The sequence below is a fragment of the Gossypium hirsutum genome, chromosome A08, assembly GCF_007990345.1.
Source record: "Gossypium hirsutum isolate 1008001.06 chromosome A08, Gossypium_hirsutum_v2.1, whole genome shotgun sequence".
Classification (NCBI taxonomy): domain Eukaryota; kingdom Viridiplantae; phylum Streptophyta; class Magnoliopsida; order Malvales; family Malvaceae; genus Gossypium; species Gossypium hirsutum.
The window spans coordinates 71936213-72008301 of record NC_053431.1 but is presented as its reverse complement, the minus strand read 5'-3'; the positions used below and the strand labels follow the sequence as shown (position 1 = coordinate 72008301).

General features: G+C 35.8%; 1 protein-coding gene and 1 non-coding gene across 2 annotated transcripts; both read left to right on the top strand.

The window, feature by feature from the left end:
• Nucleotides 1-20875: 20875 nt before the first annotated feature.
• LOC121205553 (small nucleolar RNA R71) lies at nucleotides 20876-20982 on the top strand. Its single transcript, XR_005900629.1, has one exon. It is a non-coding gene; the product is annotated as a small nucleolar RNA R71 (small nucleolar RNA).
• A 25825-nt stretch (nucleotides 20983-46807) lies between these two features.
• On the top strand, nucleotides 46808-50715 carry LOC107946237 (pyridoxal reductase, chloroplastic). Its single transcript, XM_016880478.2, has 8 exons — nucleotides 46808-47132; nucleotides 47238-47466; nucleotides 47609-47702; nucleotides 47801-47924; nucleotides 48090-48191; nucleotides 49243-49394; nucleotides 49510-49603; nucleotides 50070-50715. The coding sequence occupies exons 1-8, from the start codon at nucleotides 47004-47006 to the stop codon at nucleotides 50253-50255; spliced, it is 1110 nt and encodes a 369-aa protein (XP_016735967.1). The 5' UTR covers nucleotides 46808-47003; the 3' UTR covers nucleotides 50256-50715.
• Nucleotides 50716-72089: the final 21374 nt, after the last annotated feature.

Sequence of the window (72089 nt, the reverse complement as noted above, 5' to 3'; positions counted from 1 at the left end):
CCTAGTCTGAGTCGTGTTAATAGGAGTAATTAAATAATACATTTATGTATTTGATTTTGAAATGGCAAAGAATGTGAAATGAAAATGAAATGTGAAATGAAATAGGAAATGGTAAATCTTGTTGTGAATATTGATTAGTTATGAGTAAGGAACTCATGAAGTGGAATGGAAATGAATATTGCTATTGGATGAGTTAATTTATCAAATGCCTTATGAAAGGTTAATTCCATGTATTTATATTAGCAAGATTTTGTTGGATAAGATCATGAATGTTCATAATGGTATAATGAACTTGATATACTTTATGACTTTTCTTTATTGCATAATACATCCTATTAATTTACATCAAGCTTTAATTGTTCCGATTATAGAAATATCACTAAGTTTTACTCAGCGTGCAGTTTTGTTTTCCATGCGTAGGTTAGGTACTTCTCTTTTGATCGCCGACTCAGCATCCAACAACGATCCCGAGCTCAAGTGTGGTGATGTTTATTTTTGTAATGGCATGTACCTAGGAAGTATTTGATTGATTGTTGTTTTGTGAATGTGAAGTAAATTTGGGTTTTAAGCATAATGATGGTCATTGTATATAAGTATATGTTTATGGTTAAAGCCATATGTTTGATATGTTAGTTTGACACAAGGCATGGAAATGTATGTGTAGCTTAAAGCTTGATATCTTAGGTAGCTATATGTTAGTTTAATATGGGTGAATTTGGTATGCATGAAATGTTGATTTAGATGATGCTTTGTTGATATGTTTTGAAGATATAAATATGGTACCAATGAGGGTACATTGGTTAGGCACCTAATATGGTTTTTTAGCATGTTTTGAGTATGTTTAACCGTGTTTTGGATAGGTTAAATTATTGGTATTTGAGTTGCTTAATGCCCAAGCAAGTAGGAAATGGTAAACTTGAGTTTTAAGGTACATTTAGGTGCACACGGCCTGAGACACGGCCTGTCACATGGCCATGTATCTCACATGTGTAACACACATGGACATTTACCCAGAACGTGTAGAATAACTGCACAGTATAGTGTCACAAATAAACTGACACATGGCCTAGGGCACGGCCGTGTGGCCCAAGTCATAGAGTTACACGGGCTGGGACATGATCGTGTGTCTCAAGTAAGTGAGTTACATGGGCAAGGACACGAGCTGGGACACGACCATGTTTCCTTATTTTGAAAGTCACATGGCTTGGGGTATTTCACACAACCGTGTATCCCCTATTTTTAGGCTCGTGAGCCTAATCCGGTGACGGAGATGGGTTAGGGGTGTTACACATGGGTCTCTACCACATGGTCTTATACATATCTACATGTCGTGATCTACCAATCTGGCTAGAAATGTACCTACCCTGCCGGAGGCATCATAAATGGTTATTTTATCCATTTAACACAGAAGACACTTACCCAGAATCATTCACACATTCCTAACTAATTCATACTCATCCATACCTAATTTCACATGCTTACATACCACACATCATCTTATTCATATATCAACTCATATATATCATTTGTAAACATGTAGAACCCTTATGATACTTCACATACATATGCATTCATCGGTTTTCCAAGAAGATACCAACTTATGAATAACCATTGTAAATTTAACATTTATGAGTCAAATTAAAAGCTCACCTAAAACTCACCTTTACAGTAGCTTGGAGTTCCAAATCCGATCGTCCTTCCGGAGCCACTAGCAACAACTACTTAAAAGAACATAGGATTACCATTAAACCCCCACTTATAGAAAATTTAACAATATATCAATTACATACAACCCTTATCTAGGGCCTCCTATTCACTCCCTACTATATTTATGCTTCTTAATATCCTTACTCTATCAAAATCATACCATTCAGAGCTATCAGACTTACCAGGCGATTGAAACATCCACCGATTAACCTAAAAACCTTAGCTTCCAGTTTAACGAAGAAGAAAAGAATATTTAGGTTTAAGACAAAGAATAGAGTGTGGAACAGAAGAAAGAAAAACCATCTAAATGTTCCCTTCTTACTATATATATACTTAATTCTTCTTAGCTTTCATAAGGTGTGCTCTTGAAGATGATCAAATCTCCAAATTTTTTCTCATACACTTAGTAGGTGCTTCATACTCAGCCAAAACTCTGAGGCCTACACTTCATTTGTCTTACTCTTCCTTCAATTCAAGAATACCTTGAGAGGAAGTTCTTAGATACTTCTAGGAGTGGATACATTATGCACCAAAATTTAATTTGTTAGAAGCCTATAAAATGACGAACTATGAGCCTATAAAATGACGAACTATGCTATCATAATACACCAAAATAAGTAACCTTCACATCTATTCGCCTTCTTCTTAGATTGGCAAAATTTAGGGTGTGACACTCCCCGATCCAACCGTTCTCATATATTTCTAAGAGAAAATCAACCCCGCTCCCATGTACACTAACGACCTTCCAAGTCTAAAATCGAGAGATCATAATCAGCAAGTGTCAACCAAATACCCTCCATCACTCATTCACCATGAAGACTACCACCCTATTTTTCATGAGAAAATACGATTTCATTGAAATTGCCCATAACAAGCCATGGAGTAGAATCCTAGGAAGAAAGTCTGCATAATAAATCCCAAAATTGACAGTAACGAGCCTCTCCAAGAAGACTGTAAAAGCCTGTGAATTTCCACCTATTACCATTCGAATCATCCTCAAACAGAACATCAATATGATTTTTGGAAAAAGATTGAAGTGAAACCAAACACTCCTATTTCCAGTAAAAGGATAAACCACCTCTAGAACCATCACTGCCGACATCCAAACCATGAATATACCCCAAATTCATTCAAAGTTTCTCCATACACAAACTCTATAATTTTGTTTCCATGAAAAAAGCTACAGTGAGATTTGTCTCCCTCAACACCTACAGAAGGCAACACATAGCCCGGGGACTCTTTAACCCCCAAACGTTCCAACTAATGATCTTCATTGCGGTCAGCTTCCCTGTCCTACAAGGGTAGCCAATAAACCTATAAACTGAACATGAGTTTGCTCAGCAAAAACCCTCTCCAAATTTGTCACAGTAGAAACAAAAGAGAAACAAGACATGTGCAACACCCCTAGTTCGTATCCGTCGTCGGATTAGGATTATGAGGCATTACTGATCAATAGTTCAATTCCAGACATTTATGTATATATATATTCGTTCAAGTAAAATTCATTTATATTTGAAAATAAAATCAATTTAACATTTAAAAACAAGTAATGACTTATATCTTGCATATACGAGTCGCAACTAAACTCCACTTATTACTTATTGCATTAAAGTATCTGCATGTGCAATATTAACTAACACCCACAAGGTCAAACATACTTCTAATACTAGTTATGTGGTTATTCATATGGTAACCAAATTATATACACATTTAAAATTTAGTAATTCATAAAACGTATATAAACCACCACATTGCGACTTAAATAATAAGCAAAATGAACGTGCATGCTTTATTCTTTAATACAAAGTGAATCAACTATTGGATTTCTTAACTATCAATCTTTAATACCATTCACAATTTAACTTTAAGAGAAAATCCTTAGACTCCATGTCAAATCATGCAACCATATTATATATTTTAATAAATAATCACAAATAAATGTTTAATATATTACACCATAGCCGAATAGGCTAACATATACTTGTACATAATATGCAATCAGCACTAAGGTAGCAGTCACATTTAACATTAAACACATGGTAGAACAATTGACAATTTATTCACAAGACACATTCAATATTCATCACTTAACCGATTCAAGTATATAACACCTAACATATATAATATAAAAGCAACCTGCACATTTAATAAAATTAACCATAGCAAATTTACATATATATATGTAACACCTATAATATAATCATTGTATGCCCAAGTAAAGTATAAGTAAATTTTCAACTTAATTAATTTATTATAAGCATATGACATAATTATTACCTAGCAAACACATGACAAACCCTAGCAAAAATATCATCATTTATAGACATACGACCAAACCACAAGTATTTTTAAAGAACTCAACCCCAAATCGATTTCCACCTAAGACATAAAGTCATTACCATTGCACAAAATACTTACCACCTACAAAACCATGACCAAGCATCATAGCATATATCAAGCCAAAATCATGGACAGCAAAACTAAGCACATATAAAACTGAAACTAAACATAAGTAACAAGCCATTTTCACATGGCCTTAGTTATATAGCCAAAATCAACATTTCAAAAATATATTCCAGCCTATACATGCCATAATTTAAGATTAGCTAACAAGATACCAAAACAGTAGATAGTGTGATGAACTTGGCTGACGGTCTCCCAAGCTTGTAGCTTGGTTCCAAAATCTATAAAATAAAGAATCAAATACACGAGTAAGCTAACATAGCTTAGTAAGTTTAAAACAAATAGATAATTTCAAGATTTAATCACTCCTTTCAAGCTAAGCTGAATGTTATAAACTAAACAAAGTTTAACTTCGAATTTACAAGAGAAATAAATGGTAGCATTATCATGCATATTTTTACTTAACCGAATGTTATCACAACCATAATAGCCGAATGTGAAACCGACTTCCTAAGTTATAATATCACTATACACTTAAATACATATACATACTCATTCGCATAAACACAAGAATTCAACTAACAATATCATGTACATTTGTATACAATAGTACTTTACTTAAACCGAATGCTTATATAATCAAGATTAACAAACATTATTTAACCTTCAAGGCTGGATGATCAATAGGTACCTAGTTCACATATTCATAATATAATCCTATGTACCTATGTTAAATCATTTGACCGAATACACATAAATGCACATACACAAAATTATCACTTATTCAATAATGTACAATAGACCGAATATACTTACCTTATTTTTATTAATAATCAACTAACTCATACCTGGCCATTTAACTCGTATTCAACAATCCGTACACGATTACCTTTTCCCGATGAACAATTTGGAATTGGATAGGACACTCGGATAATCACATAATCCGTATAATGCCAACGTTCCAGACGTGGTCTTACATGTACCACATATTGATGCCACTGTCCCAGGTAGGGTCTTACTTGTAAACACATATCAGAATCACAAATCGATTCCATGGACTTACTTGCACACATATATCGGAATCTTATGTCATGACATATGTATCCTAGCTATTCCTAAGGTTCATACGAGGCTTTCGGACATCGTATCTCGGTCGAATCGAACTCGGAAATGTCATAGCCAAATTTAACATATTCGGCCATAGCATAATTAATTATAGCATTTCATAACAGCATATAATTATAACATTAAAATAACGATAAATACGTCTATTTGCTTATAAACTTACCTTGGACGTTGTAAAACGGGATGGGGCTGCTAGTCGACAACTTTTGTTTTTCCCTGATCCAAGTCCGTTTTCTTTGGTTCTTGATCTAAACATATTCAAATTAAGCTCATTCAAACACATTTCATTCAATTTAGTTCAAAAACACATAAATAGAAAAATTACCATTTTACCCCTAACATTTATAATTTTTACAATTTAGTCCCTATTGCACAAAATACACAAAATTTCACAACACCCATGTTGGGCAGAATAGTACCCATTCTCATACAAGTCCCTATATTTTATCAATTTCACATTTTAATCCCCCAAATTATTATTTTTTGCAATTAAGTCCTAATTACTCAAAATCATCAAAAACTCCAATACAAAATATGTTAATCTAAAACATATCTTCCATTTTTCATCATCAAATAACAAAAATCACAAGCTATCAACAATGGCACAACTCAAAATATTCATCAAAATCAAAAATTAAAGCATGGGTCTTGAAGGTTACTAAGCAACGATCTCAAAAACGTAGAAATTATCAAAAACTGAGCTAGATACATACCTTGATTAAGCTTGAATATGGCCGAACCCAGGTTTCTTTTCTTTTCTTTTGTTATTTTGATATTCGGCAATGAGGAAATATGAACACATTATGTTTTGTCTTATTATTTTATGATATATCTTATATTATAACATTTTATTTCATAAGTTACTATTTTAACCTTAATATAAAGTATTTATAATTCACCTACTCTTGTTCGAAAGTGTCCATGCAAAATTTCAAAGTTTTATTTGCATTATAAGTACCTTCACTAATAAAGACAACAACAATTAGGTACTTTCATATTTAACCACTAAATTTTTATTTTATGCGATTAAGTCCTTTTATTTAATCGGACACCTAAACGACGAAATTAAATCACAAAAACTTCACATATATAATTTCACACAAAATAAACGTAGAAAATAATTTTTAAATATTTTTCTGACTCGAATTCGTGGTCCCAAAACCACCGTTCTGGTTAGGGTCTAAATCAGGTTGTTACAATGTGCATGGCCTTTTTTCCCTTCTCCTACCACCATAGGAAAATCTTCCACCATAGTGAGATTATGGAGATGCATAACTTCATCAGTGTCCCTCACTTCATTGGCACGACAATCCAAATTAATCCCAAGAACTACACCAGCCCGATCATGCGTCTGCACTCCAATGAAGAAACCTTGGATGACATCATATCCAATAAGTCCATCTTGAACAAGTACAGTGTTACTATCGCGAACCCATGAAGTATCCTCCTCTTCCTGAAGGCTAAAACTTGTAGCCACCTATAACACCCCTAACCCATATTCGTTGTTGGAACATGGCTATGGAGCATTACCGGATTTCACAAAACAAAGACAATTACTTCAAACCATTTACTACTCATATCAGAAACCAATCATATTTAATCATATCATCCCTTAAATAAACCCTTGAGGCCCAATTTATGCACTATAAACAAATCAAGACTATATCAGAAACTTAGAAAATTTTTCATGAAATTCCAAAATTTTCTTAAATACAAGAGTCACACGCACATGTGGGTAGGCCGTGTGGGCATTCAATGTAAGGCACACGGCCATGTCCCAGCCCGTGTTCATACCCGTGTAACTCTCTAACTTGGGTTATATAGCCAGCCACACGCCCGTATGCTAAGCCATCTGGACAATTTAATCTTCAAAAAAAATCAAGTGCAGGTTTTACACGGCCAAGACACTCACCCATATGTTGGGCCGTGTATTTCACACGACTGAGAAACATGACCGTGTCTATTCCCGTGTGGCCAATTCTAAGCATTCTGTTTCTTAATAATTAAGATGCATGGCACACACGGTCAAACAACGGCTAAGACACACGTCCGTGTCTCTACCCGTGTGGACAAAATAAGGCCAATTCCAAGCCTTATTTCTCACCTAACCTAAAATCAATGTGCCCAACATTTTTTGGTACCATTACAAGTTACAATATAACATTCAATTCAAGTCAATTTCAAGTTCAATTCATGTCATAACATTCTATTTAACCAAATATTTGATCTTACCTAATTGATCATACAAATATATGAGTATACTTCACCCATTCATACAACTAATAATAGATTTATATATCTTTCTTCATTCAATCATTTCAATACACACATCAAGCATGATAAGGTCTTATATAATTACATCAAAATATGATTAACACCAGCCATTCCAATGGCTAGTTGCAATCAAAACATTTTATCATTATGCCTACTTAGCTTATACATGTCATTATACCAATACCAAAAGTTTTCTTATTTTTTTATACCGAGAAGTCCAAAGGATAGTGTGATATGTCTCCGACCAAGTTCCAACTTCATGAGCTTACGAGCACTATAAAATAGAGGAAGTAAAACAAAGTAAGCATATTATGCTTAGTAAGTTCGTATAATAAGAATTTAACTTACCAATTATAATTATTTAAAGTAAGCATACAAACATGCATCCATAACATTGTGACCAATTGCCTAGACACATGCTCTCATCAACCAAGTTAGTCGTGAAATTTTACATGAATAGAAAGCAAAGATGAGTTCATCATACAACCATTTCCAAGTATTTCAAGGATATTCAAGATATAACTCATTTATTTCTCATATTTTCTTACATCAGGAGTTTTGCCTGTTGAATCATTGAAATATCAATGGATACTCAGGTAGTATACACAAGGTGTACTTATCAATAATTCATCAATTCATATACAAAGGTGCTCATTAGAGCACATAAATAGGAAGCACACTCTCGAGCCTTATCACAGAAAGCTCATGTGAGCCATGTATCGAGAAGCTTATTCGAGCTATACAACGGGAAGTTCACAAAGAACCATATCGGGAAGCTCACAAAGAGCCATATATCGAGAAACTCCAGATAGCCATATATCAGGAAGTTCAAGCGAGCACTGTCGGGAAGCTCACAAAGAGCCAATTAACGGAAAGCTCACGAAGAGCCTATATCGGAAAGCTCATAAGAGCTAAGGTGTGTCCATAACAAATGTAGAATCACAACCTATCGGGACGCTCCGAAGAGCTATAACGGGAAGCTCGAAAGAACCATATAACAGGAAGCTTGAGAGGGTTAATAACAGGATGCTGTTTTGAGCTATGGTGTGTCCGTAATATATGCAGAACCATAACCAACACGGGAACCTTGTATCCAATTGAATTTCATTTATTTAAATGGGGCTTAATGTTTGTCGGACATTATCGGATATGTAACCAATTTCATGTACATGACAATTACACAATTCATATATATATAACATTCAATACAAACATATAAATATACACAATTTAATTATACGAACTTACCTTGATACTTGTTCGTATATGAGAATCTACTAATCGAAAACTTTTTCTTTCCATCGATCTAACTCCTTATTTGGTATTTACAAATATATATAAATGAATTTAATCAACAATTTACTACATTTCACATTCAAATCAATCCAATTCATATCTTAGGCAAAAGTACCATTTTGCCCCTATACTTTTCATTAATTCCAATTTTGTCCATAGGCTCAGAAAATGAAATTCATGCAATTTAATCCTTATTCCAAGTCTAGTCGTATCTTCATATAACATTTACAACTCATGTACACAAAAATAATAAATTTTACATGAATTTTACATCTTTACAAATTAATCCTTAAATCACAATTTCATGAAAATTCACTTTACAAAAGTTGTTTATCTATCGACAACCTTTTAATTTCTACCACAAATTTCAAAATTTAAGCATATTCATCCATGGTAAATGTTTAATACTTTAATATCTTCACAAATTGATCCCCAAAATAGATAGATTATGTAATAGCCCATTTTCAATAAAATAAGAATAGTGATTTCGGGACCACAAATCTGAGCTGAAAATAAAATTTATTTTAATTTTATTTCATGGTTCGTATTAGGATAGAGATTTCATGTGAGAATTCTGATAAGAAAATTGTACCGATTATGTGTTTAATTACGGGAATGACCAAATCGCATAAAGTGCAAAAGTTGAATTCTAGTAGCTAGAAGGATTAAATAGCTATGGAATTCAAAACTTGAGGTCCTTATATGGTAATTAGACCATAAATCAAAAGTTAGTGGATATTTTTTCTATGATTCATCCATGGAAATTTAGAAAAAGGCAAGGACTAAATTGGAAATAGAAATAATTAAAAGATGGTAAATAATTAAAAATAAATTAACATCTTATTTTATGTTATCTTCTTCCCCAAAATACATGGAAACCCTAGGAAAGAGAAAAAAATCTTTCTTGGCTTAATTGGGTAAGTTTTCTTGTCTCGTTTTTAGTAACTTTAATATTTTTATAATCGGGATAGTCTAATCTATCTATTTGGGGAATTAATTTGAAAAGTTATCAAAGTATAGAAATTATATCATGGGTAAATATACTAAAAATTAGAAATTTATGGTAAAAAATGAAAGATTGTTGATAGATAAACAACTTTTACAAAGTGATTTTTTGATAAAAACATGATTTAGGGACTAATTTGTAAAGTTGTAAAAGTTGAAGAAAAGTTTTGAAATTTATAGAATATATGTGCTGTAAATTGTATATTGAAATTTCTGTTAGGCTTGGAATAGGGAGTAAATTGCATGAATTTCATTTTCCGAACCTAGGGATGAAATTGGAATTTATAGAAAGTTTAGGGGGAAAATGGTAATTTTTCCTAGGATGTAAATTGAGTCCAAATCAATATGAATTGTAGTAAATTGATGATTAAATTCATTTATATAGATCCGGATAACACAAATTTGAGAAACTGAATAGTCAGAATTAAGCACACGGACAGAGACACGGGCATGTCAATTGTGTGTGCTACACAGCCTAAAACACGGGTGTGTGTTTTAGCCGTGTAAACCCTGCACCTAATTTTTGAAAATTAAATAGATCACATGGCCTACTCACACAAGCGTGTGGCTGGCCGTGTGGCACAAGTCAGAGAATTACATGGGGTCGAACACAACTAGTAGCACGGGTGTGTCCCTAGACCACACGGGGTGTGACCCTGCACCTAGGAAAATTTTAGAAATTTTGTGAAAAAATCTTGAAGTTCTCGATTAAGTCCCAACTCGATTCTAATACTCGATTTGGCCTCAAGGGTCCATCAAGGGACATTATGAATAATTTCAGTAAATGAATAGTTTTAACGTGAATTATTTGTAAATGTTTTGAAAGTTTTCGTAATGTTTTGTAACTTTGTTTCGGCGATGGATACGAGTTAGGGGTGTTACATTTATTGGTTCAGAGCTACGGTTTAGGCTATTCTCGGATTGAATGTAACAAGTATGAGTTTAGCTATACATGCCATTATATAATTTTTGATAGTGTGATATCTCCTAATCATTTTAAATGTGTTTTTCATATAGTAATGTCATCCAACCAAACTAGAGCTGAATCCAAGGAAGCTGAAAGGAATGCTTCAGCTTCAGTTTAAAAAGCTGCAACTAGTAGTGAAAGGCCTATATCTGAGGGTCGAAGTGAGGAGGCAAAACAAGCCTTCTTTCAAATGATGAATGAGTGGTTCACTCGATATATAAGAACAAATCCTATTGTACAACAACCTCCTCCACCTGCTCCTCAACCAGTTCCTGAGGTACCACAAGGTGTTGAACTCGCTAGAACTAGCAAGCCTCCAATAGATAAAATCAATAAGTATGGGGCAGAGGAATTCAGAGTTTCTGTAGATGATGATCTACAACGGGCCGAGTTTTGGTTGGAAAATACTATTCGGGTTTTAGATGAATTGTCTTGTACACCAGCTGAATGCTTGAAATAAGCAGTATCTTTACTGAAAGACATAGCTTTTCATTGGTGGAATACCATAACTTCTGTTGTACCAAGAGAAAATATTACATGGGAGTTTTTCCAGACTGAATTCAGAAAGAAGTATGTTAGTCAGAGATTTATGGATTAGAAAAAGAAAGAATTTTTAGAGCTCAAATAAGGAAACATGACTGTATCTGAATATGAGTAGGAATTTGTTTGGTTGAGCAAGTATGCCAGAGAGTGGGTTCCAACTGAGGCCGATATGTGAAAACGTTTTGAAGAGGGTTTAAATAAAGATATTAAGGTATTCTTGAATTAAGGGAATTTGCAGTATGGTTGATCGAGCTCATAAAGTTGAAGAATTGAGTAAAGAGAAGAAACAAGCTGAAATGGAAGCTCGGGTTTCTGGTAAAAGAATTATGAGTAAGTCACAATCATCTACTTCTAAGAAATTAAAGAAGTATTATGATTGTGTTACCACATCTATGGAATATTCTGGAAAAGAGTGAGGCTCTCAACGCTCTAACCCAAAGTCTTCATCTCTATCTGTAACCAGTGTTGGTAGCATTGGTAAGTCCAAACCGAAATGTAAACATTGTAATAAGTTTCATTTTGGAGAATGTCATTTGAGAAGTGGGGCTTGTTACGGATGTGGTTCTCTTGACCATTTTCTGAGAGATTGTCCAGAAAGGTTTGAAAAAGAAATTGAGCAGGCTTCAAAGCCTAGTAATCCTGTTTCGAAAGGTAGACCACCCCGGCAAAGTCAGTGGTAGCTGAGGTACTACAAGGGATAAAAAGTTAAATCTGAGGCACGAGCACCGGCAAGGACATATGCTATTAATGCTAGAGAAGGTGCTTCTGTACCAGACGTCATTACTAGTACATTTTCTCTACTTGATACTGATATTACTTCTTTGATTGATCCTGGTTCCACATATTCATACATTTGCACAAATTTAGTGTCTGTTAAAAATTTACCTGTTGAATTCACTTAATTTGTGGTTAAATTTTCAAATCCCCTGGGCCAGTATGTTATGGTGGATAAAGTCTATAAAAATTGTCCATTGACGGCAAAGGGTTATTGCTTTTTGACTGATTTTATGCTATTGTCATTTGATGAATTTGTGATTTTGGGAATTGACTGGTTAACTTAACATGATGTAGTGGTGAATTGTAAACAAAAATATATTGTATTGTAATATCAAAATTGTGAGTTACTCCATGTTGAATCTAATAAATTAGATAGGTTACCTAATGTGATTTCAGTAATATCAGCACAGAAATATGTCAGAAAGGGTTATGATGCTTATCTTGCATATGTGTTGGACATTAAAGTATTTGAGTCGAAGATTCAGACAGTGCTGATTGTGTGTGAATTTCTTGACGTATTTTTAGAAGAATTACCTGGATTACACTGGTTAAAAAAGTGGAATTTTCTATAGATCTTGTTCCAGGAACAACACCTATACCTATAGCACCTTACAGAATGGCTCCTACTGAATTAAAAGAGTTGAAAGCACAGTTGCAAGAGTTGATTGATAGAGGTTTTGCTCGACCTAGTTTTTAACCATGGGGTGTACCGGTTTTGTTTGTAAAGAAGAAAAATGGATTGTTGAGGCTGTGCATTGATTACAGACAGCTTAACAAAGTTACAATAAAGAACAAGTATCCATTGCCTCGCATTGATGATTTGTTTGACTAGTTGAAAGGTGCCACCGTATTTTCAAAGATTGATCTTCGTTCTGGTTATTATCAGCTACGGGTAAAAGACTTAGATGTGCCAAAAACAGCTTTCAGAACCAGGTATGGACATTATGAGTTTCTTGTGATGCCATCCGGTTTGACAAATGCACCTGCGTTATTTATGGATTTGATGAATAGAATTTTCAGACCTTATTTAGACATGTTTGTGGTGGTATTTATTGATGATATTTTGGTTTTCCCTAGAGATGAAAATGAACATGCAATCATTTGAGATTTGTGTTGTAAACTCTATGTGAGAAGCAACTGTATGCCTAATGTGCGTGGTAAGTTTTATATTTATGATTGATCGTACTTGCAAACTAACTATTATCATGATAAAGGCAAGCACACCTATCGAATAGTAATATAGTTTATAGCAAGACTGGAATGTCGAACCCACAGGAACTAAAAGTATTAGTATTAACCTTTTTTTTATTATCTAGCCTAAAAATAAGGGGATTTTCTTTATCTAAACTAATTAACTAAACAAAGAATGCACAGGAAGTAAATTGGGGAAATACTTTTGGGAAAACTGATTGATTTAGACAATACCCAAGGAAGAATCCACCTAGACTTCACTTGTTATTTGACTCTGAACTAGACGATTTATTCACTTGACTCGATTCGTAGAAATCTCTAATTTATATTATTATCTCTCTCGATACTAACAATATCTAACCCTAGGTTGATTAATTGAAATCTCTTTCTAATTAAAACCCCTAGTGTTGCATCAACTCGATCTATTGATTCCCTTATTAGGTTTGACCCTAATCTGGAAATTTTATGTCACCCTATGTCTAGGGGTGCAATGACTTCTGCTTAATTATGCTAGATCTACTCTTAGACAGGGACTTTTTCTCCTCTGAATAAGCACATCAATATTGAATCAATATCCTGGAATATTAAAGCAAGAATTAAGAACACATAATTAAGAACAAATCAAGTATTTATCATATAATTCAGAAAATAGTAACAAGATCCATCTTAGGTTTCATCCCCCTTAGGTATTTAGGGAATTTAGTTCATATGTGTAAAAGAAAACATCTCAGAAGAATAATAAAAACAAAACATAAAGAAACCCAAAAAAACCCTGAAGGAAATTGAAGGGAGATCTTCAGTCTTGAAGGAGAATCCGGCTTCTGAGATGGATCAATCGGCTTTCTTCAAGTAATTCCTTGCCTCCCATTCCTTGTGTTCGCCTCTAGGTGCCTCCTTCCTTTAGGTATTCTTCTAGGGTGTTTATATAGACTTTAGAATGCTTCAAAACCCTAAAAATTAGCCTTTTCGAATAGAACTAGACTTGGGCCTGACAGGGACACGCCCATGTGACACGCCTGTGTGGGGTGGCTTAGGCTGTGTTAAAGTCTGCTAAATAGATACAGGCGTGTGGTCTACCCATGTGAGGAAGTCCAGGCTGTGTTGATTTCCCACGTTGACCCATTTTCTCTTTTTTTGGCCAGTTTCTCGCTCTTTTTACTCTCCTATTCTCACTTAAGTATAAAACATGAAATTAAAGGATTAGGAGCATCAAATTCCACAAATCTAATGATAATTCATCCAAAAATGTACTAAGCATGGGATAATTACGACTTATCAAATACCCCCACACTTAAGCGTTTGTTTGTCCTTAAGCAAAATCCTCAATTCACAATTAAGAATTCATTTTTCTCAACTTATAATTCCTATGAATAATATCTTAAAATAATTCATACGTAATCATACATTGAGAATTCAACTAAAAGAACATCAAAGTTTCAAACATTCCAAGTTGAGCATTTTATCGCAAAAACATAGGTGTCTCCCCTCATCTAAGTAATCACCTTTGATTCAAAATATTACAGAGTTTAACATCATCACTAAAGATTCACTCAAATCACTCGAGGTGTTTAAGGACAACAAATTTAGCACTCAACAGTCAATATGAAAAGTTATTACCATAGGCTTGCGTGAAAATCAAATCTCCACCACTATGTATTGAGATGATACATCAATTAAAAGGTCTTTAGAGGGTTGTAATGTGGCTTTGGTTAGGGGGTGTGGTCACAAACTAAAAGAGAAGGTTAGAATCGAGATTAAATTGAAGATTTACCTAACTAGAAAAATACTAAAACTGAAAAATTACATTCCTAATTAGATGATCCTAGAATTGAGCTTTTCTTCATGGATAACATCGTTTTAATCCAAGCATTACATAATTTCGTAATATGCTAGACGACAAATCTTAATTGTAGCAACTTCGTTTTTTTTCTTAAGAACAAATCAAGTAACATAGAACTTTGCTAACTATCAAAAATAAAACATAGCTAAGCAATTTATTCAAATCAAATCTCGAAAAATAATAGGGATCAAATTAATTTTAGGGGATTTCAACAAAAATGGGTTATAGGTTAATATTGAGGGTAAATCAATGAATGGCTTGCTAGGCTCAAGGGGGTTCACTAAGGGTTAATTATGAAGGTAGACTTTTATGGAGTGAGCGGGTTAAACCTAAGTGCCTTTATCATCTTGACATATCAAATTAATAGTATGGTCTTGACATGCATAATCGAAGAAAGTTCTAGAATAACAAATCAATATTGACGCACTCATAGCAACAATAAAAGTAGCATGAAAGAAATAATATATGCTCCAAAGGCTCAAGATCTCATAAAAATTATGGCCTTTTTATGTTAATCCTGTGAATTTCAACTTCAAGATAATACCTAAACTTGGGGAAATAACTTAAAAAATTTTAATTCTCAAAAATCAACTTAGCATACTTGATTCTCTAATTACTTAAAGTTTAAACAATCAATGCATAAATGCCTATGTTTTAATTCAAGACATATCAATAAAAATCATAAATTAATCAAAATTCATTCTAATAGTGATATGAGTGAGTCACGTGAGAATAAGACAAAATTTAGGGATTTTTTTGATAATAATATAAATAACCCCCTACACTTAAGATGTACATTGTCCTCAATGTACAAAGATAGATTTACTGAAAAATATAGATATACGATCATAAGATAGGGAGAGAAGTGAAACTTTCTGAATGTTAAATGGAATCCTTAAATTGGAGTCATGAAAAGTAATCGACTAAGGCAAGGGTGAGATTGGAGGAGGATACTCCGGTGGTGGTAGAGGTTGTTAGTCCACAAGTGCTGTGCCAAAAGAACATTATAACTAGTGGTAGCTATAGCCATGGTCGAGCAGGGCATGGCATCATGGAGGACCTTTTCCAGTGGAGTTGCAAATTCCTAAGTAATAGCGAGCTTTGGAGCTCTTCATAACTGCGATAGAATCAATAACTCTTTAGGAAATATGAAGTAGCATGATTACTAGTAAAGAAATGGTCGAAAACATAAATTGCTTAATATAAATTGTAAACCCTAAAGATGAAGTAAAAATACTATTAAAGAGAAATAAAATATAAAGTAATTTAAAAAGATAAATAAAGAAAAAAAGTAAATAATAAAAATAATAAATAAAAGTTCTCAACAATCCTCATCGCCAGATGGTTTGCGAGGTGGGGGTGGCGATGAGATGTGAAGGTGCTGACAAATCTGATGTAAGGTTGCATCAATGTGATCAAAGCGCTAAAAACATTACTGCTTGAACCGAGTGAGACGCTCAGAGATGTCAGAGAGTAAAGTAGCAGCATGAACTGGACGATGAATAGGTGGTGGCTGAGATGGTGGATCCTCGTGAGGTGGAGGGACATCATCAGTAATGTCCTCAGGGTCCTCCTGCTGGGATGACTGGAAGAGGCGGTACTGAGGAGGATCAAATCACGTCGTCGCTCGATCATCCTCATATAGAGCATACTTAAGATGCCCTATGAGGATATCTGACCGATGAGGGTAAGGGAGGATGATTGCGCCGCCGTCTTGAGGAGACCAAAGTACCACGCTAGGCGAGTCACATAAGGGCCGATGGAAAGAACTCCCTTCCTATGTCGCTCTGTCTGATGGAGAATGACGAGGGCGATGAAATAAGTGAGGTCGACTGCGTGCCCATGCACCATGCTCCATAAAAAATAGGCGTTGTTAGTGTTGACAACGCCAGTACTCTCTCGCCGTCCTGTCAGGATGTGGGCTAGGATGGCGTGTAAGTATCTCAGTGATGGGGCGAGAGCCGATGCCTTAGAGCAGCTAGGGTCATAAAGTGGCCGAAATAGTTACTAGGGCCTCCCAGCAATTTGAAGGAGAATAGTGGATGTGGTGATAGAGACTGTTGAAGTCGTTGGCATTCATGAACTCCTCCGTATATAGTCCTAATGCGACACCGAACTCAGGCAGGCTCAACTGGCAAACTAAACCACCGAGACAGAACTGGACCGTTTTGGGATTGTCGAACTCTATCATAACGGTTTGAAGGTGGAAGGCCGAACATAGTTCTAATATGAGCTCAAGATATATCGTCTCGATGATCTCAAAGAAGAGCCCCATAGGTCAGTAGTCAGGAGAGCTCGGACTGCGTCAGTGAATTGGATCTGCTCTAGAGCGGTCCAATCAATACATCGGCCCACGCTGATGGGTCTCGCACGGAGTATCTGAAAAATTTCCTCCTGGGGTCCTAAGGGAAATTGTAGGAAGGGGTGGCACACTTCGGCAGATGCGCTCTCTGATGTGGCTCCGAGTCCGTTCTACTTTTTTGAAGTGGGGGTGGTGGTTTTCTTACTACGTGGATTTGACATGGTATGCCTGCAAGAAGAATGGTTATCATGTCTTATTGAAGGAAGAAGATAACATATGCTAACAAATCCAAAAAGGAATTAACCATGAATATAATTAAACTAACAAATTCAACCAAAAACTAATGACACTAACAAGACTCAACCAAAAGCAATCAAACTTCATAACATAAATTAATTTACAACAGAAATTTCATGGCAAGTGGCATAGTAATAGCATGACTAAATTCAACACAAAATAGATGAAAGTAGCTAATAATAGTAAAAAAAGGTACAAAATACGTGAAATAGATCCTAAGAACGAGGATGATATGATAAACAATTAATAAACAAAATGTAAGTAATAGGGGAAAATTAAGATCATCATGATAGTAAGCATCAATAGAAGGCAAAAGAGAAGAGAAAGCCGAAACTGAAGGATAGGTGGCCGGAGGAGCGACGGCACGATGGTGGGGGTTTGTAGTGTGGAGAAAGAGAGAATAAGAAAAGAATGTGTAGGGAAGGGAGGACAAGAGAGAAGATTTAATGCGTATGGAGGAAAAGGGAGGAGAAAGGGTGGATTTTGGGGTGATGGTTGGAGCTTAGGTGGCGACGGCGGCGGAGAGAGCGGCAGCTAGGGTTAGGGTATTGGGGAAGGGGATGATGAATAGTGGGGGTTTATATAGATATTGAGGCACACGGCCTGGGGCACGCCCATGTGCCCTTATTTCAGCCCGTGTGTTTCGTGGTTTTCAAATTTAGGTGCGTCTGCAATTCAGCCCACGCCCGTGGTCTTTGGGCGTATTGGTGCACACAGCCGTGTCGCACAGCAGTATCCTGCTTCATTTGCTTTTTCCACGTCCGTGTATATATGCGCACGCCCGTGTTATTTTGACAGTTTCGGCCACGGGTGGTGGGCACAGGCGTGTTGCATGCCCTTGTTAATTTGGCAGATTGCCCACGGTCATGTTGCACGGTCGTGGCAACGTATTGAATCCCGTGTTTTAAGAAAAAAAATTCTCTGTTTTCACACAGTCGTATCGCACAGCCGTGTCACCGCCCGTGGTATGAGCACGGCCTAAGGCACGCCCGTGTGCCTGGTCGTGTGGATTTGGCAAACCTGTGTTCAAGGACTCAGTTAATGATTTAGATGTTAAAAACTAAAATTTAAAGAAATCAACACCATTAGTGCTCGGGTTGCCTCCCGAAAAGTGCTTATTTATAGTCTAAGCTTGACTTACCTCGATTTCGCATAGTCATGGTGCTTCAAGGAGTTGAAACTCCTCTTTTCTGCTATCATTCTTAACAAAATAAGGTTTAAGTCGAGTACTATTTACCTTGAAAGTGCCGACTTTGGGATGTGTTACCTCGACTGTACCGTATGGCAAAATATTCAGTACTGTAAAGGGTGTTACTTCATTTGCATTAGACTTGTGTGCTTCAATTCGAGGGTCTGCTTCATCCAATATCACCTCGTCCCTTATCTTAAATTGATTCGTCTTAACCTTAGGTTTGTCATGGCGCTGATTTGGTTTATCGTGTATTTTTATTTTTCCTTTACCGGTAGCTGCCATTCATCTAATCCCTAAATTTGTAGTCGTCGCTCTTCATAGATAGTTTGGTCTTTGCATATGTTAAGACGAGGCTTAGTCGCATCTTTTAGAAGTGCTTCCTACAACGAAGGTGGAACCACATGATCAATCTTAATAATAGAATTTATACAATGACCTCCATTACTTGGTGTTTTAATCGAGTCGCGAGCTTGAAAGGTAATTGTTTCATCACCTGCACGTAGTGTGAGTTCACCTGTGCCAACATCAATGATAGTCCTAGCAATTGCTAGAAAGGGTCTCTCTAGAACTAAAGGCACGTTACTATCCTCATCCATGTCTAAAACAACAAAGTCTACTGGGTACATAAATTTATCGATTTTAACAAGAACATCTTCAATGATACCCCTAGGAAATCTAATGGTTTTATCAGCCAATTGAATGCTCATCCTAATTTGTTTGGATTTCCCAAGACCTAGCTGTTTAAACATTTTATAAGGCATAACAGTTATACTTGCCCCTAAATAAGCTAAAGCATTGTTCACAGTTAAACTACCAATTAAACAAGGAATTCTAAAACTCCCTGGATCTTTTAATTTACGAGGTAATTTATTTTGCAGAATCACCGAACAAACTGCATTAAGCTCTACATGTGACGCGTCAAGCAACTACCGCTTATTTGTTAAAATCTCCTTTAAAAATTTAACCGCGTTTGCCATCTGCCAAAGAATTTCAATAAACGGTAAGTTAATATGTAATTTCTTTAATAATTTAAGGAATTTACCAAATTGTTCATTCGTGTAGTATTTCCTTGTCGCACTTGGGTATGGTACTCGAGGTTTATATTCTCTACTTACCGGTTTTTTCTCGCTGTGGTCCACCTCATCCTTACCTTTTCTTACCACAATTCATTGCCTCGGTTCTGGTTCAGGTTCCACTAATCCTTCTTCATCTCGAACAGTAATTGCATTAAGCTGCTCCCTTGGGTTATTTTCAGTATTACTCAGCAAACTACCTTGTGGTCATTCAGAAATTATCTTTGCTGACTGGCCTGTTTGATTCTCGAGCCCTTGAATTGATGCTTGCTAATTTCTAAGAGCTGTCTCAGTGTTTTGGAAACTTGTTTCAGATACCACTATGAATTTCGTTAGCATCTCCTCAAAGTTCAATTTCTTTTCTCGCTGGTAAGGTGGTTGTTGAAAACTCAGAGGATGCTGTGGCCTTTGATTTCCTTTACCACCCCTCGAGAAATTGGGATGGTTCCTCCAACCTGCATTATAAGTGTTACTATTTGGGTTATTTTGAGGTCTAGAGTTATTACCCATGTAGTGAACTTGTTCCTTCTTGGTGCCAGGGTTGAAGGGTGGAAAATCTGGGTTGTGCATTCCTCCATTTGAATCACACCTCATCACTAGATGTACCTGAGTAAAACTATATACACCAGCAATCTTTTTATTTAAAAGTTCTAGCTGGTTTGACAGTATAGTGACCACGTCGAGGTTGAAAACACGAGCTGCTTTTTTCAGTTTTGTTCTCATGACTTGTCACTGATAGTTATTCAGTGACATCTCTTCAACAAATTCATAATTCTCTTCAGGTGTTTTGTTGTTTAATGTTCCACCGGCGGCTGAGTCGATCAGTTGGCTTGTTGAGGGGCTCACACCATTGTAAAACGTCTGAACCTGCAACCATAAGGGTAACCCATGGTGAGGGCACCTTCTCAATAGGTCATTTTATCTCTCCCATGCATCATAAAGAGTTTCTAGATCCATCTGCACAAAAGAAGAGATATCATTCCTCAATTTAGCCGTTTTAGCCGGCGGAAAATATTTAAGTAAAAACTTTTAGACCATTTGTTCCCAAGTAGTGATTGACCTTCGTAGTAACGAGTTCAACCAATGTTTAGCCTTATTCCTTAATGAAAAAGGGAATAATCGAAGGCGAATGACATCATCAGAAATGCCATTGATTTTAAATGTGTCGCAGAGTTCCAAAAAATTTTCTAAATGAGTGTTTGGATCCTCGTCCTGCAAACCATCAAACTGAACGAACTGTTGTATCATTTGAATTGTGTTAGGTTTCAGTTCAAAATTATTTGCAGCAACAGCTGGTCTAACTATACTCGATTCAATTCCTGTTAAGTTAGGTTTAGCATAATCATACATAGTATGAGGAGCAAGATTCTGATTTACTGGATCAGCAGCAATCGCAGGAGCCTGATTTTCAACCATCTCATCGGTTGTGGTGTGAATATCTTCCGCTCCCTCTTCCTCTATGTATCTTAGGCTTCGCCTTATTTCTCTTCGATTTCTGCGAGCTATGCTTTCGATCTCACTATCAAAAAGTAAGGGTCCTGACGGTTTTCTTCTAGTCATAAACTATTAAAAACCTGTCAGAAGTAAATAAAATAAAATTTAGTGATATAAACAAAATTAAAATAAAAATTAAATTGCAATAAAATAAATAGCTAAAGTAATAAAAATTAAGCGTTCCTAATATCTTAGACCCCGGCAACGGCTCCAAAAACTTGATGTGCATGATAAGTTTTATATTATGATTGACCGTACTTGAAAACTAACTATTATCACGATAAATGCAAGCGCACCAATCGAACAGAAGTATAGCTTATAGCAATACCGGAATGTCGAACCCACAGGAACTAAAAGTACTAGTATTAACTTTTTTTATTATCTAGCCTAAAAATAAGGGGATTTGCTTTATCTAAACTAATTAACTAAACTAAGAATGCACAGGAAGTACATTGGGGAAATACTTATGGGAAAATTGATTGATTCAGACAATACCCAAGGAAGAATCCACCTAGACTTCATTTGTTATTTGACGCTGAACTAGACGATTTATTCACATAACTCGATCCGTAGAAATCCTTAATTTATATTATTATCTCTCTCGAGACTAACAATGTCTAACCCTAGGTTGATTCATTGAAATCTCTTTGTAATTAAAACCCCTAGTGTTGCATTAACTCGATCTATGGATTCCCTTATTAGGTTTGACCCTAATCCGGCAGATTTATGTCGCCCAATGTCTAGAGGTGCAATCACCTCTGCTTAATTATGTTAGATCTACTATTAGACAGGGGCTTTTGCTCCTCTAAATAAGCACATCAATGCTTGAATCAATATCCTAGATGTAATATCCTGAATTAGGGCTTAATCGGAATAGTGGTTTTGTGACCACAAATTCGAGATAGAAATAATTATTTTACAATTATTTTGATGTTTATGATATGATTTCATGATTGTGTGAAAATTTCGTGATGAAATTCTATGCCTAAAGTGCTTAAATTGAAAGTAGGGACTAAATCGAATAAGTTGCAAAACTTGCATTCTAGAAGTTTTTAGTATGAAATTGTTTTGGAATATTAATGAGGAGGTCTTAAATAGAAATTTGACCAATTTTAAGTTCATGGACAAAATTAGGACATGGAAGGAATTTATGGAAAGTTTAGTAGTAAGGGTATTTTGGTCATTTAGTTATTAAAATGAATTAAAAACAAAATTAAAAGCCAATTTTTGTCCATCTTCTTCATTAGCCCGAAATTTCAAGGGTTCTCCATAGCTAGGGTTTGTTTCAAGCTTCCAAGCTCCATAGTAAGTGATTCCAAGCCCCGTTTTTAATATTCTTTAAGTTTTTGGAATCCCGGTAGCTCGATTAAGCTTATGTTAGCAATAATTCAACCTAGGGTTTATATTTGGAAAAATACCCATAGGTGAAATTTGTGTATTTTGATGTTTTATGATAGAATATGGGGTTTTAAATTATGTTAGACAACTTGTGCTACTCGGTTTTGAGTGAAAACGAGTAAAAGGGCTTAATCGACAAAAATACCTAATAGTCACAAGTATATGTTAGAGAGAGAATTTGATGTTGCCATAGAAGGGAAAAATGATCAGCATGTTATAAAACATAAGAATAAGGAATAAAGTTTAATTCCCGAGCCTAGGGGAAAAAGTGTAATTATGCAAAAGTTTAGGGGCAAAAGTGTACTTTTTCCAAAGTTCGTATTAAATGCTGTTTTGATGAATGTATGTATTAAATAAGATTAATTTGGTATTATAGATCAAGAAAAACGTGATTCAAGTCACGATCGAGGAAAAGAAAAGATTGTGGACTAAATTGCAAAATCTTTATATTTTGGTACCAAGGTAAGTTCATGTGTAAATGTAGTAACATAATTGTCATTTTAAGCAATTTAATGTTGTTTATATGATATGATGCTGATTATTATCATGAAATATTATGCTTTGTGGTTATTGTTGAATAATATGTAATTATGTGAATTACTTGATGAGTATGAACTATCACCGAAGTACCGATTTCGATATTCCGTGGAAGACGGCAAAGATGTGTGATCGAGGAAAACGCCCGTTTGAACCTTAGGAATAGATTAGGATACAAGTGACATGTCACTAGGATGGTTGAGCATCCGAACTCGTTGAGTTGAGTCCGAGTTCACTTATGGATGCGAATGTCCGAACTCGTTGAGTTGAGTCCGAGTTCGTGAAATGTAACTAGGCATCCGAACTCGTTGAGTTGAGTCTGAGTTCACTTATGGATGCGAACGCCCGAGCTCGTTGAGTTGAGTCTGAGTTCACTTATGGGCGGGTTACATGGTAGCTTGATTACATATGAGACACTTATGTGCAAATTATCCGTATATCCGAGTTGTATTCCGATGTGTTCAACGGGTGAAATTTCTAGTGAAATGGAAGAACACTTAATATGCAAGTGACGTTTTGGTAAGTGTTGTGAAATGGACACTTTGGACAGGTATGTTCTTAACCCTCGGGTTGAAATTAGATACAACAATGATAAGGTGGTAAGATGAGGAATGATGTTTAGAAATGTGATATATGTTTTGGTGATACCATGCTAAAGTTGTTGGGTATATTTGTATTGTTATGCTACTTGTTATTTACATATGAACTTACTAAGCATTTATGCTTACTCCCTTCTCTTTATTTACTGTAGTTTTGAACAAGCCAGCTCGGGAATCGGGATGGGTCGAAGGTTCGATCACAGTATCCAAAGGACTTTCATCTGGGTAAATGGCTTGTAAAACTTAAGTATGGCATGTATAGCAATATACTTATTTTGTGTAAATAATTTTATGATATGGCCATGTTTGGTTGAGAAAATGTTTGATATTGATAAGTCATGGTGATGGCTAATTTAGATCATGTTTGATATTATGGAAGTTTAATAGGTTATCTAGTTCATAATAATTCATGGAAAGATGAAACTTGCCTTAAAACAGAATATTGCTGCAGCAATTACATGAATTTGAAAAATCGCTAAAAATAGTATAAATGGAAATAAATGATGAGTAAGTTATGAAATTGAATCTTAATGAGTCTATTTTCATGTGGATTGAACAAAACAGGCATATAAATTATATTTTATGAGATATTTAAACTTTTGTGAAACACGGCCAGAGTGATTTCTGGATCCCCTGTTCTGACTTTAAAAATTCATAATACATTTTACAAAAATAATTAGAAGTTGTTATTTATATGTACAGGTTCTTTATTGATTCTAGTTTTAAGAGAAACAAACCTCATAGTCATTTAATTTCTGTATAGAGAAATATCTGATTCGTAATACACAGAGGTCAAAGCAGTCGAACCCTGAAACAGGGGAGACTTTAACTAATAAACTGTACTAATTGGCTCAACCAAAAATTCTAGAAAACAATTAGTAAATAGATATATGAGTCTAGATTTAGGGAAAATTTACGGATCTAGATTTCAAGTTTCGTAACTCGAGATATGATTTTTCTTGTAACTGTGACGCGGGTAGTTAAAAAGTTGTGAATGTAGAAATAAATGATTTGAAGTTCTTAATTTGATAAATATTGTTCGGTAACCCCTCAAGCTCGACTCCGGCGATGGTCTCGGGCATGGGGGCGTTACATTTAGTGGTATCAGAGCAGGTTTAGTCGATTCTCAGACTACGTGTTGTATGTACGGATTTTGCTATACATGCCATATGTATGAATTGTGATAGTGTGACGACTTCTGACCTTTTTAAATGATTTTTACATAGTAAATGGATCTCGATCCAGCTGTGGCAGATGATGTAGAGAGTAATGCACCAGCTCCGGCTGAAGGGGCAGCGCCGACTAAAAACCCACCCCCTACTGTTGGTCAGGGAGGAGGAGAAAGGGATCGGGAAGCCTTTCTCCAAATGATGAGTGTATGGTACACTAAGTTCGGTCGTACGAACCCAAATGTACGACCTCCCCCACCTCCCCCAATTCCTCAACCTATGCCTCCGATGCCTTAAGGAGTGGATATGATAAAATTTCATAGAAGCCCCGTTGATAGAATTCGTAAACAAGGGGCTGAAGAATTTAGAGCAAATATTGATGATGATGCAGAGAAAGCAGAGTTCTGGCTTGAAAATTCTGTCCGGGTATTTGATGAATTATCTTGTACACCTGAAGAATGTTTGAAATGTGCTACATCTTTGTTGCGAGATTCAGCCTATAATTGGTGGAAGACTTTGATTTCGGTGGTTCCGAACGAGAGGGTAACCTGGGAATTCTTTCAAGAAGAGTTTCGGAAGAAATATATTAGTGAAAGATTTATTGATCAGAAATGTAAAGAGTTTCTTGAGCTGAAGCAAGGTAATATGACAGTCTCAGAATATGAAAGAGAGTTTGTTCGATTGAGTAAGTATGCCAGGGAATATGTTCCTACAGAAGCCAAGATGTGTCGACGATTTGAAGACGGGCTCAACGAAGACATTAAGGTATTTGTCGGGATCCTTGAACTAAAAGAAATGGTAGTACTGGTTGATCGAGCTTGCAAGGCTGAAGAATTACTGAAGGAAAAGAAAAAGGTAGAATCTGAAACACGAAATTGGAAGAAAAGACCAATGAGTAATGCACCCTCACAACAAACCAGAAAGTCAAGAAATATGAATCCTCGTTCCCAAGTTTCAGCTGGGCAATCATATGGAAATTTTAAGAAGCAGAATGTGGGTCCTAAATCTCAGACTACTTCTGCGGCTAGTGTGAGAAATACGAGATTTGTTAAACACGAGTGCTAGCGGTGTGGTAGAAATCATTTTGGTCCGTGCAGGGTCTAACTATACTCGATTCAATTCCTGTTAAGTTAGGTTTAGCATAATCATACATAGTATGAGGAGCAAGATTCTGATTTACTGGATCAGCAGCAATCGCAGGAGCCTGATTTTCAACCATCTCATCGGTTGTGGTGTGAATATCTTCCGCTCCCTCTTCCTCTATGTATCTTAGGCTTCGCCTTATTTCTCTTCGATTTCTGCGAGCTATGCTTTCGATCTCACTATCAAAAAGTAAGGGTCCTGACGGTTTTCTTCTAGTCATAAACTATTAAAAACCTGTCAGAAGTAAATAAAATAAAATTTAGTGATATAAACAAAATTAAAATAAAAATTAAATTGCAATAAAATAAATAGCTAAAGTAATAAAAATTAAGCGTTCCTAATATCTTAGACCCCGGCAACGGCTCCAAAAACTTGATGTGCATGATAAGTTTTATATTATGATTGACCGTACTTGAAAACTAACTATTATCACGATAAATGCAAGCGCACCAATCGAACAGAAGTATAGCTTATAGCAATACCGGAATGTCGAACCCACAGGAACTAAAAGTACTAGTATTAACTTTTTTTATTATCTAGCCTAAAAATAAGGGGATTTGCTTTATCTAAACTAATTAACTAAACTAAGAATGCACAGGAAGTACATTGGGGAAATACTTATGGGAAAATTGATTGATTCAGACAATACCCAAGGAAGAATCCACCTAGACTTCATTTGTTATTTGACGCTGAACTAGACGATTTATTCACATAACTCGATCCGTAGAAATCCTTAATTTATATTATTATCTCTCTCGAGACTAACAATGTCTAACCCTAGGTTGATTCATTGAAATCTCTTTGTAATTAAAACCCCTAGTGTTGCATTAACTCGATCTATGGATTCCCTTATTAGGTTTGACCCTAATCCGGCAGATTTATGTCGCCCAATGTCTAGAGGTGCAATCACCTCTGCTTAATTATGTTAGATCTACTATTAGACAGGGGCTTTTGCTCCTCTAAATAAGCACATCAATGCTTGAATCAATATCCTAGATGTAATATCCTGAATTAGGGCTTAATCGGAATAGTGGTTTTGTGACCACAAATTCGAGATAGAAATAATTATTTTACAATTATTTTGATGTTTATGATATGATTTCATGATTGTGTGAAAATTTCGTGATGAAATTCTATGCCTAAAGTGCTTAAATTGAAAGTAGGGACTAAATCGAATAAGTTGCAAAACTTGCATTCTAGAAGTTTTTAGTATGAAATTGTTTTGGAATATTAATGAGGAGGTCTTAAATAGAAATTTGACCAATTTTAAGTTCATGGACAAAATTAGGACATGGAAGGAATTTATGGAAAGTTTAGTAGTAAGGGTATTTTGGTCATTTAGTTATTAAAATGAATTAAAAACAAAATTAAAAGCCAATTTTTGTCCATCTTCTTCATTAGCCCGAAATTTCAAGGGTTCTCCATAGCTAGGGTTTGTTTCAAGCTTCCAAGCTCCATAGTAAGTGATTCCAAGCCCCGTTTTTAATATTCTTTAAGTTTTTGGAATCCCGGTAGCTCGATTAAGCTTATGTTAGCAATAATTCAACCTAGGGTTTATATTTGGAAAAATACCCATAGGTGAAATTTGTGTATTTTGATGTTTTATGATAGAATATGGGGTTTTAAATTATGTTAGACAACTTGTGCTACTCGGTTTTGAGTGAAAACGAGTAAAAGGGCTTAATCGACAAAAATACCTAATAGTCACAAGTATATGTTAGAGAGAGAATTTGATGTTGCCATAGAAGGGAAAAATGATCAGCATGTTATAAAACATAAGAATAAGGAATAAAGTTTAATTCCCGAGCCTAGGGGAAAAAGTGTAATTATGCAAAAGTTTAGGGGCAAAAGTGTACTTTTTCCAAAGTTCGTATTAAATGCTGTTTTGATGAATGTATGTATTAAATAAGATTAATTTGGTATTATAGATCAAGAAAAACGTGATTCAAGTCACGATCGAGGAAAAGAAAAGATTGTGGACTAAATTGCAAAATCTTTATATTTTGGTACCAAGGTAAGTTCATGTGTAAATGTAGTAACATAATTGTCATTTTAAGCAATTTAATGTTGTTTATATGATATGATGCTGATTATTATCATGAAATATTATGCTTTGTGGTTATTGTTGAATAATATGTAATTATGTGAATTACTTGATGAGTATGAACTATCACCGAAGTACCGATTTCGATATTCCGTGGAAGACGGCAAAGATGTGTGATCGAGGAAAACGCCCGTTTGAACCTTAGGAATAGATTAGGATACAAGTGACATGTCACTAGGATGGTTGAGCATCCGAACTCGTTGAGTTGAGTCCGAGTTCACTTATGGATGCGAATGTCCGAACTCGTTGAGTTGAGTCCGAGTTCGTGAAATGTAACTAGGCATCCGAACTCGTTGAGTTGAGTCTGAGTTCACTTATGGATGCGAACGCCCGAGCTCGTTGAGTTGAGTCTGAGTTCACTTATGGGCGGGTTACATGGTAGCTTGATTACATATGAGACACTTATGTGCAAATTATCCGTATATCCGAGTTGTATTCCGATGTGTTCAACGGGTGAAATTTCTAGTGAAATGGAAGAACACTTAATATGCAAGTGACGTTTTGGTAAGTGTTGTGAAATGGACACTTTGGACAGGTATGTTCTTAACCCTCGGGTTGAAATTAGATACAACAATGATAAGGTGGTAAGATGAGGAATGATGTTTAGAAATGTGATATATGTTTTGGTGATACCATGCTAAAGTTGTTGGGTATATTTGTATTGTTATGCTACTTGTTATTTACATATGAACTTACTAAGCATTTATGCTTACTCCCTTCTCTTTATTTACTGTAGTTTTGAACAAGCCAGCTCGGGAATCGGGATGGGTCGAAGGTTCGATCACAGTATCCAAAGGACTTTCATCTGGGTAAATGGCTTGTAAAACTTAAGTATGGCATGTATAGCAATATACTTATTTTGTGTAAATAATTTTATGATATGGCCATGTTTGGTTGAGAAAATGTTTGATATTGATAAGTCATGGTGATGGCTAATTTAGATCATGTTTGATATTATGGAAGTTTAATAGGTTATCTAGTTCATAATAATTCATGGAAAGATGAAACTTGCCTTAAAACAGAATATTGCTGCAGCAATTACATGAATTTGAAAAATCGCTAAAAATAGTATAAATGGAAATAAATGATGAGTAAGTTATGAAATTGAATCTTAATGAGTCTATTTTCATGTGGATTGAACAAAACAGGCATATAAATTATATTTTATGAGATATTTAAACTTTTGTGAAACACGGCCAGAGTGATTTCTGGATCCCCTGTTCTGACTTTAAAAATTCATAATACATTTTACAAAAATAATTAGAAGTTGTTATTTATATGTACAGGTTCTTTATTGATTCTAGTTTTAAGAGAAACAAACCTCATAGTCATTTAATTTCTGTATAGAGAAATATCTGATTCGTAATACACAGAGGTCAAAGCAGTCGAACCCTGAAACAGGGGAGACTTTAACTAATAAACTGTACTAATTGGCTCAACCAAAAATTCTAGAAAACAATTAGTAAATAGATATATGAGTCTAGATTTAGGGAAAATTTACGGATCTAGATTTCAAGTTTCGTAACTCGAGATATGATTTTTCTTGTAACTGTGACGCGGGTAGTTAAAAAGTTGTGAATGTAGAAATAAATGATTTGAAGTTCTTAATTTGATAAATATTGTTCGGTAACCCCTCAAGCTCGACTCCGGCGATGGTCTCGGGCATGGGGGCGTTACATTTAGTGGTATCAGAGCAGGTTTAGTCGATTCTCAGACTACGTGTTGTATGTACGGATTTTGCTATACATGCCATATGTATGAATTGTGATAGTGTGACGACTTCTGACCTTTTTAAATGATTTTTACATAGTAAATGGATCTCGATCCAGCTGTGGCAGATGATGTAGAGAGTAATGCACCAGCTCCGGCTGAAGGGGCAGCGCCGACTAAAAACCCACCCCCTACTGTTGGTCAGGGAGGAGGAGAAAGGGATCGGGAAGCCTTTCTCCAAATGATGAGTGTATGGTACACTAAGTTCGGTCGTACGAACCCAAATGTACGACCTCCCCCACCTCCCCCAATTCCTCAACCTATGCCTCCGATGCCTTAAGGAGTGGATATGATAAAATTTCATAGAAGCCCCGTTGATAGAATTCGTAAACAAGGGGCTGAAGAATTTAGAGCAAATATTGATGATGATGCAGAGAAAGCAGAGTTCTGGCTTGAAAATTCTGTCCGGGTATTTGATGAATTATCTTGTACACCTGAAGAATGTTTGAAATGTGCTACATCTTTGTTGCGAGATTCAGCCTATAATTGGTGGAAGACTTTGATTTCGGTGGTTCCGAACGAGAGGGTAACCTGGGAATTCTTTCAAGAAGAGTTTCGGAAGAAATATATTAGTGAAAGATTTATTGATCAGAAATGTAAAGAGTTTCTTGAGCTGAAGCAAGGTAATATGACAGTCTCAGAATATGAAAGAGAGTTTGTTCGATTGAGTAAGTATGCCAGGGAATATGTTCCTACAGAAGCCAAGATGTGTCGACGATTTGAAGACGGGCTCAACGAAGACATTAAGGTATTTGTCGGGATCCTTGAACTAAAAGAAATGGTAGTACTGGTTGATCGAGCTTGCAAGGCTGAAGAATTACTGAAGGAAAAGAAAAAGGTAGAATCTGAAACACGAAATTGGAAGAAAAGACCAATGAGTAATGCACCCTCACAACAAACCAGAAAGTCAAGAAATATGAATCCTCGTTCCCAAGTTTCAGCTGGGCAATCATATGGAAATTTTAAGAAGCAGAATGTGGGTCCTAAATCTCAGACTACTTCTGCGGCTAGTGTGAGAAATACGAGATTTGTTAAACACGAGTGCTAGCGGTGTGGTAGAAATCATTTTGGTCCGTGCAGAGCAAATGAATGTTTTCGATGTGGTTCTCCGGATCATTTTATTAGAGACTGCCCAGAGAGAGCTGAGAAAGAAAAATTTCAGAGTGTAAAAGCTAGTGGTGCAAACTCGAGGGGAAGGTATCCGAGAAAAGCTGGAAGTGAAACAAGCAGTAAGAACGTAGCCAGAGATGCAGCAGTTAGATCTGAGGGAAGAGCTCCGGCTAGAACTTATGCTATTAAAGCGCGTGAAGATGCTTTCTCACCCGATGTGATTACCGGTACATTTTCTCTTTATGATATTAATGTTATTGCTTTGATTGATCCTGGTTCTACTCATTCATATGTATGCATGAAACTGGTGTCTAGTATGAATATACCTGTTGAGAACACATAATTTATGATTAGAGTGTCGAATCCACTAGGCAAATGCGTGATAGTTGATAAAGTAAGTAAGAAATGCCCTTTAATGATTCGGGGTCATTAGTTTCCGGCCGACTTGATGTTGTTGCCGTTTGATGAATTTAATGTTATTTTGGGTATGGATTGGTTGACATTGCATGATGCTATAATAAATTGCAAAGAAAAGGTTATGGAATTAAAGTGTGAAAGTGGTGAAATTCTGCGGGTTGAGCCAGACAAATCAGAGGCATTATCTAGTATGATTTCTTCGATGTCGGCTCAGAGATATTTGAGAAAGGGTTATGAAGCTTATTTGGCGTATGTAATTAATACAAAAGAAGTTGAAAAGAAAGTTGAATCAGTGCCGGTTGTGTGTGAATTTGCAGACGTATTTCCAGAAGAATTACCGGGTTTGCCTCCAGTCAGGAAAGTAGAATTTGGTATAGATTTGATACCGGGAATAGCTCCGATCTCGATTGCTCCATATAGAATGGCACCAACAGAGTTGAAAGAATTAAAGTCGCAGTTGCAAGAGTTAACTGATAAAGGCTTTGTGAGATCGAGTTTTTCACCTTGGGGTGCTCCCGTGTTATTTGTGAAAAAGAAGGATTGTTCTATGAGATTATGTGTTGATTATCGGCAGTTAAACAAGGTGACAATCAAAAACAAGTATCCGTTGCCGAGAATTGATGATTTGTTTGATCAGCTAAAAGGAGCGACATGGTTTTCAAAGATTGACTTGAGATCTGGGTATTATCAACTGCGAGTAAAAGAGCCAGATGTGCCTAAAACTGCTTTTAGAACAAGGTACGGTCATTATGAATTTTTAGTTATGCCGTTCGGGTTGACAAATGCTCCTGCTGTGTTTATGGACTTAATGAATCGCATAGTTCGGCCATACCTGGACAGATTTGTTATGGTGTTTATAGATGATATTTTAATTTATTCAAAAGATGAGACAGAGCATGCTGAGCATTTGAGGATAGTTTTGCAAACTTTGAGAGATAAGCAGCTGTATGTTAAGTTTAGTAAAAGTGAATTTTGGCTCCGGAAAGTTGGATTTTTGGGTCATATTGTTTCAGGTGATGGTATACGGGTTGATCCTAGTAAAATTTTAGCCATTGTTGATTGGAAACCACCGAAAAATGTAACTGAAGTTAGGAGTTTCTTAGGGCTAGCTGGGTATTATCGACGGTTTGTAAATGGATTTTCTATAATTGCTGCTCCTATGACTAGACTACTCCGAAAGGATGTTAAATTTGAATGGACGGAAGAATGTCAACAGAGTTTCGAAGAATTGAAAAAGTTATTAACTGAAGCACCAGTGTTGATACAACCCGAATCAGGTAAAGAATTTGTGGTGTATAGTGATGCTTCTCTAAATGGTTTGGGGTGTGTACTCATGCAAGAAGGAAAAGTGGTGGCTTATGCTTCGAGGCAGTTAAAACCTCATGAGAGGAATTATCCTACTCACGATTTGGAATTGGCTGCAGTGGTGTTTGCTTTGAAGATTTGGCGACATTATTTGTATGGTGAAAAGTGTCGAGTATATAGCGATCACAAAAGTCTTAAATACTTGATGTCACAAAAAGACTTGAATTTGAGACAGCGAAGATGGTTAGAGTTATTGAAAGATTACGATCTTGTTATCGATTATCATCCGGGAAAAGCGAATGTGGTTGCCGATGCTTTAAGTAGAAAGTTGTTGTTTGCTTTGAGAGTTATGAACACTTAGTTGAAAATGTCAGATGACGGTTCGATTCTAGCAGAGTTAAGAGCAAGACCGATGTTTTTACAAGAGATTTCTGAAGCTCAAAAAAATGATCAAGATTTGCTAGCCAAAAGAAAACAGTGTGAAGCTGATACGGGATCAAATTTCAGAATCAGTTCTGATGGTTGTTTGATGTTTAAAAATCGGATTTGTGTACCGAAAAACGATGAGTTGATTCAAAAGATTTTGCATGAAGCACATAATAGTTGTTTAGCGGTTCATCCGGGCAGTACGAAGGTGTATAATGACTTGAAGAAAATGTACTGGTGGAGTGGAATGAAAAGAGATATTTCCGAGTTTGTATCAAAGTGCTTAGTTTGTCAACAAGTGAAAGCTGAACACCAAGTACCTTCGGGATTACTTCAGCCTATTATGGTTCCTGAATGGAAATGGGATCGGATTACTATGGATTTTATATCAGGGTTGCCGTTAACTCTAGGGAAGAAAAATGCCATCTGGGCAATAGTTGACAGACTGACTAAATCGGCTCATTTTATTCCGGTACGTACAGATTATTCTCTTAATAAGTTGGCTGAATTGTAAATCCGAGAGATTGTTAGACTTCATGGGATACCTTTGTCAATCATTTCGGATAGAGATCCGAGATTTACATCACGGTTTTGGAAAAAGTTGTAAGAAGCATTAGGTACAAAGTTAAATTTCAGCACTGCCTTTCATCCACAAACTGATGGACAATCAGAGAGAGTAATTCAGATTCTTGAAGACATGCTCAGATGTTGCGTATTGGAATTTCAAGATAGTTGGGAAGGGTACTTACCATTGGTAGAATTTTCTTATAATAATAGTTATCAGACAAGTTTAAAGATGGCACCTTATGAAGCATTATATGGTCGTAAATGTCGGACGCCATTGTATTGGACTGAACTCAAGGAAAGTCAGATTTATGGAGTTGATTTAATAAAAGAAACCGAAGAAAAGGTGAAAGTGATTCGAGATTGTTTGAAAGCTGCTACAGATAGACAGAAATCTTATGCGGATTTGAAACGAAAAGAAATGGAGTTTCAAGTTGGTGATAAGGTATTTTTGAAAGTGTCTCCATGGAAGAAAGTCCTTAGATTTGGACGAAAGGGCAAGTTAAGTCCGCGTTTTATTGGACCGTATGAAATAATTGAAAAAGTTGGACCGGTAGCATATCGGCTATCGTTACCACCTGAATTAGAGAAGATTCATGATGTGTTTCATGTATCTATGTTACGTCAGTATCGTTCGGATCCTTCACATATAATTTCACCGACAGAAGTTAAACTACGACCGGATATGACTTATGAAGAAGAACCGATTAAGATTTTAGCTCGAGAAGTCAAACAACTAAGAAATAAAAGTATAGCACTTGTGAAAGTGTTGTGGCAAAAGCATGGGGTAGAAGAGACTACATGGGAACCTGAAGAAACTATGAAAAACCAATACCCACACCTGTTTACCAATAAGATTTTCGAGGACGAAAATCCTTAAAAGGGGGAGAGAGTTGTAATATCCTGAATTAGGGCTTAATCGGAATAGTGGTTTTGTGACCACAAATACGAGATAGAAATAATTATTTTGCAATTATTTTGATGTTTATGATATGATTGCATGATTGTGTGAAAATTTCATGATGAAATTCTATGCCTAAAGTGCTTAAATTGAAAGTAGGGACTAAATCGAATAAGTTGCAAAACTTGCATTCTAGAAGTTTTTAGTATGAAATTGTTTTGGAATATTAATGAGGAGGTCTTAAATAGTAATTTGACCAATTTTAAGTTCATGGACAAAATTAGGACATGGAAGGAATTTTTGGAAAGTTTAGTAGTAAGGGTATTTTGGTCATTTAGTTATTAAAATGAATTAAAAACAAAATTAAAAGCCAATTTTTGTCCATCTTCTTCATTAGGCCGAAATTTCAAGGGTTCTCCATAGCTATGGTTTGTTTCAAGCTTCCAAGCTCCATAGTAAGTGATTCCAAGCCCCGTTTTTAATGTTCTTTACGTTTTTGGAATCCCGGTAGCTCGATTAAGCTTATGTTAGCAATAATTCAACCTAGGGTTTATATTTGGAAAAATACCCATAGGTGAAATTTGTGTATTTTGATGTTTTATGATAGAATATAGGGTTTTAAATTATGTTAGACAACCTGTGCTACTCGGTTTTGAGTGAAAACGAGTAAAAGGGCTTAATCGACAAAAATACCTAATAGTCACAAGTATATGTTAGAGAGAGAATTTGATGTTGCCATAGAAGGGAAAAATGATCAGCATGTTATAAAACATAAGAATAAGGAATAAAGTTTAATTCCCGAGCCTAGGGGAAAAAGTGTAATTATGCAAAAGTTTAGGGGCAAAAGTGTACTTTTTCCAAAGTTCGTATTAAATGCTGTTTTGATGAATGTATGTATTAAATAAGATTAATTTGGTATTATAGATCAAGAAAAACGTGATTCAAGTCGCGATCGAGGAAAAGAAAAGATTGTGGACTAAATTGCAAAATCTTTATATTTTGGTACCAAGGTAAGTTCATGTGTAAATGTAGTAACATAATTGTCATTTTAAGCAATTTAATGTTGTTTATATGATATGATGCTGATTATTATCATGAAATATTATGCTTTGTGGTTATTGTTGAATAATATGTAATTATGTGAATTACTTGATGAGTATGAACTATCACCGAAGTACCGATTTCGATATTCCGTGGAAGACGGCAAAGATGTGTGATCGAGGAAAACGCCCGTTTGAACCTTAGGAATAGATTAGGATACAAGTGACATGTCACTAGGATGGTTGAGCATCCGAACTCGTTGAGTTGAGTCCGAGTTCACTTATGGATGCGAATGTCCGAACTCGTTGAGTTGAGTCCGAGTTCGTGAAATGTAACTAGGCATCCGAACTCGTTGAGTTAAGTCCGAGTTCACTTATGGGCGAGTTACATGGTAGCTTGATTACATATGATGCACTTATGTGCAAATTATCCGTGTATCCGAGTTGTATTCCGATGTGTTCAACGGGTGAAATTTCTAGTGAAATGGAAGAACACTTAAGATGCAAGTGACGTTTTGGTAAGTGTTGTGAAATGGACACTTTGGATAGGTATGTTCTTAACCCTCGGGTTGAAAATAGATACAACAATGATAAGGTGGTAAGATGAGGAATGATGTTTAGAAATGTGATATATGTTTTGGTGATACCATGCTAAAGTTGTTGGGTATATTTGTATTGTTATGTTACTTGTTATTTACATATGAACTTACTAAGCATTTATGCTTACTCCCTCCTCTTCATTTACTGTAGTTTTGAACAAGCCAGCTCGGGAATCGGGATGGGTCGAAGGTTCGATCACAGTATCCAAAGGACTTTCATCTAGGTAAATGGCTTGTAAAACTTAAGTATGGCATGTATAGCAATATACTTATTTTGTGTAAATAATTTTATGATATGGCCATGTTTGGTTGAGAAAATGTTTGATATTGATAAGTCATGGTGATGGCTAATTTAGGTCATGTTTGATATTATGGAAGTTTAATAGGTTATCTAGTTCATAAAAATTCATGGAAAGATAAAACTTGCCTTAAAACAGAATATTGCTACAGCAATTACATGAATTTGAAAAATCACTAAAAATAGTATAAATGGAAATAAATGATGAGTAAGTTATGAAATTGAAGCTTAATGAGTCTATTTTCATGTGGATTGAACAAAACAGGCATATAAATTATAATTTATGAGATATTTAAACTTTTGTGAAACACGGCCAGAGTGATTTCTGGATCCCCTGTTCTGACTTTAAAAATTCATAATACATTTTACAAAAATAATTAGAAGTTGTTATTTATATGTACAGGTTCTTTATTGAGTCTAGTTTTAAGAGAAACAAACCTCATAGTCATTTAATTTCTGTATAGAGAAATATCTGATTCGTAATAGACAGAGGTCAAAGCAGTCAAACCCTGAAACATGGGAGACTTTAACTAATAAACTGTACTAATTGGCCCAACCAAAAATTCTAGAAAAAAATTAGTAAATAGATATATGAGTCTAGATTTAGGGAAAATTTACGGATCTAGATTTTGAGTTTCGTAACTCGAGATATGATTTTTCTTGTAACTGTGAGGCGGGTAGTTAAAAAGTTGTGAATGTAGAAATAAATGATTTGAAGTTCTTAATTTGATAAATATTGTTCGGTAACCCCTCAAGCTCGACTCCGGCGATGGTCTCGGGCGTGGGGGCGTTACACTAGAATATTAAAGCAAGAATTAAGAACACATAATTAAGAACAAATCAAGTATTTATCATATAATTCAGAAAATAGTAACAAGATTTGTCTTAGGTTTCATCCCCCTTAGGTATTTAGGGAATTTAGTTCATATGTGTAAAAGAAAACATCTCAGAAGAATAATAATAACAAAACATAAAGAAACCTAAAAAAACCCCTGAAGGAAATTGAAGGGAGATCTTCAGTCTTGAAGGAAAATTCGACTTCTGAGATGGATCAATCGGCTTTCTTCAAGTAATTCCTTGCCTCCCACTCCGTTCATTCGCCTCTAGGTGCCTCCTCCCTTTAGGTATTCTTCTAGGGTGCTTATATAGGCTTTAGAATGCTTCAAAACCCTAAAAATTAGCCTTTTTCGAATAGAACTAGACTTGGGCCCGACAGAGACACGCCCGTGTGACATGCCCGTGTGGGGTGGCTTAGGCTGTGTTAAAGTCTGCTAAATAGACACGAGCATGTGGCCTACCCGTGTGAGGAAGTCCAGGCTGTGTTGATTTCCCACGTTGGCCCATTTTCTCCATTTTTGGCCCGTTTCTCGCTCTTTTTACTCTCCTATGCTCACCCAAGTATAAAACATGAATTAAAGGATTGGGAGCATCAAATTCCACAAATCTAATGATAATTCATCCAAAAATGTGCTAAGCATGGGATAAAAATATGTATAAATTATGACTTATCCATGCCAAATTCATTAAATGTGAATTTAGGCTACGAGAAGTTGGTTTTCTTAGACATTTGTGTTTGCAGAGGGTATTCGAATAGATCCAAATAAAATTTCAGCTATTGTCAATTGGAATCCACCAAAGAATGTATCTTAAGTCCAAAGTCTTTTAGGACTTGCTGGATATTATCGAAGGTTTGTAAAAGGTTTTTCGATGATAGATTCTCCAATGACTCAATTGTTGCAAAAAGATGTGAAATTTGAGTGGTCTGATAAATATCAATAGAGCTTTGATAGATTGAAAGCCTTATTGGAAGAAGCACTTGTGTTATTTCAACTTGAATCGGTTAAGGAATTTATAATTTACAATGATGCATCGTTAAATGGTTTAAGCTGTGTTTTGATACAAAAAGGTAAAGTAATAGCCTATGCTTCAAGAAAGCTAAAACCACATGAAAGAAATTACCCGATACATGATCTTGAATTGGCAGTCATAGTGTTTGCATTGCAAATTTAGCGGCATTATTTATTTGGTGAAAAATGTCACATATTCACTGATCATAAAAGTTTGAAGTATTTGATGTCACAGAAAGAATTGAATTTGAGACAACGTAAGTGGCTTGAATTATTGATAGATTATGATCTGGTTATTAACTACCATCCAAGAAAAGCCAATGTGGTTGCAGATGCTTTGAGTAGAAAATCCTTGTTTGCTTTGTGAGCTCTGAATACTCAATTGATGTTATCTGCTGATAGTTTAATCATAGCTGAATTAAAGGCTAGACCGACATTTTTACAGCAGATTACTGAAGCTCGAAAAGATGATAGTAATTTACAAGCAAAACAGATTCAGTGTGAATCAACTCCTGATTTAGAATTTTAGATCGGGACTGATGGTTTTTTGTTGTTTAAAGAAAGATTATGTGTAACAAAGAATTCAGATTTGTGACAGAAGATTTTAAATGAAACTCATAATGATAACATGTTTATACATCCTGGAAGTAATAAAATGTATAATGATTTGAAAAAGATGTACTGGTGGCCGGGAATGAAACAAGATATTTCTGATTTTGTATCCAATTGTTTAATATATCAGCAAGTAAAAGCTGAACATCAGTTGCCTTCGGGATTATTACAGCCATTACGATATCGGAATGGAAATTGGAAAGAATTACCATGGATTTTGTATCAGGGCTACCTCTTTCTCCAAAGAAAAAAGATGTCCTTTGGGTAATTTTTGATCGGTTAACAGAGTCTGCACACTTCATTTTGATACGTATGGATTTTCTTTGGATAGATTGGCTGAATTATATGTCTCTGAGATCATTAGATTACATGGAGTACTTGTTTTCATTATTTCTGATAGAGATCCTCGATTTACATCTTGATTTTGGAGTAAATTACAAAAAGCTATCGGTACACAATTGTATTTTAGCACTACATTCCATCTTCAAACAGATGGTCAATCTGAACGTATAATACAGATCTTGAAAGATATGCTTCGATGTTGTGTACTTGAATTTGAAGGTAATTGGGAAAAATATTTGTCTTTGATTGAATTTGCTTATAATAACAGTTATTAGTCCAGTATCAAAATGGCACCGTAAGAAGCTCTATTTGGTCACAAATGTAGAACTTCATTGTATTGGACAGAACTCAGTAAGAAAAGGTTACACGGAGTTGATTTAGTCCGTGAAACCGAAGAAAAGGTGAAAATAATTCAGGACAGTTTAAAAGCATCTTTTGGTCGTCAAAAGTTCTATGCTGATCTTAAACGGAAAGAAATAGAATTTTAGGTTGGTGACAAGGTATTCTTGAAAGTATCACCTTGGAAAAAAGTTCTCTGATTTAGTCATAAAGGAAAATTAAGTCCACGGTTTATTGGACCATATGAAATCATAGAAAGAATTAGACCTGTTGCATATCGGTTAGCTTTACTGCCAGAAATTGATCGAATTAATAATGTTTTTCATGTGTCTATGCTACAAAGGTATCAATCAGATCCTTCACATGTTATTTTTCCAATAGACGTAAAGATTCAATCTGATATGACATATGTGAAGAACCGATCAAGATATTAGTTCGAGAAACAAAAGATTTAAGAAATAAAAGGATAACATTAGTAAAAGTTCTTTGGCAACGACATGGTATTGAAGAAGCTACTTGGGAACCAGAGGATACCATAAGAAAGCAATATCCGAACCTCTTTACTAGTAAGATTTTCGAGGACGAAAATCCTTAAAGGGGGAGACTTGTAACAGTCTATTTTTAGTGAAATCAAAATAGTGGTTTCAGGACCACAAATCCGAGCCAAAAATAAAACTTATTTTAATTTTATTGCATGGTCTGTATTATGATAGATATGTCATGTGAGAAGTCTGATAAAAAAAAATTTATCGATTATGTGTTTAATTATGGGAAGGACCAAATCGCATAAAGTGAAAAAGTTGAATTCTAGTACCTAAAAGGATTAAATAGCTATGGAATTCAAAACTTGAGGCCCTTATGTAACAGCCTGATTTAGACCGTAATCGGAACGGTGGTTTCGGGACGACGAATTTGAGTAAAAAATATTTAAAAATTATTTACTGTGTTTATTTTGTGTGAATTGATATCTGTGAAATTTTCGTGATTTAATTTTGTCGTTTAGGTGTCCGATTAAATAAAGGAACTTAATCGCATAAAATGAAATTTTGGTAGTTAATTCTAAAAAAGGCCGAATAGTGATTGTTCTTTTAATATGGAGGTTTTATGTTGCAATTAAACCATTAACATATATAGTGGGCGGTAATAGCCAAGTTTATAATGGTTTTATATTATATTATAAAGGTTAAATATGTAAATTAGTTAATAAACTTATATTAATTAAAAACCAAAGTTATCATATTCATTATTTATCTTTGTTCATAAACCGAATAAGAAAGAAAAGAAAAGAAACCTAGTTTGGCCATCTTCCAATTTAAAATCAAGATCAAGAACCAAAGAAATTGGATTTGGATTGGGGAAAAATGAAAGTTGTCGACTAGCAGCCCCGTATCTTTTTACAACGTCAGAGGTAAGTTTATAAGCAAATAGACGTATTTAATTGTAGCTAAATGTTAAATTATATGCTGGTATGAATTGTATGAACATATATAAGTTATAGCCGAATATGATCAAGCTTGGCTACTATATCTCCAAATTGGTTTTGATCGAGTTACGATGTTCGAAAGCCCCGTATGAACCTTAGGAATAGTTAGGATACATATGTCATGACATAGGATTCCTATACATGTGTGCGAGTAAGACCATGGCATTGATATGTGATACCAATATGTGTTTACGAGTAAAACCCTGTCTGGGACAGTGGCACCGATATGTGACTACATGTAAGACCACGTTTGGGACATTGGAGTTGTACGATTTGTGTAATTATCCGAGTGTCCTATCCAATTCCGAATGGTTCATCAGGCAAAGGTAAATTGCGACCGAATGTGCAAATGAGTTAAAAAGGCAGGTATGGTTTAGCTTATTATCTATTGTTAATAAGGTATATGTGAGACTTGAAATTTGATAAGTTTTATGTGATGCAAAGGACATATATATATATGAAATAAACAAGTATATTTGATATGAACAAACGTTATGAATATTATAGAATTAATTTTGGATATATATATATGTATATATGTGATCATATATGTGTTTGGGCATACTAGTACTAAATGTACATGATATTATTAGTTGAATTCTTGAGCTTATGTGAATAAGTATATACATGTGTTTGATTGTATAGGGATATTTTAACCTAGAAAGTTGATTTTACATTTGGTTAATATGGTTGTGATAGCATTCGGCTATGGTAGTATTATGCATATGAATGCAATCATTTATTTCACTTGTAAGTTCGAAGTTAAGATTGGCATCGTTAATACAATTCGGCTTAACTTGAAATGAATCGATTATATCTTGGAATTGTTTATTTGCTTTAAACTTACTAAGCTATGTTAGCTTACTTTGTGTATATGATTCTTTGTTTTATAGATTTTGGATTCAAGTTACAAGCTCGGGGATCGTCAGCAAAGTCTATCACACTATTTACAGCTTCGGTACTTAAATAATCAAACTCGTATTATGGCATGTATAGGCGGGATTTTGTTTTGAAATAATGAACTTTGGTTATGTATAAGGCCATGCGAAAATGGCTTAATTTTATGCTAGATTTTTTGTTGTGGCACATTTGTGGTTTAAGTTTATTTGGTTATTTTGCTATGTGCTATGAACGAATATCTCATGTGTTATGTGATTCTACATAGAAGTTGATTAATGATTTTAGTTGAAGCTTGAAGAAATCGATCATAAGTATGGTTGATTACCTTGGTTGTGTTCATTCTAATACGAATTAGAAAGGTGAGGCTGATTACTATGTTTAGCCTTAATTTGTTATGTCTTTAAATGAAACATATTAATAAGCTTGATTGTTGATAAAATGATAGTAGAAGTCTTGTATACGTGAGTAATTTATAGTAATGAGGTTCGGTTATGATAGTATATTTTAGGTATACTTAATTCGTTTATGATAAAATTATGGAATGTGATAATTAGTGACGGATGAAAGTATACTAGTTAAATAGATTCTATTATTAAGTGCTAAATGATGCATGTGGTTCATGATTAATTTAGTCGACTATTTGGTATGTATTTATTGCTTTAATGTTAAGTGTGGCTTTGGCATATGGGTAATTGCCCACCATGTATGTATATGTGATGATTCAGTTATAAATAAATGTTTGGTTTTACATTGAGTCTATATCAAGGGTGTAGTCATAATACATAATTTTATCATGATGATATGTACACTCGGTCATATGGTTCTTTATGAATGTCATTGAGTTAATACAAATTATGAATTTAGTAGGTGTTCATTTATGAATTAATTTAAGACATGCGCACTTGACACTTTGATTTGTTTTATTAAGTAATTTTCTACGTGTCTTGAATGCATGCAAGGTGTCCATGTTTATGAGTGCTATTTATCTTAGTATGTGGCTAAAGAAATCTATTAACTATGTGTAAGTTGAGAATGTGTATAATGATATACATGTATTGACCGATTAAACCAAGAAATATAGTGAGTTGGTTTATAACCTAGTAATTGCTTTTAATAGTAATAAATTGTAAATCATGTGAGATATGTATAGATTACTATGTTAATGCCGCAGATTTGAAATTGTTGATGCAAATTATATTTTATACTGTTACTTGTGAATGTACGTCTATTTATTTTTACATATGACATGCAATGTCCAAATTTAAAAGTTGTATTAGTTTATGTAAATGATTTGATTTAACTTTCGAGACTTGATTATATGAATAATTATATATATAAATATGTATTTAATTGTTTGGAATTATGTTTTATTCTATAATGCCTTATGACTCTATTTGGGCAACGGATACGAGTTATGGGTGTTACACCTTATATGAAGGCAAGGACTAAATTGGAAATAGAAATAATTAAAAGATGATAAATAATTAAAAAGAAATTAACATCTTATTTTATGTCATCTTCTTCCCCAAGAAACCCTAGGAAAGAGAAAACAATCTCTCTTGGCTTAATTGGAAAAGTTTATTTATCTTGTTTTTAGTAATTTTGATATTTTTGTAATTGAGATAGTCTGATATATCTATTTGGGGGATTAATTTGAAAAGTTATCAAAGTATAGAATTTATATCATGGATGAATATGCTGAAAATTAGAAATTTATGGTAGAAAATGAAAGATTGTTGATAGATAAACAACTTTTACAAAGTGATTTTTGATAAAAATATGATTTAAAGACTAATTTGTAAAGTTGTGAAAGTTGAAGAAAAAATTTGAAATTTATAGAATATATGTGCTGTAAATTGTATATTGAAATTTTGGTTAGGCTTGGAATAGGGAGTAAATTGCATGAATTTTATTTTCCGAGCTTAAGGATAAAATTGGAATTTATGAAAAGTTTAGGGGCAAAATGGTAATTTTCCTAGGACGTAAATTGATTCCAAATAAATATGAAATGTGGTAAATTGATGATTAAATTCATTTATATAGATCCGGATAACACAAATTCGAGAAACAGAATGCTTAGAATTGAGCACACGGATAGAGACATGAGCATGTGTTTTGGCGTGTGAACCCTGCATTTAATTTTTGAAAATTAAATTGATCGCACGGCCTACTCACACGGGCGTGTGGCTAGCCGTGTGGCTGGCTGTGTGGCACAAGTCAGAGAATTACACGGGGTCGAACATGGCCTGCAGCATGGGCGTGTCTTGGGCTTACACGGGCGTGCTCCTAGACCACATGGACGTGTGAGCCCTGCACCTAGGAAAATTTTAGAAAATTTGTGAAAAATTCTTAAGTTCTCGATTAAGTCCCAACTCGATTCTAATACTCGATTTGGGCCTCAAGGGTCCATTCAAGGGAGATTATGAATAATTTCAGTAAATGAATAGTAATTAACGTGAATTATTTGTAAATGTTCTGAAAGTTTCGGTAATACTCCGTAACCCTGTTTTGACGACAGATACGGGTTAGAGGTATTACAGATTAGGTTATTACGATCTTGGAAATGTAAAAATTACTAAAAACTGGACAAGATTGCTTACCTAATTAAGCTTTCTTGAATTCTTTTCTCTTTCCTAGGGTTTCCATAGAAATTTGGAGAAGATGATAATAATATGATTTTTTTCTTTTAATTTAATTATCATCTTTAAATTTTTTAACTTTTCAATTTCATCCTTTTCTATAATTAAATTTCCATGGATGAATCACCATAAATACTACTAACTTTATTTAATGGTCTAATTGCCATATTCTTACCTCAAGTTTTGAATTCCATAGCTATTTGATACTTATAGCTACTAGAATTCAACTTTTGCATTTTATGCAATTTGGTCCTCTCCACAATTAAGCATGTAATCGGTAAAAATTTTCTTAATGAGATTTTCATATGTTATCCGTATCATAATGCAGACCATGCAATAATATTAAAATAAATTTTCTTTTTGACTCAGATTTGTTGTCCCAAAACCACTGTTCCGATTTCATTGAAAATGGATTGTTACACCACCTGTACTTGTCGAGGTATCGCCTTAATGGAAAGATCCAACTCAAACGGTATCTCCTTCTTGCCATATACGATCCGAATAAGGTAGAAGCCCTCACCGTGCCCCAAACGACCATATAAAAAACAGAAGAATGACAGTTGTTCATAGTGGAATCTAGCATAAACGGAATGAGCATGTGACAAGGCGATCTTCTTCCTCCTTTTCAAAGGTGCTTGAATGTCAATCTGTACCCGAATCTGTATATACTCTCCAAAACCCTTACTAACTAACTTCGCATCATAATCCACAAAAGATCCCAACAAGGCCCCAAACTGCCTTGCCATACTTTCAGACATCAATATCATCGTAAGATCATGAATCTGAACCCAATAATTGACAAAGTACAATGGCACCCTTAACGGATCCTCCCCCGATTTAAGTCTATGTAAAACTAGGATATGCTTATTGAATGTCCATGGATTGCCATCGATCACCCTGTTGATATCAATGGCATAATAGAATTCGAATAGGTATCCTTTCTCACTCTGATCCGATATTGAAATTCTCCCATGAGGATGCCAAGGAGTGGCCAAAGTCGTGTGTATAGTCTAGAATTGAATAACGGTAGTAGTCAAGAAAGTCCCAACCAAGCAAAGACTTGTATCAATTGTAGTTGCCCCTTCATCAGCATGAAGTTGCCACGCTTCATCTTCACCACCAATGCCACCAAATTCACCTCCATATCCACCACAGAAAATGCCCGAACAAGACAAACCCCTAGCCACCAAAAACCCAACCAAATAACCACCCTGGTAACGAAAAACAGTGTTAAAACAACATACATTTTAACAATTAAATTTAAATGTAGCGAACAAGTTGTTATGATCATATAAAACCTATACAAAATTCAAAATTCAAACCTTTACCAATTTCTTGACCTCTTAAAAAAATTATAACAATAAATTTAGCGTCTAACATTTATTGATTTTTTTCATTTTGTTATTTTTCATTAATTATTTTAGTCCTTAACCTTTAAAATGTAGTCAAATTATTTGCTTTTGGATAGAAAAAACTAACTGAACTGTTAAATTTTAATAACATTGACATGGTAACTCGTGTGACATTTCACGTATACTTCATTACTAATATGGATAAATTTTTAAAAGTTTTTATGATTTTTTTTAAAAAAATTATTTTTAATTTTTTTATTTGTATGAATTATACATAGATTGCCATATGAGTGATCACATCATTGCCGTTAGAATTTTAATAGTTCAGTATATTTTTCATCCAAAAGCAAGTAAATTAACCAAATTTTAAAGGCTGTGGACCAAAAATGACAATAAAATAAAGTAAAAGAATAAAATTACAAAATGAGTAAAGTCATTATACCTAAAAAAGAAATGCAAGCAACGACCATGCGTGGGACAATCGTGATCTTTCCAAGTTTCAATTCCAACCGCAAGGAGGCTTCGCTCAAAAAACAAAAAAAAAATCAAGAAGGCATATCCGTAACCAACAATGCACTCCACTGACTTTATGCTTTTTCTCAAGTGCTAGAGTGTATGAGAACATGGCGATGACTCTCTCAAACTCAGTCCCGTCAGCTTGCATTATCTGTCTCAGTGCTTCTAATCAATTCTATCTCCCATCTTCACCTTTCAAGTCTCTCAAGCCCCCTCTCTTCTGGCCATGGCAAAAGGTACTCCCTCCAATACTTAACCATGTCTACACTCGAGTACAGGTTCTCCTTTCTAATTTGATATTATCCGGTCTCATGTGTTTCAGTGATGGGTTTCCTGGGCAGGTGAAAATGGGTCCTTTGACTGTTTCTCCAATGGGGTTTGGGACGTGGGCATGGGGAAACCAGCTTCTCTGGGGTTATCAACCTTCAATGGATTCTCAACTTCAACAGGTTTTTAATCTTGCCGTGGAGAATGGCATCAATCTTTTTGACACCGCCGATTCTTATGGGACTGGCAGACTCAACGGACAGAGTGAAAAGCTTTTAGGGAAGTTCATTAGAGAATTTCAAGGTTGTTTAAATTTCTTTTTCAATCTTTATATCTGGGTTTACAAATCACAGTAGCTGATAAAAACTAGGATCCCTATATTACAATAGAGATTGTTAATCTTACCATTCTGATATTTAAGTTTGAATATTGTTTGCAATCTCAGGGGAAAAACGGATACGAGATGAGATTGTGATTGCCACAAAGTTTGCAGCTTACCCATGGCGTCTAACATCAGGGCAATTTGTTCAAGCTTGCAGGTTTGCTATTTAATGGGTTCCATAAAAGTGATCCTCTTTGTGGCACAATTGGCTGAAAGGTTGTGATCATTAAATTTGATTAAGAACTGTTTTTCCAGGGCCTCTCGGGATCGAATGCAGATTGAACAAATCGGAATAGGACAATTACACTGGTCTACTGCAAACTATGCTCCCCCACAAGAGTTGGCACTTTGGAATGGTTTAGTGGCAATGTATGAGAAGGTTAACCAACATATGATATTTCAGTTACTATAAAATGAGATCATCATATTTCATTAGCATATATGAAAGTTTGTCCAAGAATTAACTTGAACTGCAAAAAGTTAAGAGCTCTACATTCTACATAACAAACATATAAGAAGAAAATCTACTTTATATAATTTGCAGGGCTTAGTTAAAGCTGTTGGAGTTAGCAATTATGGACCCAAACAGCTCGTAAAGATTCATGATTACCTTAAAGCCCGAGGAGTCCCACTCTGCTCAGCTCAGGTAGAGGCAATTCACACCTTCTTCTCCTTTTCTTTGTTACAAGGAATTTTAGTTTTTTTATTCTTGTGTTTCAGGTAGTAGAATGAAGAACCGCTGCATTCATTATTCCTTCTCTTCCTTGTGTTATCTTTCATATTTGGTTACCTTAAAATGTTTAACCAAGAACCCATACCTATTCTCCATGCATCAAATATGTGCCACTATAACCCCCTAGGCCCCCGCTGCCATCACCTCAGATTTTGTGATTTTCATCTGTTTCTACTTCAACTAATCTTTTAAGCTTTTAATCTCTCTCAATGTCCATGGCTCCTCATGGATGCATTTTCTTAACTACACAAAGTCTCTGTTTAAGACTAGTTGTGGTTTAAAGATAGTCACTTTCACATACATCACAGAGTGTCTAAATCACTTCACCCTAATCCCAACTCCAAGGAAATGCAATGATAGAAATATGTTGAATTGGGTGAAACACAAGTTCATTTGCTTTTTTGTTTTCTTCGTTTCTGTAAAAAGTGAGTTAAAGCAGTTAAGTTTATTGGTATAATGGTAGGTAACCCATTTGCATATAGCATTTTCCTTCTTAGTGGAGGACAAGATGTTTATGTAAATATGGGTTTATAAGTCAACACGTTGATCATATCTAACTTTGCTTTTGGAATCCAACCCTGCACCAACCAATCTCTCATATTAAGTCTAAACGATAGACTATCTAGCTAAAGTACAACACTGTCATTTATGCTATGTTTGGAAGATGTGTTTGAAAGAGTGGATTTGGTATGATTTTTAATGTAAATTGAAAGAAAAAGGAATGCACACACAATGGAGAAGTTAGTTAAGATCCAATAAGGGTATAAAAGATGAATTTTTAATTCACCATTAAGTAGACATCTAGCAAATTCATGAATGTTTAATTATGTACTTCATACAATTTATACTAAATTTGAAATTCAAATCCTTTCTCCTAAGTCCAGGTTACATAATATAACTTAAGAAATCGTTTGGGTGGTTCTTGTGATTTTAAGGTTTACCTCTAGAATTACCCCAATTACAGGTACAATTCTCTCTACTAAGCATGGGAGAAGATCAGATGGAGATTAAGAATATTTGTGACTGTCTTGAAATCCGCCTGATTTCTTATAGTCCTCTAGGACTTGGAATGCTTACTGGGAAATATACACCTTCCAGACTTCCACAAGGGCCCAGGTACTAGAAATGCTACTGCTTATTACTTTCAAGGATATATGGTAAAATGATTTTGAAGGCTCCTCTCAATGCTTAGGTGAGTGCTTATTTCATGATAATCTTTGTTGTCTCTCAGGGGCCTTCTATTTAAGCAAGTTCTTCCAGGGTTGAAGCCCTTGCTTGTTTCCTTACGAGAAATTGCAGAAAAACGCTGCAAAACCATACCTCAGGTACTTATAATGTTAACTTTTTTTCACAACTATTTTTTCTAGTATACTTAGCTCCACCTTTCAAAATTTAGAACTTTTTAGGTCCTTATAATTTATTAGTTGAATTGTGTAGTTAGATATTCGACCATATGTTTTTAAGTTTGTTCCTTGGAAAGAGTGCGTTTGCATTTGTGTTTAGAGACCTTAAACAGTTTGTATTTTTTCTTTCTTTCTCCTATTAAGTGTGGCATGTCCCGATTTCATTTGGCAAGATATTGGAAGTCCAATTGATCACCAGATTGAAACGTTTTTAGTGATGTTATCCAAGGAGGAAGAGATTCTCTAACAATCATAAAGCAAGAGAAATAAAGAAATCTTTCCAAATGTTATGTTTACCAAGTGCATTTGTAATTGAAATCTAAGGCAGGAATGTAGAAAGTATGTTGCTTTTATCAGTTTATAGACCTAAATGCATTGCCATTTGCAGGTAGCAATAAACTGGTGCATCTGTAAAGGTACCATTCCAATACCTGGAGTCAAAACAGTGAAACAAGCAGAGGAAAATCTGGGTGCTCTCGGATGGCGCCTAAGTTCAAATGAGCTGCTTCAGTTAGATTATGCGGCTCAGGAATCACCACGAAGAATGATCCAAAACATTTTCCAGACAAAGTAAACAGTTTAGAATCGCAACATTTTCACTTGGATATCATATGGAATTTTGATCCAATGCCATAGCGTTCTTGAGGAAACAGAACGATTATGGGGGCACAAACTAAAGCAATCAGAGATCATGGGGGCAGAATTTCTATCAACTAAAAGAGCCTGGGGATTCCTTAAATCCGGCATATGCTAACAGAGAGAAAAAAGGGAGGGTTGGAGCAAATATGTAGCCAAATTTGAAGCTGACATACAGGAAATGCATGCATTTTACAAGCAAAAAGATTGTAAATGAAACATAATAGCCTTCAGTGAATCATAATTTTAGAGTTGCAAATTTGTTCTTGAGCAAAACTTTTTAAGGTGGGAGAACTAGTTTTCTTTCTAAGTTATTAGCTTGTGCTAGAATTTGATTATCTGCTAACCAAAAATTCTCATTGATTTAGATATTGAAACAGATACTTCTCATTGTTTTACCTTTTAAATTAATTTTGTGATTGAAGTTAACTAGTTAAAAAAGTGAGTTAATGTAAATTAAACTAAGCAGTAGTAGCAAAGGATTCGTATTCTTACAATTGACATTTAATCTTGGGTTTGAACACGGGGACAGTCTCTTCTCCCTCTTATTAATATATTAACAATAAATAAATAAAAAGTGGATTCTCGGTTGGTTTCCGACAAAATTTGCTCATATAAGTTTTTTTCTCTGGATATTTACGTTTTTTTATTCATTTAAAACTCGGGACAAAAAAACTCTTATAAAAATGCCGCTTTCCTTCACTAGCTTAATATTCTCATACTAAAATTCAAACTCTGGAGAATGAAAAATGATTCAAATATGACTTTGAAGAAGTGATTTTACAATAAAACAACGAAAAATGGTGAAGCTTGAAGAGAAATGAGTGAGAAATGATAAAGAAGAAAAATGTAAGCTTTCATCGGGTTTCTTTTATCTTTTTATTATTTAAAAATACAACAACGGTAAAAAATTAATAATGTGTTCGAAATTATTTTTTACAAATATGAAGGGTTTGAAAAGTCGAAACATAGTCTCATCACCACTCTCACATATAATTTAACATTTGATGATAATTATGCATCAATTGGTTAAAATACTCTTGGCGGTAAGATTACCATTTTCACCTTCAACTCATAGTTATATCCGATTGAGTTCAAAAATTTAATAAATTCGAACTTTTGTATCAAAGCATTCAAGAATGAAAAAGTATCATACAATAAACTAGAGATTTTTGGAGGTGTTACACATTTATTGTTAACATTTGGCATCTTTACTTGAATATTAGTTGGTATATTTCATTAGGCATGAATTTGGTTGAACTTTTTATGCAATTAGGAGCTACTTTGTATTGTCCTTAGAATTTTGCATAAAATGCTCTTTTCAAATGGATTTCAAGTATGCTTCTTTGTCATATCATTTGCCTTTGTAGGGGATAAACCCGATTAAACAACGAACAAAGTGAAGAAAATAAGAATCAAAGAGATCGAGCACTCAAATTTTTCGTGAAAAAACTCCGTAAAAGAGGATAAAAAACCATAGGTAAAAGGAGATTTCACTATAATAAAGGAGAGTACAAAAGATGGAGAGAATTAAAAGAAAACCCGAAACCCAACAAGAAAAACCCTTCGGAAAAGAGAACAAAATTCTCTCAATAAATTTTTTTTTTATTGTGTAAAACCTAGAGTAACTAAGTCCTATTTATAGGTTAAATTTGTAGCATATATGATTACAACAACTCTAGGTTAATTAGAGTTTAACTGGGAAGCTAAAAACAAAGTTTAACTAGGAGAAGAAAAGCTAAAGTAAATGGTCAAAATAAGAGGCATTCTCCCACAAATCTCCACCTTGACTCGTATTTAGACCAACTCCCTTGTCGAGCCCTGCTATGGGCTTAATTGATTTTTCGTCGGATAGTCCAAACAAAGCCCAGACTTTGAAATTGGAAGGCTCTTTGTCAACATGTTAGTTGAATTGTGTTCTGTGCCAATTTTAAGAATCTATATATCTCTTTGATTGATCACCTCTCAAACAAAATGATAGCGAATGTCTATGTGCTTCGTTCTCTCATGATGCATTTTATCTTTGGTGAGATGTATGACACTTTGGCTATCACAATATATGACAATTTGCCCCATTTTCACTTACCAGTCCACTGAACAGGCCCTTTAACCAAATTACTTCTATTACTACTTTTGTAATTGCCATGTATTCTACTTCAGTGGTTGACAAAGCCATTGTAGCTTAAAGTGTCGCTTTCCAATTAATGACACAATTCCCAAAAGTAAATAGGTAACATGTGAGAGACCTTCTTCGATCTAAGTCTCTTGCATAATCAGAATCAACATACCCGACTAGACCTTTTTGAGTTATTCGAAACTTTAAGCATATGTTAAAAGTACCTTGTAAATATTTGAAAATCCATTTAATTGCATAGCAGTGTAACTTACCAAGATTTTCTATGTATCGACCAATAACACTAATATCATGTGAAATATTGGGACAAGTGCATACCATTTAATACATCAAGGTTCCAACTACGCTTGAATAAGGTACTTTTGACATGTACCTTTCTCTTTTTCATTATGTGGGGAATCTAAAATTGAGAGTTTAAAGTGTGTAGCTAAAGGAGTACTTACCAGTTTTGTATCTTACATCTCAAATCACTCAAGGATCTTCTTGATGTACCTTTATTGTGATAAAAACAATTTCCTGTAATGTCTATCTCTCAAAATTTTCATTCCCAAAATTTTCTTTGCTACACCTAAATCCTTCATCTCAAACTTAGAGTTAAGCATGGTTTAAGATGACCTATTTCAAATGGATTCTTAAGCGCAATTAACATATTATCAACATAAAGAAGCAAATATATAAAAGAACCAGCATCAATATATTATAGATAAACATAATTTTCATACTTACTTTGAGGAAAACCAATACTCAACATGAGGGAGTCAAACTTTTTATACCACTACCAATGAGATTGTTACAAACCGTACAAAGACTTTTGTAAAAGACAAACATAATCTTCTTTACTTTCAAATTTGAAGCCTTCTGATTGTTGCATTTAGATGTCCTCCTCAAGGCTGTAAAGGAAAGTAGTATTTACATCTAACTGCTCTAAATCAAGATTATCTTATGCAACAAGGGCCAAAAGCAACTGAATGGACATATGTTTCACAATGGGAGAGAAAACATCATGAAAATCAACTCCCTCCACTTAACTTAGCCCTTGGCAACCAGTATTGCCTTGTACTTAGTATCGTTAGGAACTGAACCTTCCTTCTTTTTAAACACCCATTTGCAACCAACGATTCTTTTACTGATGGATGGTTTAACTAGCCTCCAAGTCTCATTCTTTTGAAGTGATTCCATCTCTTCTTCCATTGCAATAAGCCTTTTGCTAGAATCGGATGCTTGAACTGCCTCATAATAACACGAAGGATCGGTTGAATCAATGCTCTTAGCAGCACTTAGAGCATAAACTACTAGGTTTCATTCATAATATTTCTGTGGTGGTTGTATTTCTCGCATTTTCCTGTCGAGCCATATTAATAATTAGTTAAGTGAGATTGTGGGGTATCTGAGGGTTGGATAAAACCCCAAACAGATCTAAAACAACTTCAAACTTGTAAGAATAAGAATTTTTTCACGTTGTCGCGATGTCATGAGACTCCTCGTTGAGACGCAAACTCTGTTTGTCGCGTTGTTGCGATGTTGGGCATTTTCTTATCATGATGTCGCCCCTTGTTTTGGTTTTGAACTCCACCTTGCTCGAGACACTTTGATTTGTTGTGTCTTTAAAAGTAAAAGTCCTCTTTTCTTATCGAAACATGGTAGATTCATTGAACACAACATCTCCACTAACAATTATTTTGTTAGATTCTGAACACCACAACTTAAAACCTTTTGTACTAGTAGAGTATCCTAGAAGGTGTATTTAATGGCCCTTAGTTCGAGTTTTCCCTGGCTAACTTTAGCATAAACAGGACAACTGAAAATTCTAAAGTTAGAATAATTGGGAGGATTACCTGACCATATCTCCTCTGGAATTTTACCATTCAATGCTCGATGAGGAGATCAATTTACCAAATAACTTGCCAACTTTATGACTTCTACCAAAAATTCCTTCCTTAAGCCTGCATTAGAAAGTATGCATCGAGCCTTTTCCAGCAAGGTTCTATTTATTCTTTCTACAGATTGAGCCTTTTCCAGTAAGGTTCTATTTATTCTTTCTACAGCTCCATTCTATTGAAAAGTTCCAACAACGGCTCGATGTCTTTCAATTCCTTCCTATTTGTAGAAATCATTGATTTAAAGAACTCAAGACCATTATCCATTCTCAACCACCTCATGGACTTTTCGGTTTGTTCTTCTAATAGTGTCTTTTACTGTTTGAAGATTCCAAAGACTTCACTTTTCTGTTTCAAAGAATAAACCCTAACTTTTCTGGAGTGATCATTAGTAAAAGTTAGGAAATATTTATTACCTCCTTTTAAGATGCTAGAAGATAGACCCATAAATCAGAATTACCATTATCAATCCTCAACCGCTTCACGGACTTTTTAATTTGTTCTTCTAATGATATATTCCACTGTTTGAAGATTCCGAAGACTTCACTTTTCTGTTTAAAAAAAAACCCAAACATTTTTCTGGAGTGATCATTAATAAAAGTTAGGAAATATTTATTACCGCATTTTGAGATGTCAGAAGATGGACTCCATAAATTGAAATGAATGTAATCTAGATTCCCTTTTGTTCTATGCACTGCTAAATCGAAACTAACTCGGATTTGTTTCTCAAAAATACAATGCTCGCAGAATCCTAACTTACCAACTCCAGCTCGTGTCTCAGGCCGTGTAACAATTGAATTAGGGACACATGACTGTGTCCCAGCCCGTGTCCGTGCCTGTGTAACTCTCTAAGTTGGGTCACATAACAAAGCCACACGCCAGTGTGCCAGGCTATGTAACTGCCTAACTTGTAACCTTTAAAAACTACAGGGGACACACGGTCGTGTCGTATGGCCGTGTGTCACATACAACTAAGACACACGCCTATGTCTAAGGCTGTGTGGACATGAAATTGGCCAAAATCAAGCCATTTCCATCACTCATTTCAACCATGTACCTACAAGCCAGTGCACCCTTGACCAAGGCATCAAAACATGCCAAAACATGCACAAAATGACCAATTCAACCAATATACCATATAGGCACCTCAACCAAAATCAAAATAATATATCTAGACATAAGCATATTTGATCACTTTGCTATCATTTCAAAACATACCATACTTGAACTGTAACACCCCAAACTCAGCCTGAAAGTTTGGCTCGAATCTAGCGTGTCACATTGAAGTGTTTTTCGAAAACCATGTTTCCATTAAAAACCCTTCTTAATAATTAAAAACTTATACCCTTTTTAAACCTTGTTAGAAAACCTCAGCTGAATAACATTCTTAACAACTTTGTAAAAATCCTGGCAGTTGCGGAAGCTTAATGTAAAAATAATTGCGGTTACGTGATGTTTTGAACAACAGTAGTTGCTTTGGAAAACCGTGTTCTAATACTAGAAATTATAAGAATAATAAATAAAATTCCAAATTTGAAATCCAAAAAACTGCAACTGCTTTACTACAACCCACATAAAACATTTAAAAGTAATAATCAAAATTGTAACATAAACAGTGTGTGGCTTCCTCCGAGCCCCTCGCAGCTTCGATCCGTCTAAGGCTGGAAATTACCTGAAAAGTTAATAAAGGGGGTGAGTTTACGAAAACTCAGTGTGAAATCCCCTACTATAAAAGGAACAGTCAGTCATATAAAAGAATTAAAAGTCTGGCCCCAGCCTTACTTACAATTTCAATACCAATTGGGCCTTAGCCCATTATAACAGACAGTACCAGATGGGCTTTAACCCATTACAGAATAAGAAACATTATCAGAACTAGAATCAGAATCAGAATCAGAATCAGAATCAGAATTAGGTGACAGAATCAGAATCAGAATCAGAATCAGTATCAGGTAACAGAATCAAAATCAGAATCAGTATCAAGTAACAGAATCTAAAATCAGAATGTGAATACAATCCCAACCCAATCCAGCCTATAACCAACCGCTACACTCCACCCGTACCAGCCCTACACTCCATGTGGGGAATAGCTCAACCCACCCAGCCCTACACTCCACAGTTGCAGCATAGCTGCTTAGTTATCAGATATTGTGATAGAGTCACCAGATATAGATATTGTGGCAGAGCCACCAGAACAGATATTTGTGGCATAGCCACCAGAAACAGATAATGTAGCAAAGCCACTTAACAGAATATGTGGCACAAAGCCATCGATAACTGCATTAAGTTAGGCACATAGCCATCAACTAGAGTAAGATAATCGGCACACAGCCCTAGGTAAATGTGATCGACACAGAGTCGTCAATAACCATATATTGGCACATAGCCTTAGGCAAATACGTTTGGCACACAGCCATAATCAGGTTGGCGCAGAGCCATATGTAGGTTGACACGAAGCCATAATCAGAAGGCTTTAAGCCATCGGTAGCTGTATCATGTTAGGCACATAGCCATCGGCGACGGTAATATAGTCGGCACACAGCCTCGGGTAAATATGACCGGCACTCAGCCATTGATCTGTCCACAGTCGTCTTGGGCGACCCGTGCGACCTTATCAAATCAGTACGAATATACGGCTCTTAAGCCTTTGGTGGATCCACAGTCGTCAAGCAACCATGCGATCCTAACAGATCAGATCTTCCTCCGTACAAAATCCCAACCCATGCAACATGTCATGTATGCAGAATGTCATGCCCATATTTGAATCAAACAATCACAGTCAAGTCATTCATATACCAACATATATTCACAATCAAATTCGTCAACCACACAGTCCAAGTTAGTAACTTGGCCATAAGGGCAAAACAGTCATTTAACACCTTAGGGGCAAAATGGTAATTTTACCATACAAGGTATCTCTGTAATTCCACCCTACAGGGGTATTTTAGTAATTCTACCCTACAGGGGTATTTCGGTAATTCTACCCTACAGGGGTATCGCGATAATTCTACCCTACAGAGGTATTTCGGTAATTCTACCCTACAGGGGTATTTCGGTAATTCTACCCTACAGGGGTATTCCGGTAATTCTCCCTACAGGGGTATTGCGATAATTCTACCCTACAGGGGTATTGCGGTAATTCTACCCTATAGGGGTATTTCGGTAATTCTACCCTACAGGGGTATTTTAGTATTTCTACCCTACAAGGGTATTTTGGTAATTTTTTAAATCGAGGATAAAACGGTAATTCTGTAAATCAAGGGTACTTTGGTAATTTTACAAGTTGAGGGTATTTCAATAATTTTACAGGTCGAAGGTATTTCAATAATTTCACAAATCAGGGATATTTTGGTAATTTTACAAACTAGGGGTATTTTGATAATTTTACAAACTAGGGGTATTTTGGTAATTTTACAAACTAGGAGTATTTTGGTGATTTTATAAACAAAGGGTATTTTAGTAATTTTACAAACCAGGGGTATTTTGGTAATTTTGTAAACCAAGGGTATTTTGGTAATTTTACAAACCAGGGGTATTTTGGTGATTTTATAAACCAAGGATATTCTAGTAATTTTACAAACCAGGGGTATTTTGTTAATTTGGTAAACTAAAGTATTCTAAACAGGGATAACAATACGAATGGGCCTAAAGCCCTTTCAGGCCCAAATGGGCCCACACACTCGTGTGGCCCTTTTAGCCCAAATCTAGCCACAGATATGAGATTCACCTAGCCTAGTCCAATATTTACTACACAATCAAACAACTTATCCAATTGGGCCCGTAGGCCCATTGGGCCCATATGGCTCCTTTCAGCCCATCGCGGCCCGAAGTAGCCATCCTACAGCTAGAGTAGTGAGAAATACACACCTGATTGGAGACTGGAGTTAATCCACGCTCTGAGCACTCTTAGCCGACGCCCAACCCAAACGAGCACGCCATAAAGCGAAAGGGATCAGCCAAGAAAGGTACCTTACTCTCCCCATGGTTCTCTCTATTTAAAGCCAGCTTCGCATCCACTCTTATGTTAGCTTCTCGATGTGGGATCCCTCCATCATCAGAGTTTAAATTCAACACCAACTCTTGCCGCCCCCTGTTAGCAAAATAAATGCTCTTTGCTTGCCATGGGATTCAAACCCATGCCTCCCTTAAATGCTCCACACGCTACTTGCCACTAAGCCACAAGGCTTTTTGTGTCACAATTTCTCCAACAATATTCTTAAGGCCTACCTACTACACCCAGGGTTGATTCACCTTAAACCAAAATTTTTGCTAGAGTCCAGGTTTGAACCCAGGACTTCTCCAACACTTCTCAGCACACTTAACCACTAAAACAAGCCTTCATTAACGAAATTTTCACGCACAACAGAATATTATAAGCTGCCTTCAACCGCTCCCATGCTCAAGGCCCAAAACTTCTAAGCCCAAATTCAGGGTGTTACATGAACCCTACCATGTCAATATAAACTTACCATTTGGACCATTACTCAAATGCATCAAAATCACATAAGTGACGCAAACCAACCATTTCCAAATGGTACCAAACAACCAACATATATATACATACTAAAATCAACACTTAGCATTCAACTCAAACTGTAAACATAAGTCCACCTATATATGCCATTATAACTTTGGCCAAAACATCAAAAACTACTGATTTATTTGCTAGATAGTGTGATAGGTCTCCGACAAGCTTCTAAATTGATCGAGCTTCCGATAATCTATAAAACATAGGAAAGAAAATTACGTAAGCATATAATTCTTAGTAAGTTCGTAAATCATGAATATAGCTTACCATGTTAATGCATAACCTTATAATTTAAACATGATTTAATTCAACATAAGCTTGGCATAAGCCTAAGCATTATCAACAACCCATGTTAGTATTTTAACACATAACTCAATAGAATTAGCACATGGTTAGGTAGATTACATGAACATAGTGCCGTTGAATTCATACTTTCCATAAACATAAATATGCATACACTGATCATTATGATTTCATACCCTTCCTTAAGTTCATAACATAGTTGATTGGAACACTTACCGTTCCTTCCCTTTACATGCCTGTTGAACCACTTAGAATAATATCGGATATGCAGGAAAGCTCACACAAAGTGTGTTAAACATATGGTCGAAACCATTCCTTTTTCTTTTCCTATATATCGTTGCTCACTCGAGCCATAAAATGGGTTTGCTCACACAAGATGATGGTTGGAATGTAAGCTACACGATGTCGCTCACACAAGTTGATGAGCATTCGCAACAAATATAAGACCTCAGTCATCGGTAGGACATTCAAGACCAACACTCGAAACATGGTAACCCTAATGACATGTCATTTGTCTCCTATATATTTCTAAGGTTCAAATGGGGTTCGATAGTTGTCGTAACAACGTTGGATTTCCATAATTGTTTACATGATAAATAGCACAATGATATATGAATCAAAATAACATTAAATCATTATTTAAGCATACGAACTTACCTCGATAATAAAGATGTCAAAACAAGACCAACTAATCCTAGCCTTTAGCTTTTCCTCGATCTAGATCTGTACGAGGTTTATCTTGATCTAAATAAGAAAATTTGTTCATTTAATACTCATACTATTCAATTTAGTACAAAATGCATACTTTTGTAAAATTACACTGTTACCCTTAATATTTTAACTTCTTTACAATTTAGTTCTTAAGCTCATAAATTGAAATTTATGCAATTTCATCCATATTTCATGCTATCCGAATTACTTAGGGACTCATATCAACCCATACAAACCATCATTTCACAATTTTATTATAATATTTTACTAGTTTTACAAATAAGTCCCTAAATGATAATTTCATCAAATATTACTTTACAAAACTTGTTTATTTAACAACAAGGACTCATAATCTTTCATTAAATTTCAAGAATCATGCAAACATATTCATAGCAAAACCTTAAACCTTTAACAGTTTTGCAAATTAGTCCCTAGGCTAGTTAGATTAAGTTACAACGATCCTGAAAATATAAAAAACGAATTCAAAACACATACCATGCAAGAAAAAATGCAATGGCCGAACCTTAGCTATCTTCCCTTTGAATGTTCCATTGAAGAAGAAACAATTTGGATAAGATAATATCTTTTTCTTATTTAATTTTATCTTTATTTACCTTTTTACATTCTTAACCTTTAAAAACATTCATAATTTCAACAAAACCAATCCATTAATATCCACTAACTATATAAATAGTCCATTTACCATATAAGTCCTCTCTTTTTTTGAGTTTCATAGCCATTTGATACCTTTAGCTACTAGAACACTACTTTTGCACCTTTTTCGATTTAGTCCTTTTTACTTAATTAAGCATGTAAATGTCAAAATTTATTCACGAAATTTTAGTACGACTCTCTTAAAATACTGTAGACATTAAAATAATAATAAAATAAATATTTACTTATCAGATTTTTGGTCTTGAAATCATTGTTCTGATTTCACTTAAAACGGGTTGTTACACATGTATTTCCAGTCTCACTCCATCAAGAGGCCTAAGATATTGCTCCCATTATGTAGGAGGGATAAATCTTATCTTGATCAACCATATCCCACTACATGGATTGTGGTCTATCCAACACCATTCTTTATAGTACAACCTATTACGGTAGACATTTGACTGTATCAAAGTATACGCCTCACGATGTTAGGAAAATGATGGTATCAAGTCTGAGTATCATATACATATTTATCACTTTGAGTAATATTGAGACTATTACATAATACTCTAAGAAACACACTCATAGTGGGTCAGTCCAATATGTTTTTCTCTAACTCATACTCATGTATTAATTTTGACATCCCTATGTCAATGAAAACTTTTTGTCATCAATCAACTACACATTGGTCTCAATGCATTATTGTTGTCCAAGCCCACAATAATACTTGACTAAAGACCTCTTAAGAATAATCATATTTTCTTAGGACTTTATTACAATGATTTTTATGCATATACATAGAAAAAGAAACTAAAATAATAATGGCAATGCCTTATATTATTAAACAAGGTAAAACAAGTATATAATTACAATCATCTCATGATTGGTCTTTGGGCATACTATAGCATCTAGTTTATTCCATAACGCAAACCTTATTTTCTCCATAAAAACTTCCTGTAACACATTAATCGTGAGGCATAATTGAATAGTGGATAGAGACTTTTCATTGAGCTCTTCCCATTCTAGCTAATCCATATTAACAGGCATCTTCCCTTTAACAACCTTTTTTCATACCATTCTGAACTAATATTGCCATCATCTGAACTTACCACAAATTGAAATTTGAAATTTCATTGAACTTATTTGTAAGACCCCTTAAACGAGTCTGGAAGTTATGGCATTTCAAGTGAATGGATTCCCAGTGTATCGACGAACTAGTGTCCACCAAGAGTTGTGTGAGCAGGATGTTCACATGTAACAGCACGCCAAAAGTAATGGTAAGGGGGTTCACCAGTTTCTCTGTGAGGTAGGTTCGCTAGTTTATGTGGCGAATTGGTGTTCGCCAGTCTGTCTGGAAAACTAGTGTTCGCCAGTTAAAGTTGTGAACTTGTGTTCGACTATCAAAGATATAGTCAGACTCAAATGAGGAAAAAGGTGATTTAGTGTGTTTAGGAATAATTTACGTGCAAGTAACAACTTTCCTAAGTCAATTAGGGTATTCTAAGATTTCCAGGACCCTTAGGTCTATAAATAAGACCATTAAATTCAGTGAATTCTTCACTGAATATTTTGTCATCAAATCTAGATTCTTAGTTCAGTACGTAGCTATTAGGGTAAGTCTATGTCTTGTTGAGTGTGATTGTCGAGGTCCACATTGCATGAATTTTGTATGTTTTGTTCTGTATAAGTAATATATGTGTGTATTGTTGCAAACCAACCAGACTATCTACCAGCAAGGATAATGGAAAAGCTAAACTTGTCTAAGTTCTCCATTTTCCAGTGAATGACTCGACTCTATTATGAGTATGTTCTTTACTAATCATTTAAAAATGTGAGTAGTATGGAATTATTTGGAGTACGATAATTGTTATGATTTTTAGTTTAACTGAATATGTTTTCAAAACAAGTTCAAAGGTAACTTAAAAGCTCTGTTTTAAACTATGATACTTTGTTTTCAACTATGATTTGAAAATATGATTTTAGCATAGTTTGTGCGAACTCCTATGTGACCTAAGGTTTTCAAAGAATGTTTTAAGAATGGTTTCACAAGCTGTGTATCAGCGAAGCTCCCCATACGAGCTTAAGTAATAGTGTTCATCAATGAGCCGAAATCTATGCGAGCTAGGTTGGATTATGTCCATCCAAACAAAGTGGCGAACCAGTCTTGCGACCTAAGAAAGACTCTATTTTAAGAAAATATTTTTTGAAAAAGTACAAACTAGTTTTGAAATTTAAAGGTAAACCAGACTCTGGTTTTTAAAGGCTTTGTTTAACAAAAAAAGCGTGCAATTTTAATGTAAACCTTACCAAGGAAATTTTAAGAAAAATTAATGAGTTTTCAAACTGGTTTTGAAAAGTTATATTTCTTGACAAAAGGGCTAACTGGGTCTCGTAACCTCACCTGTGAACCCAGCACAGAAAACAAAAGTCTACTACTGCTTTCAAATACTATTTTAAGACATTCTGAGAATTCTGATTATTCACTGAGTTCTCAATAAACTTAGCCACTCCCCTCTTGCTCCTTCTTGAGTAAGTTGGTCACGGATGGCATAGGAGAGGCCGATGATTGACCAAGGATATTCCTAGCAGATAACAACAAACTTGGGTTAACGACGATGGGATTTTTGTTATGCGTCTTAGATATGTTTATGATTTTGTGACTCTGACAATGTTATTTAAAGAATGGTTATGTTATTCTGTTTAGCTTTCTAGCTTATTGCAAACCATGTTTGAAGTACTTAATAATTCATAAATAAAATTGATGTTATTCATGCATGAGAGTATTGTGTTTGTATACGTCTAAGTTAGATTTATAATTTAAGATTATTGCGTACTCTATATGTTGTGTGCTATAATTACATGTGAAACACTATAATAATTGTTATATTTACATGTACGCCACCACCCCAGTAAACCCAATGATGCATGGATCCCATGTAAGTATTACGACCCTTAATCACATTGTACCCCTGTTTTTATGTGAATGCTACTTAAATGTGATAAACTCCTGCATACACGTTTACTTACTTTGTGAAGGCTGGTACTTGGTAAAACTAGGATGTATGAGCCTTTAAAATGTTTAGCGAGCTGTAACGCCTTAAAAATCAATTCCTTACCATGCGAACTGTTGGATTTTTCAAACACACGATTTCGTACAAACATATGTTATTGTGCGAACCATGTCTGAATGCTTTGTGTGGTGATTAAGTGTAGTGTGAATCTATTGAAATAACTACATGTTCGAAAGGATTGTTTTGCATTGTAACACCCCACATTCGAGTCCTACATCGGGACAGGATACGAGGTGTTACCTCACTTAAACACATGCATTCCAATGTTTTCGAATCATTAAGACTTGATCAAACTTAAAACTTTTTCAAACATTGTTTAAATTCCTTAACATGGGCCTACGAGGCCTTAAAATTCCATTCGAAACCATTTGGGACCAGTTCGGGTCCTTAACCAACTTTAGAAAATTAACCCTTAAAAACAGGGCACACGCCTGTGTGGAAAGGTAACACGCCCGTGCTGGTAGCCCTTGTGGCACACACGGCCTAAGCATCTAGGGACACGCCAGTGTCCCATACCTGTGTGAATTTAATTCCAAATTCAAACCTACAGGAGTTTTCACACGACCTGACACACGCCCGTGTCTATGTCCCATGTCCCTCACACGGCCATGACACGCCCATATCCTAGCCCATGTCTAAAAACCATGACATTATATTTCTGACGTCAGCTCCAATAAGGGCACACAACCAAGGCACACACTCGTGGCCAGAGGTCGTGTCCTCCACACGGCTGAGACACACGGCCTTGTCTCTGCCAGTGTGTTTACTACCATGCATATTGACTTGTAATGTTTACGTGTAGGGGACTAATGACTGGACAACATGCCCATGGGGTTGGCCGTGTGTCTCACACGGCCTAGACATATGCCTGTGTGTCTACATGTGTGAACAATATAAGGTTATCTACCTAGCCCTTTCCACCCTGAGACACAATTTAACACCAACCAACACATCAAAATCTAAATTAATATGATTTAACAACCAAACAACATAGCCAAGGCCTAAATACAATTCATATACTCAACCATACCAACAATTCCACATTCATGAAAGACTACTTTGCATTCATATAATAACTTTCAATGTTAGCCATTTTTCATGGCCTTATACAAAATGAGTCAAATATTGAAGCAAGCCAACACATTTGGCCCCAAAACAATGTGACACTAAAACGAAATCAAAGAGTCCTATGCATGCCGTAATCAAAATTTAAGAACTAATTATACCAAGTGCTTCAAATGATAGTGTGATCGATACCTCGAACGTCCATTGATCCACGAGCTAATTAGGCGGCACTATAAGAAAATGGAAAGAAACAGGGTAAGCATAAAGCTTAGTAAGTTGCATGAAAATAAATATAACAACTTTACCCTTCATCATTATGCTCATAAAACAAAAGTAGGCATAAGCACAACTTACTCATCACTGTCCAATACAATGCACATAGTATATATTGAGCTCACATCACAAATATTTCAAGTAGGTACCTGCACCACTCACAACATGGTTATACCTTTCTCGTTTAACTTAAACTGTAACTTTCACTGTTGAACCATTTAGAATGCTATCGGATATTCATTAAGCCTCAAACATAAGGTGTAATGCCGAAGGCATATCCCAGACATGGTCTTACACTGGCTTATCCATCAAGTCGATGGCATGTCCCAGACATGGTCTTACACTGACTATCGAAATCAAGGCCGACGCCATGTCCCATACATGGTCTTACACTGGCTTATCCATCAAGTCGATGCCATGTCCCAGACATGGTCTTACACTGACTATCGAAATCGAGGCCGACGCCATGTCCCAGACATGGTCTTACACTGGCTCCCACATCTCTGTGCCGATGCCATGTCCCAGACATGTCTTATACTAGCACACAAATGACCTAAATGTCATGGCACAAATATCCGATTTGTTCCTAAGGTTCACCCGAGAGTTCTATTATCTCAATTATCATCATGTATTTTCATTAACACAATTAAACGATTTATGCTATATCAATTCAAACATATATAATAACAATGTAGTTGTATTATTTACATACAACTTACCTCGGATTACAAATGTAGACGACTAGCTCGGCTTAGTCCACTTGCCTCGCTTTTCCCCGGTCTAGGCCCGAATCTTGTAATTATTGATCTAAAGTGATAGAAATTTATTTATCTCATCACCAATTTACTCTAGACACTCTAAAATTCATAATTGGGCAAAATGGCCGTTTTGCCCTTAGGCTTTCACAAAATGACCATTTTACCCCTAGGTCCAAAAATTGATTTTTATCATATTTTCTCACTAACCAAGCCTAGCCGGTCACTTTATATACTAAAAGCAGCCCACAATTCTCATTATTTCACACATTTATCACCTATTTTACAACTTATGCAAAATGGTCCTTAGTTAGTGTTTTCATGGAAACTACTTCACAAAAGTTGTTTATTACACTACCATAACTCATTTTCTTCCATAAAATTTCAGAAAACAACATGAACACACTCATGATAAAATCCTAGACTTTCAACCATTTTGCAAAATAGTCCCCTCATTTGAAAGCTCATGTTACAATGGTTCTAAAAGTACAAAAATCATCAAGAAAAACCATCAAGATCACTTCCTTGTAGAGAGATTAAGTGGCTGAAATTTTCATGCTTTAAAACCCTCCTATGGCTGATACTTTCGGTCAAGAAAAAGATGGGAGAAGGGATGATACCATCCTATGTTTATTTTATTTTCTTTTCAGTCAAATAAGTCACCAACTTCACCTAAAATTTGACTAAGTTAAAATCCTTGTCTCATGGCTGGCCAAGCACTATTTTAGGGCCTAATTTCACTTTAAAGACCCCCAATTTATGATACATGGGAATTTAACTCCCTTAGCTATCAAATTAAAACTTTTGAACTTTATGCGATTTAGTCCTTTTTCGCGATTAAGCTCAGAAACGCTAAAAGTAATTCACCAAAATTTTCATGCATCTTTATAAACATGCCATCACACATAAAATAATATTAAAAATAATTTCTTCGACCTCAGGTTAGTGGTTCCGAAACCACTATTCCGGCTAGGCCCAAAATCGGACTGTTACAATTCTCCTCCTTTAGGGATTTTCGTCCCCGAAAATCTTTCCAATGAATAGGTTCGGGTATTGGTCTCTCATAGTCTCTTCGGGTTCCCATGTGGCTTCTTCGACCCCATGTCTATGCCATAATACCTTAACCAGTGCTATGCTCTTATTCTTCAATTGCTTAATCTCCCAAGCCAAAATCTTAACTAGCTCTTTGCCATAAGTCATATCCGGCTGTATCTCAACCTCAGTTGGCGTGATCACATGTAAAGGATCCGATCTTTATTAACGTAAAATGGACACATGAAACACATCGTGAATCTTTTCCAATTCTGAGGGCAAAGCCAAACGGTAGGCAACGGGCCCTACTCTCTCGGTAGTCTCATAAGGTCTAATAAACCGTGGACTTAGCTTGCCTTTTCTACCGAATCTAAGAACTTTCTTCTACGGGGATACTTTAAAAAACACTTTATCCCCGACTTGAAAATCGATCTCTTTCTATTTCAAATCCGCGTTACGCGGTCTTTATACAATCGCGAATCACCTTAACCTTTCCTTCAGTTTCTCTAACAAAGTCAACCCCGTGAATCTTATTCTCTATCAGCTCGGTCCAATATAAAGGCGTTTGGCACTTACGCCCATACAAAGCCTTATAAGGCGCCGTTTTAAAATTGGACTGATAACTATTGTTGTAGGTGAATTCGACCAGCGATAGATACCTCTCCTAACTGCCTTGAAACTCAAGAACACAACACTGTAACATGTCCTCTAATATCTGAATTACTCTCTTTAACTAACCGTTGGTTTGAGGATGAAAAGTTGTGCTAAAATTTAGTTTCGTTCCCAATGCCTCTTGCAACTTCCTCCAAAACCGCGAGGTAAACCTCGGATCTCTATCCGAAATAATCGACAAGGGCATTCCATGAAGTCTTACAATGTCAGAAACATAAAGATCGACCAATTTCTCAAGGGAATAGTCAGTACACACTGGTATAAAATGTGCCGACTTAGTAAGTCTATCAACAACGACCCACACTGAATCCTTTTTCCTTGGTGTCAAAGGCAATCTTGACACAAAATCCATGGTTACTCGGTCCCATTTCAACTCGGGAACCAACACAGGCTGAAGCAAACCCGAGGGTACTTGGTGTTCAACCTTCACTTGTTGACAAACTAGACATTTAGAAACAAATTCAGAAAAGTCTCTTTTCATACCTAGCCACTAATACATTTTCTTTAGGTCATTGTACATTTTTACGCTACCCGGATGGATAAACAAGCAACCACTATGTGCCTCTTGTAAAATCTTCTGAATGAGCTCATTATCCTTGGGTACACAAACCCTATCTTGGAACATCAAACAACCATCGGTATTAATCTGAAAATTCAATTCATCACCTGACTCACACTGAGCCATCTTAGTTTGTAAATTCTTGTCACCCTTCTGAGCTTCACAAATCTCTTACAGTAACATCGGTTTAGCTCTCAACTCTGCCAGAACCAAACCAGTATCAGTCATAGACAACTGAGCATTCATAGCCCTCAAGGCAAACAATGATTTCCTACTCAAAGCATCGACTACTACATTAGCCTTTCTGGGGTGGTAGTCAACCACCAATTCATAGTCTTTTATCAACTCTAACCACCGCCTTTGTCGTGAGTTCAAATCCTTCTGAGTCATCAAATACTTTAGACTTTTATGGTCAGTGAAACCCAACATCTCTCACCATACAAATGGTGTCTCCAAATCTTCAATGCGAAAACTGTAGCTGCTAGCTCCAAATCGTGGGCTGAGTAATTTTTCACGTGTGGCTTTAGCTGTCTCGAGGCATAGGCTATAACCTTGCCTTCTTGCATGAGCACACATCCTAACCCATTCAAGTATGCATCACTATACACCACAAACTCTTTTCCCAGTTTCGGTTGCACTAAAACTGGGGCTTCGGTCAACAAAGCCTTTAATTTCTCGAAACTCTGTTGGCACTTCTCTGTCCATTCAAACTTGACATCCTTTTGTAATAACCTTGTCACTGGAGTGGCTATCATAGAGAATCCATTCACAAACCTTCTGTAGTATCCAGTAAAACCTAGAAAGCTTCGAACCTCTATCACATTCCTCGACGGTTTCTATTCAACAATAGCCGGGATCTTATTTGGGTCAACTCTGATCCCATCACCAGACACAATATGTCCTAAGAATCTGACCTGTTTAAGCCAAAATTCACTCTTATTGAACTTGGCGTATGACTGCTTATCTCTCAAGGTTTGTAAAACTATCCTCAAATGCTCTGTGTGCTCACTCTCATCACGCGAATAAATCAATGTCATCAATAAAAACGACGACAAACTTATCCAAATATGGTCAGAAAATACGGTTCATTAAGTTCATAAAAACTGCTAGGGCATTTGTTAAGCCAAAAGTCATGACAAGAAACTCGTTGTGCCCATACCTCGTGCTAAACACGGTTTTCGGTACATCTTGCATCTTAACCCTTAACTGGTAGTAGCTTGACCTTAAGTCGATCTTCAAAAACACGGTTGCTCCCTTCAACTAGTCGAAAAATAATCGATCCTTGTCAAGGGATACTTGTTTTTTACAGTCACCTCGTTAAGTTGTCAGTAGTTTATGCACAACCTCATCGACCCGTCTTTTTTTCACAAAAAGTACTGGATCGGTCTTGCAAAGCCCTTGTCAGTTAATTCTTGCAACTGTACCTTCAACTCTTTTAATTCTATCCTATATGGAGCGATCGAGATAGGCGCCATACTAGGGACCAACTCGACACCAAACTCAACTTCTCTGGTTGGAGGCAACCCAGGCAACTCTTCTGGAAATACATCCGTGTACTCGCATACCACAGGCACTGTCTCAATTTTCACTTGGGACTCTTTGGTGTTCAACACAAATGCTAGGTAGGACTCATACCCTTTTCTCAAAAATTTCTCAGCAGTCAAGGACGAGATCAGTACTGGTGAGTTATCTAGTTCACCTGATTCAACCCGATTAATATCCCCATTCTTACATTTCATTTCAATGAACTTGCTACCACAATTCACTATCACATTATGAGCATTCAACCAATCCATGCCAAGAATTAGATCAAATTCATCAAACGGCAGTAGCATGAGGTCAGCCGTAAAACAATGACCTCTAATCATCAAAGGACAGTCTCTACACACTTTACCAACTATTACATGCCTGCTTAACGGGTTTGACACTTTTATCACAAATTTGGTAGACTCAACAGACATATTCATACTGGATACTAATTTCATGCACTCATAGGAATGAGTAGTCCCCGGATCAATCAAAGCAATAATAGAAATATCATGGAGAGAAAAAGTACCCATAATAACATCTGGTGAAGACGCCTCTTCGCGAGCGCGAATGGAATAAGTCCTTGTAGGTGTTCGGCCCTCAGACCTCAAAGCTGAATCTCTAGGAGCTCTTCTACTGCTAGCCCCATGCCCGAGTTTTTCTGTGGTCTACCCCTCGAAGGAGCACTATTCGCCCTCATTTCTTGCTTTTTCTCTTTCTCATCTAATTCAGGGCAGTCTCAGATGAAGTGGTCTAGCGACCCACATTTGAAGCACCTCTTCTCATTCCCTCGACACTCACCGAAATGACGCTTACCACACCGCAAACACTCTGGCTTATTTGGCCGAGCACTACCAACACTAGTGACAGAAGTGGTCTGAGCTTTAGAAGCCGTGTTCTGCTTGTTCTTGTTCCTATTTGAGAACCCCACTGATGCGTTCGATCAGGTAGAAAACTCTCTCGATCTCTTAGATGAGGTGTACTGTGATTTCCCTATCTATCTTTTCCTTGAGTCTCGGGACTCGATGTCAGCTCTTCTCTTCTCTTTGGCCAATTCCTCAGCCTTACATGCTCTCTCCATGAGCACCACAAATTCCCTCAATTCTAAAATGCCAACTAATAGACGGATATCTTCGTTTAGACCATCTCCAAACCTCTTGCACATGATGGCTTCTGTAGATACACACTCCTATGCATATTTGCTGAGTCTCACAAACTCACGGTCGTACTTTGTCACCATCTTACGACTTTACTTCAGCTCTAAAAATTCTTTCCTCTTTTAGTATGACTAATGTACTTCTTCCGGAACTCTTCCTGGAAGAATTCCCATGTTATCCTTTCTCACGGACACGAGAATATTCCACAACTGGTAGGCCGAGTCTCGTAGGAGTGACACTACGCACTACACGTTCTCAAGCGTGTACGATAGCTCATCAAATACCCTAATGGTATTTCCAGCGAGAACTCTGCTCTTTATGGGTCATCATCAAGTTTAACCCAAAATTCCTCGGCCTCTTGCTTTCGTATTTTGTATACTGGGGTTTCTCTCTCCTATCCATATCCACTTATTGCGGAGCTATAGGGGCATACTAAGGAATCGGAGGAGGTGAGGGAGGTGGAGTGTTCGGATTCGCACAAACAAACTCCGAGTACCAAGCATCCGTCATGTGGAGGTAAGCTTCTCTAGCCCCTCTACCTTGACACAGTATCACAAGCCTACTATCTGCTGGCATGGTCCCTTCAGCGGGAGCTGGTGCATAACTCTCCAAATCATCTACCGTAGGTAAGTCAGGGTCCATTTACTATATGAAAACACAATTTATAATCGTCAGGAGTCGTCACACTATCAATATACAACTATGGCATGTATAGCTAGACTTTACTCATGCTAGGTTAGTCCTAGAACCAACTAAACCATAGCTCTGATACCTCTAAATGTAACACCCCACACCCGAGTCCTACATCGGGATGGGATACGAGGCGTTAACTTAAACACATGCATTCCATCTTTTCAAATTATTAAGACTTGATCAAACTTAAAAATTTTTCAAATTTTGTTTAAATTCCTTAACATGGGCCTACAAGGCCTTAAACTTCCATTCAAAACCATTCGGGACCAGTTCGGGTCCTTAACCAACTTTAGAAAATTAACCCTTAAAAACAGGGCACACGTCCGTGTTGAAAGGTAACACACCCGTGCTAATGGCCCGTGTGACACACACGGCCTAAGCATCTAGGGAGACACTAGTGTCCCATACCCGTGTGAATTTAATTCCAAATTCAAACCTACAGGGGTTTTCACACGGCCTGACACACGCTCGTGTCTATGGTTTGTGTCCCTCACACGACCATGACATGCCCGTGTCCTAGCCCGTGTTTAAAAATATTGACATTCTATTTCGGACGTCAGCATCCAATAAGGGTCACACGGTGAAGGCACATGCCCATGGCCAGAGGCCGTGTCCTCCACACGGATGAGAGACACGATCATGTCTTTGCCTGTGTGTTTACTACCATGCATACTGACTTGTAACTTTTACGTGTAAGGGGCACACGGTTGGACAACATGCCTATGGGGCTGGCCTTGTGTCTCACACGGCCTAGACACACA

Coding starts and splice junctions, on each gene's coding strand:
- LOC107946237 (XM_016880478.2), top strand. CDS start 47,004: ATGGCGATGACTCTCTCAAACTCAGTCCCGTCAGCTTGCATTATCTGT. Junction 47,467..47,608: donor GTTCATTAGAGAATTTCAAG/GTTGTTTAAATT, acceptor TTGCAATCTCAG/GGGAAAAACGGATACGAGAT. Junction 49,604..50,069: donor GCTGCAAAACCATACCTCAG/GTACTTATAATG, acceptor TGCCATTTGCAG/GTAGCAATAAACTGGTGCAT.